The sequence below is a fragment of the Moschus berezovskii genome, chromosome 13, assembly GCF_049115385.1.
Source record: "Moschus berezovskii isolate FMDL1 chromosome 13, NW_MosBer_1.0, whole genome shotgun sequence".
In the NCBI taxonomy this organism is placed as follows: Eukaryota; Metazoa; Chordata; class Mammalia; order Artiodactyla; family Moschidae; genus Moschus; species Moschus berezovskii.
The window spans coordinates 76,083,843-76,146,689 of NC_142472.1; the positions used below are offsets into that span (position 1 = coordinate 76,083,843).

A 62,847-nucleotide genomic window follows, 5' to 3' on the forward strand; every position below is an offset into this window, starting at 1 on the left:
CCTCTTCTGGATCCCAGTAGCAGTATCTTCAAATTTTACTCTCCAAATCATACCATCAGGTAGATTTGGGATGCTTTCAAATGCTTACAACAGTATGAAACTCGTTAGGAGGTTTCCAAGTTGGCTAATTCAGGAGCACAGTAGTGATCCTGAGCAACCAGCTTGCTTCCCTCTTTCTGCTTTACGATCCTCAGTTATTTTGGTTTTGCTTCCAGAATGGCTCCTGCCATGGATGCAAGGTATCTACAGTAGTTCTTCCGTGTTTCTGTTTATCAGTAAGGAAACCTTTCCCAGAGCACCCTGAGCAGCCATCTTTTCAGAGCCAGATTGGTCATATACTCCTTCCTAAGGCTAACCACGGCTGGCCAAGGATGCAGGATTACCATGGATAAGTTAGTCACTGTGTTGGGGAGATAGGTGGTCAAGCAAAATTGGGCTCCACAGCAAGGAATAAGGGAGGAATGATAGAGCCCATCCATGTACTTCCGAAAATGCTCACACCGACAGGAAACATGATTTCCCTCATGTTTCCTGGAGCTGGAGATCAGCCAAAGTCTCATCCAGTTACTTGACCCAGTTCCAGGGTCGCCCTTTCCCCTTGTGTGTTCTGTCTTTAGGGTCCCCATCCTGCCTCTTTCATCTGCCTGGTTATACATACCAGAATCTGTTCCGTAGCATCACACTTCTGAACACCACACTGTCAGTTTAGGTTCCTGGTCTTTAGAAACAGAGATGGATTCTGGTGTTCAGTATAAAAGAAACTTTATCAGAAGAATATTGTGCAGTTCACAGAATAGAAAGACTAGAGAATCAGGGTCAATCTGAATCACACAGCTAAGAACAAATCACAGAACTGTACTGCACAACTGGTCTACCTGTAGCCACCGTTGGCAAAGCACCTGAACACTGAACTGTGTACCACTGTCTCTACTGCTTCAAAACTCTGATCTTGAAACAAGCACTGCTTAGTCCAGAGGGAATAAGCAAGTCCTTCCTTGACTCCTGGTGTTAACTACCAATTTCTGTGATTGGCCACCCCAAAGAATTACTGATACCCTCTATCAGGGCAAACCCAGATTTCTGTGGGATACACAGCTTGGTGATTGGATGGGTGAGGGGGACTTAATTTAGGGAAAACAGAAAAGCAGAATACAAAATTAGTGGGCTGTACTTCCCACTCTGTGTGCTCCCTTTCCTTTCTGGGCCTCTGCACTTGCTGTCACCCCGCTTGGTACAGTTGCTCTCATTCTATTTGGCTAACACCCATCTGTTCTTCAGGCCTCAGCTTAGATATTACTTCCTCTGAGAGCTTTCTCTGAGTCCTTAAAAATTCCCCAGTACTGTCATAGAGCCCTTTATTTTTTATTTTTAAAATATATTTTTAAGCCACACAATGCAGTTTGAGGGATCTTATTTCCCCAACCAGGGGTCGAACCCAGGCCCCCAGCAAGGAAGCATGGAGTCCTAACCACTGGACCACCAGAGAATTCCTAGAGAGCCTTTTAATTTCTCTCATTTGGGCAAATTATACTATAATTGGTGATATGTATGATTCCAACACTACATTATAAAAAGTCAAGACTGTAGTCATTTTAGTATCCACCCGGTCTCAAGGATCTCCCCATGATAGTTACTCGGTATTTATTAAATACATGACTAAGCTACATATTCTTACCTATTTTCATGTTCATGTTCTCAAGCTGCTAACCACCATCTATGTGCCTATGACTGTCCTTATCTGTAGCTGAAAACTTGTTTTATAGTTTTTGAGCTATAATTGACATACAATAAATGGCACATATTTAAACAGTATAAACCCATGAAATCATCACTAATCGAGTAGTGATGTTCAGTGAACACTACCCTAAAATTTTCTTATGACCGTTTGTAACCAGTCCCTTCCTGCTGATCTGCTGTCTCTGTAGATTAGTTTGCATTTTCTAGGATTTTACGTAAATGGAATCATACACTATGCGCTATTTTTTTCTCTGGCTTGTTTCACTTAGCATAATTATTTTCAGGTTCATGCATGTTGTAGTCTATATATCAGCATATTATTTCTTTTATTGCTGAGTATTTTATTCTATATTACATGGATATACTGCAGTGTATCCATTCATCTGTAAGTGGACATTTGGGTTGTTTCTGGTTTTCAGCTATTATCATTAAAGCTGTTATGAATATTCTTGTACCAATCTTTATGCTGGATATGTATTTTCATATCTGTTGGACAAGTACCTAGGAATGGCCTGCCTAAATCATATGGTGGTTGCGCCATCTTACATTCCTGCCAGCAGTGTATGAGGCTTTCAGTTGCTCTACATTTTCTTTTACGTGGTCTTTTATTTTTTTGCCTTTTTAATGGGTATGTAGTTATATCTCATTGTGATTTTGATTTATATTTCCCTAATGACTAGTAATTTTGAGCAATTTTCATCAGCTTATTTGGTATCTATATATCTTCTTTGATGACTTGGTTTTTCAGTTTTCTTGCTCATTTAAAAATTCTGTTGTTTTCTTATCACTGTTTTGAGAACTCTATTCTGAATACAAGCTCTTCATCAGATATATGACTTGAAAGTATCTTCAAAGTGCAGAAACTTTTAAATTTTGGTAAAGTCTCACATCAGCTTCTTTTATGGATCATGCTTTTGGCATTGTATTTAAGAAATCTTTGTTTAACCCAAGGACACAGACATGTGTTTTCTAGAAGTTTCACAGTTTTAACATTTAGGTCCATAATCCATTTTAAGTTAGTTTTTGTAGATGATGCAAGGTATGAATTGAAGGTCACTTTTTTTTTCCTTTTTATATCAAATTTGTTGAAAAGATCATCCTTTTCAATTGAAAAGTCCAGAAGACTAACTTATTCAACTATCTTCTCTGCCCTGAATTACCTTTGGACCTTTGTTGCAAATCAGTTGTATATATTCATATGAGTCTACTTAGGGACTCTCTTTTCTTTGCTATTGATTTGTCTGTCTTTGTACCAACACACAAGGTGGATGTGTTGAAATCAGCTAGTGTTACTTCTCCAACCCTGTTATTTGCCCATTGTGAGTCTTTTACATCTCCATTTAAATTTCAGAATCAGTTTGTCAACTTATAAAATGGAAAAAGTCTTTGAGATTTTGACTGCAATCAGATTGAATCAATAGATCAATTTGGGAAGACCTGACATTTTAATATTGAGTCTCATATTCATGAACATAGAATATTTCTCCATTTGTTTAAGTGTTCTTTGATATCTCTCAGCAACATTCTGTAATTCTCAGTGTATATGTTCTGCACATCTTTTGTCAGGTTTAATTTTCAGTATTTAATAGTTAATGCTATTGCAAATATCATTTTTAAAATTTCAAATTGATTATTCATTGCTGATTTTGTTGTCTTTTCTCCCTATTTTATTGAAGCATAAAGTGCATAAATCTTAAATGTGTTCAATTCAGTTCAGTTGCTCAGTTGTGTCCGACTCTTTGTGACCCAGTGAACCGCAGCACACCAGACCTCTGTCCATTACCAACTCCTGGAGTTTACCCAAATACATGTCCATTGAATCAGTCATGCCATCAAACCATCTCATCCTCTGTTGTCCCCTTTTTCTGCCCTCAATCTTTCCCAACATCAGGGCCTTTTCCAATTAGTCGGCTCTTTGCATCAGGTGGCCAAAATATTGGAGTCTCAGCTTCAACATCAGTCCTTCCAATGAACACCCAGGATTAATCTCCCTTAGGATGGACTGGTTGGATCTCCTTGCAGTCCAAGGGACTCTCAAGAGTCTTCTCCATTACCACAGTTCAAAAGCATCAATTCTTCGGCGCTCAGCTTTCTTCACAGTCCAACTCTCACATCCATACATGACTACTGGAAAAACCATAGCCTTGACTAGACGGACCTTTGTTGGCAAAGTAATGTCTCTGCTTTTTAATATGCTGTCTAGGTTGGTCATAACTTTCCTTCCAAGGAGTAAGCATCTTAATTTCATGGCTGCACTCACCATCTGCAGTGATTTTTGGAGCCCCCAAAAATAAAGTCAGTCACAGTTTCCCCATCTATTTGCCATGAAGTGATGGGACCAGATGCCATGATCTTAGTTTTCTGAATGTTGAGCTTTAAGCCAACTTTTTTACTCTCCTCTTTCACTTTCATCAAGAGGCTCTTTAGTTCTTCTTTACTTTCTGTCATAAATGTGTAACTCGAAAAATTTGACACCTGAATGAAAGTCACTCAGTTGTGTCCGACTCTTTGCAACCCTATAGACTGTGGCCCACTAGGGTCCTCTATCCATGAAATTCTCCAGGCAAGAATACTGGAGTGGATAGCCATTCCCTTCTGCAGGGGATCTTCCTGACTCAGGGATTGAACCTGGGTCTCCTGCATCATTAATGTAATTATCACTCTAGTCAAGATACATAACATTTACCACATCAAGAAGTCATTCTCATGGCCCTTCCCAGCCAGGAGATCATTCTTTGACGTCCCTCACAATGTTTTTTCTCTTCATATAAATGGGACTCAACCAGGATGTACTCTGGCTTCTTTAACTCAATATTATGTGTGTGAGGTTCATCCATATTGTTGTGTGTACTGATAATTTATCCTTAGTCTTCACTCTAGTATTTTTCTTCTGTGAAAGAACATTTAGATTATTTCCAGTTTTTGTTGGTAATGCCAATCAGTATTTTTTAAGTATATTTTAAGTAGTCTTTAATTTCTATTAAAGGTATAATGACTGCATGAACATAAGTATTCTTTTCTCTCGGGCATATGCCTACTGGTAAAATTCTTGGGCAAGATGGTATATGTATGACTAGCTTTAGTAGATAGTGTCAAAGTTTTCTAAAGTAGCAATACCAATTTACACTCTTACTAGCAATATATGAAAGTTATAGGTGCTCTATATCCTTGTCAGTGCTTGGCACTGGAACTCCTTTTAAGTCCTTTTGGTGGGAGTGTTTAGTACCAAATTATTATTTTACTGTCCCTTGATACGGCTATTGATGTAGAACTTCTTTTCATATGCATATTGGCCATTTAGAGAACATCTGAAAACCAACCAAACTAGTTAACATTAACAGACTAAAGAAAAATACACATGGACATTTCAATAAAGGCAGAAAAAGCATTTTAATATTGAATGCTTTCTTCCTAAGTGTTACAACCAGGACAGGAAGTCCATCATCACTACTTCTATTCAACACTATCGTAGACATTCAAACCAGTGACAACCAGCAAGAAAAATAAAAGGTATAATGACTGCATATGAAGACGTTTACCCATCTATTCACAGATGACAAGACAGTGAAATGACAGAAATTCTAAAAGAATCTACAAAATATTATCTAATAAGGGAAATTACATATAAGAAATGATAAATGAGCTTAGCAGGATTGTTGACTATAAGGTCAATATGTAAAAATCAGCAGTGTTTCAACAAATACTAGTAACAAACAGAATATTAAAAACTTAAAATGCCATTTAAAAAGCATAAGAAAACTCCAATACCCATGAATAAATCTAACGAAAGATATGTAAGACCTCTCCACTGTAATCTACAAAACACTGCCAAGAGAAATTAAAGACTACTTAAATAAATGGGTAAGTATATTACATTCATGGACTGGAAGAAATACAAAGATGTCAGGAAAAAAAAATGGAGGCAACCAAAATGTCCACTGACAGATCAATAGATAAAGAAGATGGGGTATATAGATATACAATAGACTGCTACTCAGCCATAAGAGAGAACGAAATTAATAATGCCTTTTTTTCTTTTTGCGGCAGTATGGACAGATCTACATAGATTACCGTACTAAGTGAAGTCAGGCAAAGACAAATATCATATGGTATCACTTATATGTGGAATCTAAAATATGATACAAATGACCTTATTTAAAAAGCAGACACTGACAGACATAGAAAACAAACTTATGGTTACCAAAGAGAAAAGTGGAGGAGGGAAAAATTAGCAGATCCAAACTACTAGATATATAAAGCAAACTGCTTGTACAGCACAGGGAACTATATTCAATACCTTGTACTAAACTATAATGGAAAAAATATGAAAAGGAATATTTATCTATCTGAATCACCTGTGTACAACAGAAAGTAACATGATGCCAAAATTAACTATATTTCAATTTTAAAAAATACTAGGATGTCAGTTTCCCCAAATAAATTGATCTATAGATCCAATGTAAGCCCAATTAAAATCCTAGTAGAGTTTTTATAATTGTTTTTTGGAAATTGACAGGTTCATTCTAAAATTTATAAACAAATGGAAATAAGTTTTATAAAATGTATAAAATAAATACAAAGGACTTTGACTAGCCAAGATTACCATGGCAATACTGAAAAAGTTATAGGGCTTTAAGTGTCCGACTCTTTGTGACCCCATAGACTATACAGTCCATGGAATTCTCTAGGCCAGAATACTGGAGTGGGTAGCCTTTCCCTTCTCCAGGGGATCTTCCCAACCCAGGGATTGAACCCAGGTCTCCCACATTGCAGGTGGATAGCCACCAGGGAAGCCCAAGACTTATAAAGCTACACTAATTAAGATAGTGTGGGAGATGGTTAGGCAGACCAATGGAATGAGAACCTGGAAATAGACCCTCATATATCTGGTTATCGACTTTACAACAACTGTGCCAAAAATATTTACTGGGGAAAAGAGCAAATGACAGTCTTTTCAGTAAATAGGGCTGGGTCAATTGGATATCCATAGGGGTGGGGGGAGGAGGAATCTTGATCCTGACTTCAAACCTTTTATAAAAATGAATAAATCTGGCTGTGAAAGGTAAAAATGTAAAGCATTTAAGAAAACACAGGTGACTAATTTCATGGTTTTGAAGCAGGCAAAGTCTTATGTATGATACAAAGAGTATTGATCACAAAAAAGAAAGATCAGCAAATCCAGACAGTTTTACTTCAATTATTCCTTTAATTCTCACCATACCCTACAATCACTGACCTATTTAAGAGACACTTTGCTTCAGGGGTAAAGAATCCACCTCCTAATGTAGGAGCCCTGGGTTGGAGCCCTGGGTTCGATCCCTGGGTGGGGAAGATCCTTTGGAGAAGGCAGTGACAACCCACTCCAGTATCCTCGCCTGGGAAATCTCATGGACAGAGAAGCCTGGACGGCTACAGTCCCTGGCGACGGAAACAGTCAAACCCCACTGAGCAGTAAGCACACATTGGCCTGTAGTACAGCAGTTGTCTCCCAACAACTGTTCTGTTCCCTTTAATCATTCTTCTATTGTTGTTGTCTAGCCGTGTGTCTTCCATAGTACAGACAGAATAACAAACAGAAGTATAATTTAACCGTTAATGCCTTTTTCGAGTAAAATTCCTATAATGGTTTAGCATCTTTAAGTGAATTCCATTCAAACTTCTCAGCGGAGTACACCTAGTCCTTATGACCTAGTATGTACCTACCTCTCCACCTAGTCTGCTTCTAGCTTGAATTTTGGTTCTATAACTTGAGTTCACATCATCACTTTCTAACACGCGTCCTATTCTGTCTGAATTGCCTGTTTCCTTTCCTTCACCAACTAATTCTTAGTCTTCCTGCCAGACTGAGGCTCAGTTACAACCCACGAGGACTCCATCCGTATACATTACATTCAGTGGTGTTCCTCCTTGCTAGCACATCAGTTGACTACCGGAGAAGGCAATGGCAAGCCACTCCAGTACTCTTGCCTAGAAAATCCCATGGATGGAGGAGCCTGGTAGGCTGCAGTCCGTGGGGTCGCTAAAGGTCGGACACGACTGAGCGACTTCACTTTCACACGTTGGAGAAGGAAATGGCAACCCACTCCAGTGTTCTTGCCTGGAGAATCCCAGGGACGGGGGAGCCTGGTGGGCTTCCGTCTATGGGGTCACACAGAGTCGGACACGACTGAAGTGACTTAGCAGCAGCAGCAGCAGTTGACTACTGCCCTTTCATTTTCAGCCTTTAGAACAAAGCTGGAGGGTGTTAACACCACTGAATCCGCGGACTTTAAGTTTAGATTTCGGATGGAGCACCCTCCAGTTCAGTTCCTTGTCCGTCTCTATTAATTAGGGCTCACTCCCACGCCTTCCTGCTCCCCGGCTCCCGCCGCGGTGGAATTAGCTCTAAGTTTCTTCTACTGGAATTGCATGGGTCGAGGGGCACTGAGGGAGGAGCAGCACTGAGAAACTTCAGGCTCCCTCTCTCCTTTCGGCGCCTTCGGATGGTACACGTTTTTCTTGTACCTGGGAAGCCAAACGGGGAGAAAGCCTCGGCCTGTGAAGTTTGGGGGAACCGAGCGGTCCACCCGAACCGGCACCAAAAGGCCTAACTCCAGTCTAGCCATTGTGAGGGCAAAGCGACTCCCGGCGAGCCCGAAGCCCTCGGGGCTCCCGGCGCCAGGATCCGGCGTCAACGGGCCACCCTCCGGAAGTGCCTCCCGGAAAAGAACACGTAGCCGAGAGCGCCGCGGGTCGCGAAAGCCTTGGCCGCCTCTGGGGAGCCATGATGAGAGCCGTAGGGGAAAATGGAGCTCGACGTGCCGTGGGTAACCGACACACGTACGAACGTCTCCCAAACGCCACACGTTCCTGAGGGGTCACTGTACAGTGCAAGGGTCCTACCGAGTCACCGCGCCCGGAGGCTCTCGGGTAGTGCGCGTGCGCCCTAGGGCCGAGGGCGAGTGTGGCCCGCCGCAGCCTCCGTAACCATGGCTGCGGCGGGGCGGGGCCTGCGCGGCCGGCCGGTGGCCGGCGGGGCGGGGCCCGGAGAGCCGGTCCTCCACGGTCCCAGCCCGCCCCGCGCCCGCGTTTCCCCTCCCCTCCCCCTCCCTCAGCACGCCGCGCGGCTGCTCGTTGGCTACTTAGGACGGAAGCTTGGTGGGTGATTCTCCAGAAGTTTCCCCCTTGGGCGGCGGCGACGGCGGCGGCGCTGGTAACCCCGGGAAGAGCAGCTCCGGCGGCGGGAACCGTGGCGAGTAGAGATGGCGGCGGCGGCGGCGGGCCCTGCGGCGGCCGCGAGGTGCGTGTTTTCCCTTCTCCTTGGTGTCATTGGCATCCCCCCGCCCGTTGCCTTGGTTCGTGAGCCCTGCTTGAAGTCGTTCTTTTCCTGGCAGGTTGTTCCGGAGCTTCTCAGACGCCCTCATCGAGCAGGACCCCCAGGCGGCGTTAGAGGTGAGACCGCCTTTGGCGTGGGGCAGGCGCCCGCGTCGGGCTCCTCCCGGCTCTGTCTTCCGGGGGTCGGGCCGCTGCTTCCCCTGTGGGTCAGCCCCGATGTTGACAGCCTCCGCCCCTTCTTTTTCGGTCCCGCGGCGGCCTGCTTACGTTGGATCTTTCGTCGTGTCCCCTTTCCACCGCTGGTCCCTTTATGCATCCTTGGAGATCCTTAGCGTAACCTTCTTCTGTCTTAGGGGTAGAGTTAACCTGCATCGTGGGCCTCAAGGGGCTTTCTTTTTTTTTAATGGCATTTGTGACTAGAATAGAAAGTGAAATCTCAGCTCGATGTTTGTTCATTCGGATTTTCGTTTGTTGGTCATCCTTGATTATTTTTATGTACCAGGCTGTGTGCTGAGTGCCCGTCTGAGCTCACACCACTAGGACAGAAACCTTTCCCCCTTGTGTGCCTGAAAATTTCCAGGCGTCCCTGTTTCTGTTCATTATTCACTCATTTGTTTTGTTTCTCAAAACAGGTTCCTGGGGGTGCTGCTGTGTGGAAGGCACTGGTTGCTAGGGATTAAAGTCTTAATTTATACAGTTAAATGACTTATAAAGCACTTGATGTGCAGAGAAAGGCTATAGAGCTGTAAAGAAACCAAAAGATTGCGTTAAGTAATAATTTGAAGTAATACGGAATACGTGAGGCAGTGGGTCTCAAAATTAGCCAGGGGTTTCTTGTTTTGAAGCTTAAAAGGAGAGGAGACTTTGTTTTGCTGTCCTAATCTAACATATGTAAGGTTAGAGATTTGAGGCAAGAGAACCTCTCTCTTGGCTGTGACTTCTGAAAGAAATTGACTCATGGTTAGTAGAGGAGGTGACATTTGAGAAGAGGCACGAGGCAGCGAGCTTGGAAGCTCTGCGGAAGGATTATTTCAGGCAGGAAGAGGAGCCAATGTCAAGATCGTGAAGTAGGAGTGAAGTTGGCCTGCACAGCTAGAGTGGGATGAAAGCAGTGAGAGGAGGTGGAGAGGAAGGCAGGGCCGAATCCATTGGTGCCTTTTATCTGTAGCTTGGACTATATTTTGGGGGGGGGGGGTTGGGGTATGAAGACCTTAAAATGAAGCGGTTGATTACTCCTGTGCTGGGATGTTTTCTAGTGATTCTTCTGGGGTCACTGTTAGAATAACGTTACCAGAGGCACTGAGAATTTTTCTCTACAGTTCCTTATTTCAGTTAAGTAGCTGTTTTCAGAGTCTACATTTATATGGTCCTCTTAGGCCCTGTGCCTTCTTTGGAAATCTAGTTTATGTAATAGTTGCTATTGAAAAATATTAATATAATGGATTCTTTGTCATTTTACATCTGACTTATTTTACTTTTAAAATTATGTATTGACGTGTGGTATGCAACACAAATCTAGAGTTTCTTCCCAGCCAATAATTCCTCTTACCCATCTTTTCTGAACTCCATCACCATCAGTTAGTTTTCCTTGGACTTCATACAGACAGTATCATACAGTATCAAACAACATCAAACTTAGTTGAGTGTAGCTACTCTGTCTTGCTTTAGACATTATGTGAGATACATCCATAAGTTTGTGGGAAGGGATAATTCTTTTTCATTGCTGTGTAGTATTCCACTGTATTAATATAGCACTGTTTAACAGTGGACATTTGGGATAGTTCTAGTTGTTAGCTAGTATGAATAAAACCACTATGAATTTTCTTATACATGTATTTTGCTGAACACATGCGCTCCTTTCTTTTGAGAGTGCAATTTTTTTTTTCCTTCTAGGAGTGAAATTGCGTAGTATAGGTGTGTGGTTAGCTTTAGTACATTTGTCCTTGAGGTGTGGTTCTTGGACCAGCAGCATTAGCATCACTTAGGAATTCCTTAGAAATGCAAATTCTTGGACCGCCCCTCCCCCCCCAGATTTTCTTTCCTCTTGCGGGGGGGCACCATGTGATGTGGCATCTTAGTTCCCCAACCAGGAATGGAACCCATACCAGCTGCAGTGGAAGTGAAGACTGCCAGGGAATTCCCGACTGCAGATTTTCTGAACATACTTATGGCTCCTGTAGGCCAGTACTCCTTACTCTTCCTTTTTACAGAAGGAAACAGACCCAAGGAAATCCAGGTGATCCATCACGGAGCTATGTACAGCCGGGTAGAGGCAGAATAGGGGCCTGAGGACAGGAGATTCCTGCTCTTAGTCTAGTGCTCTTGTGGTTTCCAAAAGTGTTATCTCCAGACCCTCTGCAGGAGCATCACCTGGGAATTTGTTAGAAATGTGAATTCTCAGGACCTGCCATGGACCTGAGTGAGAAACCCAGAGTGGGGAGGATGATCATGGTAAGAACCAGCCTGTTGTTAAGAGGAAATGTCCTTTTTAAATCTTGAGATGATCGTCTGAGTTAAACAGGTGAGTGTTAACTACTAGATAATTGGTAATAATGAGTAGGGCCGGAACCTTGATGAGAAGAGTCAGTTTCCCCCTCGCTTTTCCCAAGGGCTGGTTTAAAGTAACTGTTTTGAAATTAAGGTCACTAGGTATTATAGCAGTTAAAATGTCACATTTTCATATAACACCATCCTATTAAGAATAAAGAGAAAGTGTATCAAGCTGATTACATGTTTCATTAAACAAACAATGTATATTAGTGTAGAAGGCTGTACTGGGAGCCAGCAATCTAAAAATGAAAATAACTCTAGTAAGGGAGTTTGCAGTCTAGAGTAGAGAGGCAAGTCAGCAGGTCATTAGAATATAAGATAAATGCTCTAGTGGAGTGGTGTATAAGGTACAGTAGAATAGAGGCCAGCTGGGGAAGTAAAAAAAAAAATCTTTGCAGAGAAATTCTCAGTTCAGCAAAGAGAGAAAACGTTTATGTGGATCATAAGGATCTTTTGAGGCCCAGTATGAGTGGTGCTTAAGAGCTTTAGCTCTGGAATCAGACTGCTTGGGTCTACCATATCTTGGTTTCAGGAAAGTTCTGGCTATCACTCTTCTTGATCAGACTTCCTGTCTGTAAAATGGGACTAACTGGGACCACTGGAAAGGATAATCATAATAAGTAATGTAAGGTCCAAGGGTGAGGCCCTTGAGGTAGGCATCTTGGAGAGCCTTGCTCTCTAGGTTCTCACCCCACTGGCTCTGTTACTCAGGTGTGTCGGACTCAGGCCTGGTGTAGGGCCTTTGGACTTGGAGCAGTTCTTTTGCCTAGAATGTCCTCTCTATTGATTATTGTTTTGCTTAGAAATGCTCGTCAGTTTAGATTTCATCTGAAATGTCACCTTCTCAAGGAAGCTGTCTTTTTCTGACTACTTTATCTGAATGAGGCCCCAATGTAAGCTTCAGGGGAGCAGGGGTTTTGTGTTTCTGGTTACCACTGTGTTCTAAGGGTAGTGCCTATGATGTGGTAGGCACTCAGATGTATTAAATGATTCCTACTGTAATTCTTGGAACAGCTGTGCAGTGCATTTTACTAACAAGGAAGCTGAGGCTAAAGAGATGAACTTACTCAGGTTATCGAGTTTAGAAGCAATGAGTCTTGGGTTCAGGGCATGAAGCTGATCCTCTGGAGGATTGAGGTGTATGATATAATTAAATGTTGGTGAGCTGACTTTGAAGTAGCTGACCACAGATAGCTTTGTTGAGGGCATAGCAGGTTGGAATAAAACATACCAGTTCTACATGATTATGTGATTTTTCTCCAGCACTGCTTTTTAGGAAGGGAGAAGGCTTGGTATTCTTGTTTATCCATGATTGGGGATTAGCTGTGACTGGAAGAAAGTGGAAAGTGGAGATAGCATGAGACACCTAGAGCTAAAGGCCTTTAGATATTCGGTCAGTCTGAGCAGTCTGCTTTTGCTTTTAATCTTAACAAGTTACCTTTCTTAGCATTTTAAAAGAGCCTAAAGCTCTAAAGATTTGGAAGTTAGTTTTCCAAGATCGAAATCATAAACAATGTTAGTTCCTTAAAAAGTAGTTTTCCCCCTGTAGTTCTGTGTTATCAGGGTACTTACTTTTTTTACCATTATCTTGGTAAAGATTTCAGTGTAATTATATTTTACACTTAAGTAGATTTCATTACTTTTGAGAATGATAAATTGCTCAACTATAACGACTCGTGAGAAATACTGTATCTTTGGATATGTTTCATGTAAGTCTGCGTTAAATAGCCCTTTTGCTGCTGTGATTCAAGTGTTGGCACTGGAGTCCTTGCCTTTTGCGATACCTGCCTTCAGTCAGCAGCCAGTGAGTAGCAGCTGTTGTCACAGAGGCAGTAGCAACACTGGAAACACGCCCCAAGTCAGAGGTAGTTCAGACAGCACAGTTAACTTAACCTTTTCTGGCTTTATTATATTGTATATTCCATATTCAAAATAAAAGTTTATTGTTGTATTTTGTTTTTTTTTTTTTTTTAGGTAATTAATTTATTTTTTATTGGAGGCAAATTATTTTACAATATTATATTGGTTGGTTTTGCCATACATTGATATGAATTTGCCCTGGGTTTACATAAGTTCCCCCTCCTGAACCCCCCTCCCACCTCCCTCCTCCCTTTATCCTCCCTCTGGGTCATCCCCACATGCCAGCCCCGAGCATCCTATAACATGCATTGACCCTGAACTAGTGATTCGTTTCACATATGACAACATACGTGTTTCAATGCCATTCTCCCAAATCATCCCACCCTCACCCTCTCCCATAGAGTCCCAAAGACTGTATTTTATTCATGACATACAAGTTGGTTTGTTATAAAGTTCGGTTTGTGTTGGGTGATTTGGGGTAACTTTTTTTTTTTTATTAACAAGGAAGTAAGTCAGTTGCTTATTTAACCTAATCATCCTTATCACCTAATCACCCTTGCTTCTTATCCAACGATTGGTTTGTGTTTTTAAAGGTCATTTGCAAGTGGGTTGTTCAAAATTCAGGAGTTTATACCTGACTCCTTAAGAAAAGGAATATTTTATGCATCTGTGAAACTCCAGTGTCTGGCCTGTGTTTGTTCCAAAATATGTTTAAAAATACTTTTTGAATTGATGAACCTGATGTTGTTATAATACGACAGCCTTTTTGACCTATAGTATACCTATTCTTGGTGAGGAGAGGTTGGAAATTTGATTTAGGGAGTAGGTACATAAGAAGCCATCAGCTGTTTTCCAGATTGTTTGAAAGTTTAGTGCAAGATGGTGTTTTTAGCTTAAGTATTTCATTAGGAAGCATTGTGTTAATACAGATGTTAGATGGCTTGTGAAAGAAACTTGGAGTAAAGGAATTTTACCCGGAGGCTGTGTATAGTGGTTCAAATTTGGTTTGGAGTCAGATAGACGTGGACTTGAATCTCGTCTCTGGCGCAGTCCCTGACCAGGATGGGAGGAAATGGAGTTTTGCCACACACTGTAGTGTGAAGAGCATTGCGGTGAGAGGGTGGAGGGTCGGAAGATGTTTGAGGAACAGTGAGCAGGCCATTGTGGAACAAGGGGAAGAGCTTTAAAGAGATGAGATAAGAAAGCGTGGAGGATTCTGTCAAGGAGGGCCTTAACTGATCATTGGTGCACTTGGGCCTTTGCTCTGAGTCAGCTGGTAAGGCATCGGAGAGTTCTGAACAGAGATATAGTAACAAGATCTAGTTTTCATTACTGCTTGAATCAGGGTGATAGGGGTTAAGATGGTAAAACATTGCTTTAGATTTTAGGTATCTTGGATTGTAGATATATGATTACCAAGTATAATGTACATTGCTTTGTGAGAATCACACTACAGGGTTTAAGCAGAGCCCCATGTGTGGCTGTTGAAGTAATTTTGCTTAACTAAGAAATCCCTAGGATGTGTGGGTAAATGACTGTTGAATCAAAGCCTTCCTCTTTGCCTTTTGCGAAAGCGTTTGTCCTTGGCCTCCCCAATCATGCTCTCTCTTCTTGCATCGTTATTGTTCCCGCTGACATATACTATGACTGCCCAGAGTGGCAGAAGTTTTAATTGTTCTGTTAATTCTTGATAGTAGCTACCTATGAGATACTGTATCTGGCTGGGCTTTTGACAGAATGTAATTTCTTAGGCCATTGACAAGAGGATAGGAGAGGGCCAGGTAAGCTTGCTTATGTATTTATTGGTTCCATTAACCTCCTGAGCTCTAGATATAACTTTCAGTTCTTAAAAATTATTGGACAGCTTCACATTTTCTAGGGAACTTAAATTCTACATGGTCTTTGAGTCTTCTCCAAATTAGAAGAAGGAGAAAATCAGTGATGGTCAGTATATATCAACTAAACTCTTCAGAATAAATGAAGTGATAATAATTACCATTTATTGAGTTCCTACTGTAGGCTGGAAACTGCTAAGTGCTTTGCATAGATATTACATTCGATTGTGAGCCTTCAAGGGGAGATGGTGGGATATTGATCCTCTTGCAAAGAAAGGCTCCAAGCTTGTTTCCCTGTTATCTTTCCTCCAAATAGCTTGGGATAATAGGTTATTTTATTAAAGATCATGTTTAATTAGAGTTCAGTGACTTTTAAAAAACATTTACTGACACTCAGCATGTTTGTATTTGTAGGAGCTGACTAAGGCTTTGGAGCAGAAACCAGACGATGCACAGTATTTCTGTCAAAGAGCTTACTGTCACATTCTTCTTGGGAATTACAGTGGTAACTTTCCTTACAAAGTATATTGTCTCTATAAGTAACTTACACACTTTGCCCAAGATACAATGAATCGTAAAATAGAGGTTATTTTCTGGGACTTTTAACTTGATCTTTCATACAAGGTGAAGTAGCCAAAATACGACAAGCATTATGTTGCGCATCACTCATTTAAGTTTTACGGTTGTCCATTCTTTCTGCAGTGGATGTAGAATTTGTAAGATTTCATTTTTGGTTCTTGGATGTTCTAACAAAAGATGCATCACATTTACTAATTTACAGAGCATTTGAATGAATTCTCTTGTTCTATTTTTTATGAAAAGAATGTATTCTATATTCTGTAATTTTAATTATTCTGGATAGATAATCTGAGTAGGGAAAAATTAAATACCTTGAGTCAAATTATATGAATGATGTTAATGAAATTATCTGAACTTTGTGATACAGAGCTTTATTCATTTCCTGAAGAGCTTGAAGGATAGGTCAGTAGGACTGTATGAGAGTAATTTTATCTCAGATTAGCTTTTCCTATTTTAAAGTCATTTGTCCATTTCACCAGCTTGAAAACTTAAAAATCTGAGACTAATTGAAATTTTGTGTGTAGTATTTCTTAGGTTCCATAAGTAACTGACCAAAAAACCCACTTTTTCATCTGCAGATGCTGCTGCTGACGCAAAAAAATCCCTTGAACTTAATCCAAATAGTTCCACTGCTCTGCTGAGAAAGGGGTAGGCAATAACTACTCTTCTTGTTCAGACTGGACTATATATGGTTAGATGAATTAATTGTAAGCTTTTTTTCCTCTTTTTTTTAAAATATTTATTTTAGTTGGAAGATAATTACTTTACAATATTGTGATGGTTTTTGCCATACATCAGTATGAATCAGTCATAGGTATACATGTGTCCCCTCATCCTGAACTTAGCCTCCCTGTAAACTTTATGTAAATAGTAAACTCTGTGTTTATGCATTTTATAGCCGAGATAGGATTCAATTTTTGGTATATTTTATACTTTTATTGTATTAACTGCAGTATGTAATGAGATACACAGTTTGTATGTGTGTGCGTATAGTTTAAAATAGTGATGATTGATGTAATTGCAGGGTATAGATGAAACTGAATGATTTCAAATCCCTTTTTTGTGTCATCATTTGAAATTTACTGTTTAACTGGCTAGAGAAATCTGTTTCTCCCCTAAGCTGTACAGACTACATTTAGAGTCGACTCTGTGTCTGTGTACTTTATATCCCAGCTTGTTTCTGTTAATAAGTGCAACTTTATTTTTTAAAAACCAGAAACTTTTTTAATTCCTTAGTGAAACTATATTTTGGAATAATCAAGTATGTACAACTAAGAAATTCCTCTGAAATGAGTTCCACATTTTTAATGGGAATTAGATGTTACCCTGGTGACCCAGATGGTAAAGAATCTGCCTGCAATGCAGGAGCCTGGGTTCTCAATCCCTGGGTGAGGAAGATTCCCTGGAGAAGAAAATGGCAACCCACTCCAGTATTCTTGCCTGGAGAATCCTATGGACAGAGGTGCCTGGTGGGCTACAGTCCATGGGGTCACAAAGAGTCAGACACGACTGAGCGACTGACACACACAGATGTTATAGTAGAGTATTTTAGAACATCTGTTGGGTTATTAACATGCTTAAATTCTTTTAAAACTAGTTTGTTTTTTTAAGAAAGAAAGCTATGTTTCATGATCTTATATGTGTGTGCTTGTTTTTAATATGCTCACACAGAATATGTGAATACCATGAAAAAAACTATGCTGCTGCTCTAGAAACTTTTACAGAAGGACAGAAATTAAATAGTAAGTATTATAATTATATGTTAGTAAACTAGTCCATTATATCTGTGTATCTTAAATACCATAGCTGAATCTTGTTAGTATAATCTCAAGTTAATTATAGAAACACTTTTTCTCTCTTAATGTCATTTCGTGTTGATTGCAGAGTTTGAGTTTACTTAAAATTTGATTACATTGGCCTTTCTAAGCATTTAAATCACAGAACACTGTATCATTAGAAGCAAAAGAGCTATTTAAACACTCGGTGTGTTCCCAGTACTGCTCTGGCTTTTTATTTTTTCCTGATGGACAAGCGGAAGTTTAACTTGCTGTCACGTTCTGAAGTCTATTTAAGTTATTGTTCAGATTGCTGAGATAAGGAGATCTTAGAACAGAGATTTTTATGAGAGGTGAAGTGTAAGTTTGGGTGAAGTATGATAGGGTATAGAAGAAACATGGAACTTTGAGAGTATTGTGAATTTCTAATACCATCTGTTTGAGAGAAATAGATGAAAATTATCCCAACAGTGTGGGTATCTATGTACAATATATAGAACTTAAGAGCCCAGTATCAAAAAAAATCTGCAAAATACAAAACGTTGTCAGTAATCTTGTAGTTAATTATCGACAACGTAGTCTTAATTGCGTTCTCTCGCTTTTGTCTCCGTCTTATGATAAAGTGCTAACCACAGTTCTCTAAGGTAGTAGCTCCCAGCTGGGGATGGTTTTCCTCCGTGGGGGATGTTTGGAGTGTCTGCAGTGATTTTTGGCTCTCCTGCCTGGTGGATGGGGGTATCCCATTGACATCTCATGAGGGACCCCTCTCAGCATCCTGAACGGGACAGTCCCCACAGCAGAAGCATCTGGTCCCAGACATCAGTAGTGCTGTGGTTGAAAACCCTCATACAAAAGTCATACATGATTGTACTTTATACACTAAAATATATACTGCTTTGAATGTTTGCTTTTCTGCTGTGTACCTACTTGAGAAGGGTGACAAGCCCAACTTTGCAAACAAAACCTACAAATTAGGAAAGAAGAGATCTAGGCAGTAGGAGTTACTCTCAAACTTGGTTATCCCAAGCATGGTATGTGAATAATATGGCTATTCAGTTACCAAGCCAGCATGTATACACTTCGCAAATTCTAGAGCCCAGTTTTCTTGGAGTCTTGATACATACTTGAAAACCCTGATGAGACATGAGTCACTTCATCTTTAGATTTCTAAGCCCTATTTCTTATTTTTTTTAGAGCAACAGAAAGTTCCCTGCCTAAATTCCTTCCTTGATACTTCATTATCATTCTGTAGACTTTTATCCTAGAATTATTTCAGAGGTGGCCTCAGAAGAGGGTGTCTGCTGTTTGGTAAAATTTCTGTTGAGGATATTTAATTTAAAATCAAATTCATTTTAATTCCAGGAAAATCTTATGTTAACTGTTCAGCTTCCATTTTATTAGGGTAAAAAATTTTTAACTCCATATTACCTTTTTTCCCCTTTGTATGATAGGAATCAGCTTATTTACTGATTAAGTTGAATAATTGGTTCTTCACATTTAGAATTTTTATATAAGTGTTCACCTATAAAATGTGTGTGTATGTATTTTAAGGCCTGTGTGTATACTTGAAATCTGTCTGTAAATTAGAAAATTTCATTTTAAGAAATTTTAAACTTTGTGTTTTTCAGAATGATACCTACAGTTAGCTTAAATTAGTAAACTTTTATTATGATCACTTCTAATAATTTTTCTTAACGTTATAGACATTACATTTTCTTCACATTTTATTAGGTGCTATGACTGTTCAGATACTGTCATTGCCCTAAGTCTTCAGAAATAGTTTGCTTATGTACATGTTTGCATTGCTGTCTGTGCAGTGACCTATGATTCACTGTATGTAGTGTCATGGATGTCATGGAACCTAGAGATACGACAAAACTCTGCAGAATATAAAGATGCTTCTTGGTGTTGAAGGCATGGTAATAAGTAAAGCTGCTGAAAAAACAGTAGACAGGATAAGCAGCTGCATTAGACAGCAAACAGGTGGACAGAGGCTTCTGGGCTTCAGTCCAGCTGCTGGTTGCCAGGTCTGCAGACCCATCCTCCCCCAACCGACAGCATATTAGGAATCTGATTTTGTTGTGTGAGAGGAAGCTCTTTTAAGAGGAAAGGGGTGAGGGGAATTGGAGATTATCTTGGAACCAAAAAGGTTGACTGGTTAAAACTGATTTTTTAAAAATCAGAATTCTTTAGGATGAACAAAATAAATATTAAACCTAACTAATAGCTATAATATTAAGGATAGCTACACACTATTAGGACAGATGTTTTCGTCTAACTTACTGTCGGATCCATAGTTTCTAGAACCGTGTTTGTAACCTAGTAGGTATGCAGTCAGTATTTGTTGAGTGAGTGTGTTAGGTTGTGCAGATGAGTGTTGTTATAGTTTGTTCTTTCTAGGTGCAGATGCTGATTTTATTGCTTGGATTAAAAGGTGTCAAGAAGCTCAGAATGGTAAGTGTGCAGATTTCCCATGGTCTTTCAATTAAAAAAAAAGTCAATGTTTGTCATTTTTTTTTTGTTTTAAACTTTATAACTTACAATTAAAGTAGTGCATGTTCTATTAGATTGGGATTTCCAAAGGTATTTTGATTTTTTTACCTGGTTTCTTATGTTGAAAGGGAGGTTCGAATGGATTTGTTCTGAAATGGTAAGAAATTACTGAGGAGTCTCAAGTGACTCCAGACTGTAAAATTAAACCGCTTTCCCTTATTAGATATGCATGGAGAATTGGTTTCCTTAATAATATGTTTGTGCTTTGTAAATCATGTATGTGATTTTGTCTCTACATGTACTGTTATCTGAAAATGTTTCTTTTTTATGTTTTTAGTAGGATCAGAGCCCGAGGTGGTAAGTCCAAAGTTTTTAATCCTTTGTGTTTTTACTTAATTATATTATTATTGAACGTGTTTGAGACAGTACTCTGAATGCACTTCTGACAGTTCTGTCTCTCTCTAGGACAGTTTTACTTATTTTCTTCCTCCAGATGCTGTCTCTTCCCTTCTTCTTTAGGAACAAGCTAGAGGTCACCAATGACCCAGGGCAAGTCCTTTAGATTTATTATTAAGTAGTTTAGGAAAGTTTGAATTGGTTAAAAAGAGTCACTTTGTTTCTCAGTGGTCAACATAGATTGTTGCAGAGAGACCGTGAACCAGGGTCAGACCATATCAGGAAGGCACCATGGAAGTACTCCTCTATAGGTTTTTCCAGGGCAGTTTTGCCATTGTTAAGCCTGGAGGTGTTAACACTACATCCCTGAAAATGTTTTTTTAAATGTTACTGTTATTTTCAGTTTAGAGCATTGCTGAATCTTGGAACTGGACATTTTGTCTGTAATCTTTTGCAAACATATCTTCTGAAATTTTTCTTTTTTTTTGCTGCTTTTATTTTTAGAAGAAAAATGATTTTTGAAATGGAAACTCATAAAATTTTCAAAATGTTGAATATTCAGATTTTTGTGAAGATGCGTATTATTTAACATTGATGTAGACCATGCTTTGTAGGAAGTTTTCATGTAATTATTCCATATTGTAACTATAGCACTGGGTAAATTAATAATACATGCATTTTTAATACACAGTTACTAAACTAACTGGTAAAAATCTTTCTCTTTCGATTTGCCCAAATCAGTCTGCATCCCAGAGGACTCATCAGTCAAAAATCAAGTAAGGATTTCTTTTTGATAATGCATGATAAATATGCCTAAAGGGAAAAGAAACCCTGTCATTTAATAGTAAGCAAGTCCCTACCTGTGATTTAAGTATTTCTTAGTTTTTAAGATAAATCTTACTAAAGCCTTGAAAAACTATAGTTGTAAGACCATTAACCAGTTTGAATTAGTGTTCATATTGAGGTTAACTTAAAACTTGCTTCACATGGTTGCATATTATGTCATCTTTCAATATATTAAGAATAACCTCTTACATTTAAGTTATTGTTATTACACAGGTCAGTAAGTTAGTAGTAGACCTGATCATATTGTAACTTTAGCTGCCTTTTATATTTGGAGTAAATTTGGAATAATTCTGCATGAATTGAAAGTTAACTTGCTGAAGGCAGCAGTTACAATCATGAATATAAGTAGCAAGTGAGGATCCCTGATACATCGTGTGTTTATTGAATCAGTGTGGGATTATTTTATATATATTCTATACTCCAAACACCATAATTATTATTTAAGTTTATGTACCCTACCCCTGCCCAGCTCCATAATTATTATCTAAGTTTATGTACCCTACCCCCCGGGCAGGGTTAGGGTACATAAATAATAATTATGGTGTTTGTAGTATAGAATATATATAAAATAATCCCACAGTGGTTTAATAAATATACCACATATCAGGGCACCGTACTTCATCCTGGGAATGTAATAGTGGCAGAATAGATCAATAGCTCTTCTCTAATAGAGTTAATCTAGTCTAATTTGAAAGTGAGGATCCAGCTTTCAGAGAGAAAGATACACATGATTAGAATCTCTCAACACACTAATCTTCCCACTTTGAGATTGAAGGTAGATGCTGTATTTAATACTGTGCCTGACAGAATGAGTTGAATTATTTTAATTTTAGCTCGTTTACTTCTGCTACCTGTGCTCAGGACTGTTTGCCCCCAGCTTCAGTAAAGAGATCCTGGAACATGGGGTCGGGTCCAGTGCATCACCTGCTACTGACTTAAACTGATGGCCGCATCCTTTGAGCCATTTTTTGTTTTTTTTTGGTAAAATTGGGATAGAACTGTTTATTTCTTAGTATTAGGTTGAAATGAGAGGGTAAAACTATTGCTGATGTATTCAAACTATGATCTGTTTAGAATAAATTTTATCGTTTATTTTTAAAATCCCCTGGTGATCCAGTGGTTAAGACTCCTAGCTTCCACTGCAGGGGGCATAGGTTTGATCCCTGGTTGGGGAACTGATCCCGTATGCTGTGTGGCGTGGCCAAAAAGAAAAAAACACTATTGGGGATACTTTAGAACCTAAAAAATTATGTAAGTATTTAAATCCACTGGAGAGAGTTGGGGCATCATCTGCCTTATTTTCTCTTCCATTAGTATAGATCATGTGGAATTCAGTTCAGTTCAGTTCAGTTCAGTTCAGTCGCTCAGTCGTGTCCGACTCTCCGCGACCCCATGAATCACAGCACGCCAGGCCTCCCTGTCCATCACCAACTCCCGGAATTGGTTACATAAAATTATTTGTGAGCCAGCAGCTGCTTTGCTATTTTGTTCCTCAAGGTGGAGCTCTTGTTGTTCATCAGATTGTAACTTTTATCTTGACAAAGCAAAGAAGCAACAACTTTAAGAAATTCAGAAGTTCTAAGTTTCCTTTTTCTTTTTTAATAGGTATGACTGGTATCAAACAGAATCTCAAGTAATCATTACACTTATGATCAAGAATGTTCAGAAGAATGATGTAAATGTGGAATTTTCAGAAAAAGAGGTCTTTATAGTCTTTGAGTTATTTTTTATTGAGATTGAATACTTTTATTTATAAATGTGTGTGTGTGCTCAGTTGAGTCTGACTCTGTGTGACCCCAGGGACTGTAGCCCACCAGGCTCCTCTGTCCATGGAATTTTCCAGGCAAGAATAGTTAAGTGGGTTGCCATTTCCTACTCCAATTTGTAAATATAAATAAATATATATTGCAGAATAATTTATAGCAATCTATCAAGTATATATCATTTCTTCCTGAGATAATGGGGAAATACTGATGAAAATCTGAAGCATTGCTTTTCCATTTGGATCATTTTAAGTTTTGAGACAAGAATATGTATACTGTAGGTTATAGCTCCATGTGCATTGTTTCCTCTTTAGATTTGGGGTTTAAAGCAGAACTTGGTTGGTAAATACCTTAGACACATTATAACCGTGCTTTGGTTACGTTTGTGTGGTACCCTTAATGGAAAAGGTCTGCTTCTTTGTTATCACTTTAACCATATTAAGTGAGTATGACTTTTAATAACTTGGTTTCTTAGCATTTAGTGGAAAACCTTGTGATAGATATTTAAGAGAGTTTGTGGTAGAACTAGCTGTTTTGCACAAGAATTTTTTTGTTTGTTACATGCTGTACTATTTGGCCCTTGTATCTTGAGTTTCCTTGAGATTTAAATGTATGGTATATGTTATAAAACATACTGTGTTCTTTAATTAGGTATATAAGAATTTGTGAAGAATACCAGATTTTTTATTTTATTTTTTTGATTGCAGCTTTTAGTCCGTTTACATTTTTTTTCCTTTTTTGTCATGGGCAGTGCAATTAATTTTGGAGTATAGTTGCTTTACAGTGTTAGTTTCTGCTGTGCAGCACAGTGAGTCAGCTATATGAACACATGCACCCCTTTCCTCCTAAGCCTCCTCTGCCTTTTCCCGCCCCACCGCCTCGGTCACCCCGGAGCACTGGCTGTTCCACACACCGTAGTGTGCGTGTCTGATCCACTTCCCGGTTTGTCTCCCCTCCTCTTCTTGCCTTCCCTACCCCCTGCCGTGTCCACGTATCTGTTCTCTGTTTCCTGCCCTGCAAACAGTCTCCTCTGTTGCCGTCTTTCTGAATTCCAGATAACATGCATTGATACACGATACTTGTTTTTCTCTTTCTGACTGACTTCACTCTATGACAGACTCTAGATCTATCCACATGACAGATGACTCAGTTTTGCTCCTTTTTATGGCTGAGTAATATTCCATCTTATATGGGTATACACACACATATATATGTATATACACACGTCACACTTTTATCCGTTCCTCTGTTTGATGCACATTTAGGTCACTTTCATGTCTTGGCTATTGTAAACAGTGCTGTAATGAACGCTGAGGTACATGTGTCTTTTTGAATTATGAAGGATACCAGATTTTTAAAAAGGATTATTTTGAGATTCTTATATCTTATATTCCATATAAGGTTTTAAAAATACTCTGCAACAGTACCAAAGTTCTGTAATTAGTCAGTTTAAGTACTTTACCCTTCTTTAAATTAATTTATAAAATGTGCTACTAATTTTATGTTCATTAGTTGTCTGCTTTGGTGAAACTTCCTTCTGGAGAGGATTACAGTTTGAAACTGAGACTTCTTCATCCTATAATACCAGAGCAGAGCACGTTTAAAGTACTTTCAACAAAGGTAAGACCATTGAAAAGGGTTGTCACTGGTAATCTTTTCAAAATATAGGAACATTGGTCATCTAATTATCCCTGTTGTTGTAAACTTATAGATCCTTCTAGGCACATATGTTTAAAGTAAATAAGAACAATAGTTTTTGAGTAGTAGTTTTTCCCCCTCCGCTAATTCTAGGAAAATGGAGTTTAAAAATCTAAGCTCAGCAGTGTTTATACGCTTACTGAGATAGGTATGGTACTTCTTGATAAAACAGTTTCCGCTAAAGATACAGTGATCGGCCTCTTCTTAAGATTTGATACTGACAGTGTTTCATGTCTTCAACTTGTCAGTTTGGTCCGTTGTAATATATAAATACTTTTTTCACGCTTCCTTATGGAGTTAAAAATACAGGCTGTTATAAAGATGAATCTGCTGTCTTGTTTTTTAATTAAGCTGAATTTTAGATTACTGTGTTATGAGGGATTAATTAATTGCAGTTTGAATAACTAATTTTAGATTTCTTTATATTTTCAGAAAAGAGTAAAAATATGCAATAGAACTAAAATTCATAGATTATATCAGCTACTAGCCAGAAGATGTAGTAAGAGTGTAGTAGGACAGAAGTGTTAACAGAAAAAATACTGAAAATCAAAAAATCTGAGTCTGGTTCCTTGCTTGCTCTGTAAGTGTAGACTAGTCACACATGATCATAGGGCATGGTTTCCATCTTGTGAAAATGAGAGAGCTGTGACTCTGAACTCTGAAATCCTTTCACCTGTAAGATTGTGTGAGTGTGTATGATGAGAAAAAATGATATGCATAGATTTTTTGCATTGCTACACCTTTTCTATACACGTCCTGCAGCGTAGTTGGTTATTTAACTTTTGAGCTGTGTGAATGTTCCACTCATAGACTAGAATCAGGGTTGGCTTATGTCATGAAGAATGATAACTGGGCCTGTAGGAAGAAGAGAGCATCTGCAGAAGGTTGGAGCAGGAAGTGCAAAGTAAAGAAGCAGTAGTTTTTGCATCTAGTTAAAAATGATATGCTTGAAACTATTTGAAGAGTGAAACATACAGAGCTGTTCACTTAGGAGGCAGAGACAGGAAACAGTTGCTTGGATGACAGAAAGTGAGGAAAAGGATGACATCTTATGAAGATTTTAGTCTTAGCAGCCCCGTCTACATTGGGCAGAATTTGTTTAATAATATATAATAAGTGGAGTATAATAAGTGGTATAATAAGTGGAGAACTATAACTCGATTTGACGAGTTAAGTCAGAATATTAGGAGTTGGCATTTTTGTACATCTTTCCATTGGGAGGTTGTTAATACATGTCTTTTTGAAGTAATTTAAATTGATTTGTGTGAAAATATGGCAAATAACTTCAAAACCTGTTTCCACTTTGTATAACGGAATAGGGTGTTTGGTGACTACACAAGTCTGTATGGCAAGAATCAAGGCCATAACTAAGCAGTTTCATATTTTTTATTCTCCTTTGAGTCCTGTGAGTGCTTGTAACCATTCCCCAAAGCCCTCTTACTGTTTCCCAACTTACCTTTTTCCCCCTCGGTCCTTTCTCTACATGCTACACAGCTGCTAGCCTTCCCTGTATGGTAGTTTGTTTATATATATGTTTATTTCCCTCACTTTTTGTAAGTCTTCTAAAGAGAAGACGCTGTCATACTTGTGTCTCTGTATGTGCTTCAGGGAAAGTTGCCAGATCAAGTACAGGTGGTGGTGGTTTAGTCGCTAAGTTGTGTCTAACTCTTGTGACCCCATTGACTGTAGCCCGCCAGGCTCCTCTGTCCAAGGCAAGAATACTGGAGTGGGTTGCCATTTCCTTCTTCAGGGGATCTTCCTGACCCAGGAATAGAACCCGGGTCTCCTGCACTGCAGGCAGATTCTTTACCAGCTGAGCTATGAGGGAAGCCCTAAAGTACAGGATGTGCAATTAACTTTACCTACAGTAAATAATTTTAAGATACACATACGTTCCATTTGCTAAATTTGGCAATCCTAGCCCTGTACACTGTATGTCATGAGTAGGTGGTCAGTAATTGTTCAGAGAATGAATTTAAATTGGGTTCTGATATTGGCCATACCAAGTTTGCAGAGTATAATAAGTGTCTTCATTCTTAGATTTACAGGTAAAAAGAAACTGAGGTTCATGGACTTTAAATGCTTTCCCCAAGTTTCAAGTTACTGAATTGTTCAGCATGGCCCAGGAAGAGTACTTAGACTTTTGTAAAGCAAATGTTTCTTTTCTTAGGTTTGTCTTAAGTTCTGGACTAAAGAATTTAGATTTGAAGGATATATTCTGGAGGATGATTACTCACTGGAAAGGACTCTGATGCTGGGAAAGGTTGGGGGCGGGAGGAGAAGGTGATGACCGAGAATGAAATGGCTGGATGGCATCACCGACTCTGTGGACATGAGTTTGAGTGAACTCCGGGAGTTGGTGATGGACAGGAAGGCCTGGCGTGCTGTGGTTCATGGGGTCGCGGAGAGTCAGACACGACTGAGCGACTGAACTGAACTGAACCCAAAGTAATATATTTTACTTTGTTAAGCTATCTGTTTTTAAGCTGTGTTTTATGGGAAACAAATGGAAAGAATTGTACCTAATTAGATCCTAAGGGAAATGACATTTTTGAATCCTTTTTTATACAGCAGAAGGAGTCAGTATTAAAATATTGAAAATAAAATCTTTCTCTGGGTTACTGAGGCTTATTTATTGATGTCACTGAAGGGAAAAATAGTAATTTTCTTTTCATATGTTTGCAGGTGGATTGAGAAAAGGGTGCATTTTGCTTGGGAAAATCTGCTTGATATTAGAGATTCTGTAAAATCTGTGGTTTAAAAGGGCTGTTTTTTTGCCTTTTGAGAATCCTATTTTCTTTCCCACCTTTAAATAAATAGTGCATGTTGCATATTTATGTATAACTGTTGGTTAAGTGTTATTCAAGTGAAATATAATTTGCAGTGAAGATAGGAAGAGGTAGTACCCTTTAATTATTGAAATAGCATTTCTTAACTTTTTTTTTTTTTGGCCATGCCACATGGCTTGCAGAATTTTAGTTCCTTGACCAGGGATTGAACCTGGGCTCCAGAAGTGAAAGCGCCAAGTCCTAACCACTGGACTGCCAGGGAATTTCCCTTAACTAAATATTGTACAGTATAGTATCTAATGTCTTTTTTTAAAGTCAGAATTCATATATATATATATATTTTTTTTAGTACCAGTGATAGTTATTTCTACCTTCTACTGGATACCAGCTTACATATCTGCCTGCTGATCCATTTTTTTTTAATTTTGAAGCTAATTTTTTTATTTCATTTTGTTAATCTCATGACAGTATTCTCCCAACACAACCATCGGGTTTATCTTCAGTAACAAAAATACTCATTTTAGGGATTAATATTCACTCCAAGAAAAATTGCTGTTGTAGAAATGTTCTTGTATTCTTATTTTTAGTCAGAATAATATTTTGTATTATGTCAATATAAAATATGAAGGCTTTTAACTGGAATTGTGGGAAATAAAGATATGTGTCTTAGAGACAGGTAGCCTCCTCCTCCCTTCTTAACCCACTAAAATTTTTTACAACTTTTAGTATTCTTTTTTTAAATATTCATGGAAGAATCTTAATTATAATATGATGGGATTGGAGGTGTCTGGTCAGGATACTCCTGCTTTTTTAAACACAGATGTGTGTAGGGTTTTGGATTATTGTTTTGTTAGTGTTTTTTTGATGTGGTAGTGGTGATAATAAGGTTTTTTTTTTTTTTAATGTTTAGTTGCTGATATCCACAAATTGCAGATCTTGGAGTATATTCTTGCTGCCTTTTCTATTAATGTATATATGTATATTTTCAAAAGAAAAGGATTTTACTGTCCATACTCTCTGTAGCTGTCTTGTTAAATTTAGTGTGCATTATGGATTCTTTTCTCATGCTCTTAAATGTTTTTCAGCAAAGTATTTCATCATATGCATCTACTGTAGCTTATTTAGCCAGTGCCGTGTTGTGTGGCCTGTAAAGAATTACAGTAGCGAACTGTTTGGATAGCTGTGTATTATCCTGTGAAATCCTCACAGTTCCTGCATGGTGCCAGTATTGTTACTGCCTTCTTACAGGGATGGAACCTGAACCAGAGATGGATGTTGGGGCTAACTGTAGCAGTGATGAAGAAGATACTCATGATAATATTCACTTATTTTCCAGACACAGTGCTATATTGTTTTCATATTTGATTTTGTTTAATCCTCCTAAGAACCTTAAGGGAGCTATGCCCTTGTTGTTGTCCAGTCACTGAGTTGCCTCTGACCCTTTGGAACCCCGTAAACTGCAGCGCGCCAGGCTGCCCTGTCCTTCACTATCTCTCGGAGTTTGCTTAGATTCACGTCCATTGAGTTGGTAAAGCCGTCTAACCATCTCCTCTGTCACTCTCCTCTCCTTTTGCCTTCAGTCTCTCCCGGCATCAGGGTCCTTTCCATCAAGTCAGCTCTTCGCATCAGGTGGCCAGTGTATCAGAGCGTCAGCTTCAGCATCAGTCCTTCCAGTGAATGTTCAGGGTTGATTTCCTTTAAGATTGACCAGTTTGATTTCCTTATAGTCCAAGGGACTCTTAAGAGGCTTCTCCAGCACCGCAGTTCGAAAACATGAGTTCTTCAGTGCTCAGCTTCTTTATGGTCCAACTTTCACATCCATGTATGACTACTGGAAAAACCATAGCTTTAACTATACGGACCTTTGTCAGCAAAGTGATGTCTTTGCTTTTTAATACTCTTGTCTAGGTTTGTCATAGCTTTCCTTCCAAGGACCAGGTATCATTTAATTTCATGGCTGCAGTCACCATCTACAGTGATTTTGTAGCCCAAGAAAATAAAATCTGTCACTGCTTCCACTTTTCCCCCATCTATTTGCCTTGAAGTGATGGGACCAGATGCCATTGAATGCTGAGGTGTTTTTTTTTTAATTAATTAATTTTAATTGGAAGCTAATTACTTTTCAATATTGTAGTGGTTTTGCCATACATTGACATGAATCCGCCCCAGGTGTACATGTGTCCCTCATCCTGAACCCCCCTCCCACCTCCCTCTCCTCCCCATCCCATCCCTCAGGGTCATCCCAGTGCAACAGCCCTGAGCACCCTATCTCATGCATCAAACCTGGACTGGCGATCTGTTTCACCTATGATAATATACATGTTTCAGTGCTATTCTCCCAAATCATCCCACCCTCGCCTTCTCTCACAGAGTCCAAAAGTCTGTTCTTTATACTGTGTCTCTTTTGCTGTCTCGCATATACAGTCATCGTTACCATCTTTCTAAATTCCATATATATGCATTAATACACTGTTTTGGTGTTAAGCCAGCGTTTTCACTCTCCTCTTCTATCCTCATCAAGAGGCTCTTTAGTTCCTCTTCACTTTCTTACTAGGTAGGCCCTATCAATCCCGTTTTACACGAGAAACTAGGCCTCAGTGAGATTGGTCATACATCCAACAGGTGACAGCTGTGTGACTCTTCTCTTTCAGAATCTCACTGCTGGCTGTTCTGACTTGTTCCCAGCTCCTGCTTATGTGGCCCCTGCTCTAGAATGCGGGTGGCTTCCTCTCACAGGGCGTCTCTGTTGAGTGAGCCGCATGAGGCACTTAGTGCCTGGGGCGTGCAGTAAGTCCTCAAGAAGTGTCACTGCTGCTATCTAATTTTCCTTGTTGAGGTTTTTATTCGGGTGGTATAATCAGTAAATGCACATCATAGAAAATTGGGAAAAATACAGGGAGCTGAGAAAGTAACGTCTCATTACTGATGACGTTTTGCCATACTTCCTTCCAGATAATTAAGTATTTCCCAAAACTTAGGTCTGTCGCTTACAGAATGGACACTGGAATTTTTTGTTTATAGGAGTGTCTCTTCTGATAGATTCTTCAAGAAGAATCAAGGTGGTGAGGGGCCCTATGCACCAGCACAGTGCCTGGCTCACAGTCCGCACTCAGTACTCATTTGAACTGTGCTGTTAGCACATTGGGGAAGGTTATTCATGCATTACCATCCTTTGCATTAAAAACATTATAAAATGATTTGAGAATAAAAATAAAGACGGTAAGATGTGCATTCTGGCCTCTGGGAGACTGAGCTATTCTGGAAGAGTTTTGATACAGAAGTTAAATGTGCAAAGAGCTGAGTGAAAGAACCTTGGGAAAGCTGCATTCTAAAGATCAGGGAACACTAATGACTGCATCTTTGAAACATGGTTCTCAGCAGTTTCCCCCCAAAAAAAGTTTACCAGTAAGCTGTGCAGCTCTCTAGTCTCTGGTAAAGGTTCCTTCACCGTCAGTCTGTAGTAGTAAGTACACACCTGTTTTAAGAAGACAGTCTCGGGATCTGTGGCCCTTTAGAAGCAATGGCTTTTCTTTAAATCTAAAGTTTCTTTCATTATTTTCTGCTGTGCGAAGGAGAGCTTAGAAATGGGTGGTAGTACACGTAATATTGAACACTGAAAACCCCCCACACAGGGATTCTTACTAGTAGTCTGTGAATACTGCTTGGGACCTGTGGCACATTGAAAGCCTTCTCTGTGCCTATGAGAGCTGCATTCACACAAATCGTCAAAGTTTTAAGTTATCTTTAAATTACTTTTGACTTAAATGAAACTATTTTGGCTGATTAATAGTCCCAGTAAAAATATCTGAAGTTGGACTGGTGGTATTTTGAAAAGTATCTGTCAGAATCACTTTTAAGAGCATATGTAAGCATTGAAAGTGAAGTAGATATAAAAAGGAATTCATAGAAAATTAGTCTCTCCCCTTTTGCCTTTTAAGAAAACTGCTTTAAATGCTTTATTCTGTGCATTTCTTTTAATGAATGGAATAAGTATAATTTCGATTTCAGGTCAGCTTGTCTCAGTTGAAATAGGTTGTTATTTAAAGCTCTGACTTTGGCTTTATAAAAGCCTCTTTGTTCATAATGCACAATTACTCAGGTTGTAGTGGCTTTCAGAGATGCCAATGCTAGTGTGTGCTGCTATTCAGGTGAAGCGAGGGACTTTTTATAGACAGTTCTTAGTACAGGAAAACGTGGTGTGAGCATGGGTTGCCCCGTGGCTGAAGTTAGTTAAGGATACTGGTGATGTACACACTGCATGTGAAGTCTTCATTTCTAGATAAGTTGAAAATTAAAGGAGCAAGATGCAGTTTTTAAATTTTAGTATAATATTAATAGTCCTTTTCAGTAGTTATTTTTGTGTCATTGCTGACTATTGGATTTCTGTCCCTTTTTGATAAAGATCTCAACAGTGACGACTGAAAATAACCAGAGTCTTCATACTGTGTGTGAGAAAATATTGGTAGTATTTTGCTTTGTGAAAGTTAAGTCATAGTTCACTTTACAGAATTCTGGAGATCCTTTTAAATGTTTTTATTCATGTAGAATTTAAATATGTATGTTACATTTAAAAGACTTAATTGTTTTCCTTCTTTTCCAGTGAGATTTGTTTCATGTTTTCTCTCGTGAAAACATTTTTGTTACATTTCTGGGCACCTTAAGAAAACACTGGGTCTGCGACAAGTTGACTCACTGGAAAAGACTCTGATGCTGGGAAGGATTGGGGGCGGGAGGAGACGGGGACGACAGAGAATGAGATGGCTGGATGGCATCACCGACTCAATGGACATGAGTTTGAGTGAACTCCGGGAGTTGGTGATGGACAGGGAGGCCTGGCGTGCTGTGATTCACAGGGTCGCAAAGAGTCGGACACAACTGAGTGACTGAACTGAACTAATCTGAACTGACACCCCTTTTGTACCATAGGCAGTACTGGCAGATTACCGTTAGTGTTTTGTTAAAGTATTTTAAAATGAAGATTTCAAGGATTTTCTCCCTAAACTCTTTTGGTAGTTAGATTACCAGCAATTGCTACTTTAAATGATTCATCTTCACCAAAGAGATCAAAGAACCAAAGTGGACATAGTAGGCTTGTCTTTTGGGGTTTTTTTCCTACTTAAAATTTTAAGTCATAATTATTTTCTTAGAAAAAAACATTAGAATATAAAATTCTAACTTGAATCTTAAAAACTTTTTATTTGCATAATGGTTATTACTGTGTTTACCAGCACTATAAATGCTGGCTTTTGCTAGGCTAAAATTGGGGCTGAGAGCATTATCTGAATAAGGAGAACAGAGGGTGATGTAAATGCCCTGTGAGTGTGTGTTGGGGCTGACACGGCGCCCTGTGAGTGTGTGTTGGGGCTGACACGGCGCCCTGTGAGTGTGTGCTGGGGCTGACACGGCACCCTGTGAGTGTGTGCTGGGGCTGACACGGCACCCTGTGAGTGTGTGCTGGGGCTGACACGGCGCCCTGTGAGTGTGTGCTGGGGCTGACACGGCGCCCTGTGAGTGTGTGCTGGGGCTGACACGGCGCCCTGTGAGTGTGTGTTGGGGCTGACACGGCGCCCTGTGAGTGTGTGTTGGGGCTGACACGGCGCCCTGTGAGTGTGTGTTGGGGCTGACACGGTGCTCAGTGAATGTATGTTAGGTAGATTCTAGGGGACCAGCCTTGATTAGAGAGTAAGTAAAAGATGCTTTTAGGATGTTTTTAACATTTCATTGTAGCACTCAGAAGCTCTTCATAGTCTGTTGTACACCTTTTTTTTCCATCTGTATTTTTCACTGCTTTAAGGAGCATCCTGGACGAGGCAAACTGGTCTTCTCTTCACTGCCTGATAACACTGTCCTTTCACACCTTGGGACTCCAGGTTTTGGCAGTTCCCTTTGCTTCTGGAGACCCTTTCCATCACTGCAAATGCTCCTGCCTCTCACAGCCCTCAACGTGCCTGGAAACCTTCCTGTTCACAGCCAGTGTGATCTCTCCTGGGTGTTGGAACATTTAGTTGCCTTCTTCAAGTGCTTCACATACTACTGAGTGGTCAGGGATGTGCGTTTAATACGTCAAGAATCCCTCACATTCCTGAAGACTAAACCTTGCTCCCGGTAGATGTTTGATGATTAGTGAACCAATGAGTGTAAAAATGTCATCATCACTTGTGTTATCAAAGCAGGTCCATTTACGCAGCGCACAGTAAGTCAAACACTGAGACACTGATACTTGCAAAGGAGAAAGAGTTTATTCTTGAGGCAGCTGAATGAAGAGACAGGAGAACAACAGAAAATCCTATACCTGCCTCTCCAGAGGTGACAGACCTGGGATACTTACGGCATACAGAAGCAAGGTGGTCTGAGGGCTTGGGGAAGGGAAGGATGATAAAGTGAAGTCATTGGTGTCCTGCACAGGCATATCCAAGTTACACGTTTCTTCATGAGATGCATGTTCAGAAAATGGCATTAGCATGATCTGAGGGTGACATTTTTTGGCCCTCTGAGGTCAAACACTCATGGAGGCCCAGTTGAATGGTCAGTGGTGTTGATCAGGTTTAACTGGGCGTGACCAGCTTTATGTCCCAGAAAAATGTACCATTACTGTTGTGTATTAGTCACTCAGTTGTGTCTGACTCTTTGCAACCCCATGGACTGTAGCCCTCCACCAGGCTCCTCTGTCTGTGGGATTCTCCAGGCAGGAATACTGGAGTGGGTTGCCATTTCCTGCTCCAGGGGATCTTCCCAGCCCAGGGGTTGAACCCAGGTCTCCTGCATTGCAGGTGGATGCTTTACGGTCTGCAAAAGTAATCACAGTTTTGAATTGCTGAACTTTGCCTTTTGATATTAGAATGCCTTCTTATATAAATGTGGATACGTTATACATTTTAATGCACACTTCTTGCTTTACTATTTTTTTTTTTTTGCTAATGACATTACTTGCTGTTTATATTTATTTTAGACTAGGTAAATGATGTTAGATAAAAAGAAAAATTTAAGCAATTATCTTATTTGAGTTCAAAATGGGTCATAAAGCTGCAGAGACAGCTCAGACAACAACTTATTTGGCCCAGAAACTGCTAATGGATGTACATCGAAGCTGATCGTCTTAACAGCTATGTGGGAAGTTGCCAAAGAACTCAGTGTCGACCATTCTGTGGTTGTTCGGCATTTGAAGCAAATTGGAAAGGTGAAAAAACTGGATGAGTGGGTGCCTCATAAGGTGACTTCAAATCAAAAAATCATTGTTTTGAGGTGTCTTCTCTTATCCTTTGCAACAACAATGAACCATTTCTCAGTGGATTGTGATAGATGGAAAGTAGATTTTGTACAACTGGCGATGACCAGCTCAGTGGTTAGACCAAGAAGCAGCTCCAAAGCACTTCCCAAAGCTAAACTTGCACCAGAAAAGGTTATGGTCTCTTTTTGGTGGTCTGCTGCCTGTCCCATCAACAACAACTTTCTGAAACCATTGCATCTGAGACGTATGCTCAGCAGATCGATGAGATGCACTGAAAACTGCAGTGTCTGCAGCTGGCTTTGCTCAACAGAAAGGGCCCAGTTCATCTCCATGGCAGTGCCCAACTGCCCATTGGCAACCAGCACTTCAAAAATTAAACGAATTGGGCTATGAAGTTTTGCATCATCTGCCATATTCAGCTGACCACTCACCAATGAACTACCAGTTCAAGGATCTCGACAGCTTTTTGCAGGAAAAAGGCTTCCACAACCAGCAGGAGGCAGAACATACTTTCAAGAGTTCATTGAATCCCGAAGCACTGATTTTTACGCTGCAGGAATAAACAAACTTATTTCTTGTTGGCAAAAATGTGTTGATTGTAATGGTTCCTATTTTGATTGATAAAGATGTGTTTGAACCTAGTTATAATGATTTAAAATTCATGGTCCAAAACTGCAGTTACTTTTTTACCAGTGGGTCATTAATATAATGACCCGTACATCAGAGGTGTTTTATATAGTGGGTGCTTAAAGGTGTCTTCAGGCTACATGAAACTTGGAGGGTATGCAATTTGCAAGAACAATTAAAGTGACTTTAGTCAATAAAGGCAAGTTACAGGATGTTATTATTAAGCAAGTTATAATTTAAGGGATCTAACTGATGACTTCCCTTAGTTTTACTTGTTTTGATATTTTTATACAATGAAATAAGTTTTTCTACTCTGAAACAGGTTAATGTACACACACACGTAGTAACTCCTGTAGAACAGAGGTTCTCAGTGGTGGGCACTGTTAACATTTGGGGCTGCATAATTCTTTGATGTGAGTGTTACCCTGAATGTTGTAGGATATTTATATTTAGTAGCACCCCTTGCTTTCCTTGGGAGCTTCCCAGGTCACTCAGTGGTTAAAAAAAAAAAGTCTACCTCCGAATGCTGGAGATGCAGGAGACACCAGTTTGACCCCTGGATGGGGAAGATCCCCTGGAGGAGGAATTGGCAACCCACTGCAGTATTCTTGCTAGGAAGACCCCACAGATGGAGGAGCCTGAGGGGCCGCAGACCGTGGGGTTGCAAAGAGTCGGACAGGACTGAGTGGCTGAGCAGACAAACGCACAGCCTCTGCTCACCTGTGCCTCAGTTGTGATGACCCAACAGTGTCTCCAGACGCTGCCAGATATCCCCTTGGGGACAGAGTCACCCTGGTTGAGAAGACTGCTTTAAAAGAAGAAAAGCATGTGGATTTCTAGACTCTTAATTGTAGTTTATAGTGTGTATGTATATTGTTTTTGAAGGTGGCTTTTAAGTAGAAACAAAGTAATTGATTTTTTTTAACTGTTCTGTGTATTTTACATTGAATAATTGATTTTTTTTGGTGTCTCCTCCAGATTGAAGTTAAAATGAAAAAGCCAGAGGCTGTGAGATGGGAAAAGCTAGAGGGGCGAGGAGATGTGCCTAACCCCAAACCGTCTGTGGCAGGTTTGTTTTCTGGCCTTGGTGAGCTTTAGATTCGTATTGTGTTATATAGTTGAGGTTAAGTAGTGATGAGTATTCTTTCTACTTTCGTTATTTATGTTCTCAAGATAAAATACATGGAGTATAATAAGGTTGCTCTGTTATGAATGCAGAATATTTCTTAATGATGGTTCTAACTTCTTAAACTCCATAAGAATACAAATGAATGGCATCAAAGCCCAGAGGGAATTAGAATTTCTTGTTTACCGTGTCTGTTTGTGACTTTGGCTGGGGGTTGTTTTTGTGTGTTGGTCTTTCCTTTTTTTAATATGTAATAGTTTTACTCTGCTGATATATTTCCCACTCTTCCTTTCTCCCCTCTTATTTATGCCTTTCTGTTTCTTCTTATATAGTCAACTCTAATTTCCTGGAATTTCAGGGCTTCCCAGAGAAAAGTATCTAGCACATTTCACTATTTTTCTAAGAGGTGGAGGCAGACAGCTAATGAAGGCCTAAGGCAAGCCTACGAGTAGAGTAGAAAACAAGGGTTGATTGCTTAATCCTTTAAGGAAAAGACTACTTTATGCTGGGGTCAATTCTAAGCATAGGCAGTAGACAGGTGTTTTTCTAACGCAATGATTAATCTGTGGGACACACTTAGACCTACAGTCTAAGACTGTATTTTATAACAATGACCTCATTAAAGAATGGAGAGAGATTACCTTTTGATTAGAGATAATGCTCTGATTTGATGACCGAAATGAGGTAACGTTGTTTCAGCTACTTTTCAATTTTTCGCTGCTTTCTTCTGTAATATAAAATACAGTTTTATTGTGGCACCTTGTAGAAAACGCCGAATTCTCCAGTAGAGCATTCATCTTCAAATTTTATTTTGAAATAATTTTAGGTTCTAATAGAAGTTGCAGAAATAACAGAGTTCCCGTGTACCCTTCACCCAGTTTCCCTGCATGATACTATCATAGCTAATCTACAACATAATTAGCAGAGCCAGGAAATTTACACTTGCAGATAATTTTTAGGAATCGAAATACTTAGTTGGCATAAAGCTGTTTATTAAGCTTCTGTCCTGCTTTATGTGAAAGATGTGGTAAAGATGTTATGTACTTCTCATGGGGCTGACTCCCAGAGATTTTTGGATTGAGGTTTATATATGGCTTAAAGCATTTTTTTTAAAGAAATATTTTAAATGTAGTATCTCACCTAGTTCTAGCAGCAGCCCTGTATAGTAAGTAAGCTCGTATTGTTCCTCCTATCTTATGGGCTCAGAAAGGTTAAACAGCTTGCCTGAGATTACCCAGCAGTTTTCTTTGTCTAGGACTAAATCCAGGTCTTCAGAGTCTGGGTCTGGTTCTTCTACCGCATGTGTGATACTGCTTGTTGCTGCATTTTCTAACTGTGGGAAGTCTCTGCTGACTTGAGTAGCTTTGCAGTTAGTTGATGTTAGAGTGAATAAGCAGGAAGTTAGGTTACCTGTCTCTGAGTAGTTCATCTGCCATCTACAGGTATTAATGTTTTTCTGAGATTAAAGATTTTTTTGGTATTATAGTTACAAACTCTTTTTAAACTCAATGCCTTGGATATTCGAGATGGTATTCCTCCTGACTGGTTTTATTTTTTGTAAGGGGTTAATGTGCTTGTCAGATTGTTTGACAAGCTGGAGACTGCAGATAAGGGCAAGTTGTTAACCTATCTGTGCTAGCTTTCTTATCTGTAAAATGGAGATGAGAACTGTGGTCCCGTCTGGCAAATAAGCATTAGGATTAATTAAACCGTGTGTCCTAGGTTCTTAATTTACCATTGGCATGCGTTGTTTTCTTGGCTCCTAGTGAAAATGTACAAAAGATAGAGATTACTGGTAGAGGACAGGTGGATAGAATTTGGAAAACAGTTTGCTTGCCCTGTGTAAAACTGGTGTGTTGTCGTTTTGTTAGGGATTGGGTGGTGAGATGGGCAGGGAGAGAGGTGAAGAGAAAGGATGGAAAACAGAGTGAACGATTAGTTTCTCAACTATTTTGAGAAAGGGGTTATATAGAAAGGCAATAGTGGGAGAGGGACATGTAGACTAGTGTTAATATGTCCTGATTCATAGGGAAATTTTCAATTGGGTTTTTTTTTTAAAGCTATCTAGCTGTACCATTCCAGGGTAGTAGCTGCAAACCACCTGTACCTATTGACCACTTGGAATATGACTAGTCTGGATTGCCATGTGCTGTAAATGTAAAATACATACCAGACTTTAGACTTAGTGTGAAAAAAATATATAAAATATGTTAATATTTTTATATTGATTTCATGTTGAACTGATACTATTTTGGATGTGTTAGGCTAAAAAGACATTTTTAGAATGTATTTCACCTGATTGTTTTTCAACTACTAGAAGTTTTAGAATTATATTTGTGACTCACATTTGTGGCTTATGTTATATTTCCATTGAATCATGAACAGAACTGCTCTTGCAGTTCTTCGGCAATGTGGTTAATTTCTTTAAAACTATTTGTGTGTCAAGATCTTGATTCCCTTGGTCTTTGGGGCAACTTTGGCAGTGCCCTGAATCTCCCTGGTCTGGTTGCCTCTCTGGCTGCAAGCAGCCTCTGTTTAATCCCAATGTGCCCTCCAAGTAATATTATTTCCTGTGTGAAATAATATTATTTCCACGTGATGTGGGCATTGACCTCTGGATCATCATGTAGTATTTTTCAGCATTCAGGAATTCTTTATTGTTTTCTCCTGTTGAAGTAATCTGATATTTTTAATTTGGTGAGAGGATGGAGTCTTAACTCACTGTCAGATGGCATGGCAATGTCAGATGGCTTGTCATTGTTTTCTGTTTAATTTTACTCTGAAAGATATACGTACCTCAGGAGAAACTACTTTATATATACCTACACACACACACACACACATATCATTTTATGTATTTTTGGCTTTGCTGGGTCTTTGTTGCCACACAGGCTTTTCTCTAGTTGTGGTGAGTGGGGGCTGCTCTCCAGTTGTGATACGCAGGCTTGGTCTCTTGGGGAGTGCTGGCTTTAGGGTGGGCAGGCTTTAGTAGCTGAGGTGCATGGGCTCAGTAGTTGCAGCTCCCGGGCTCTAGATTGTGGCGCATAGATTTAGTTGCCCGGTGGCATGTGGTATCTTCCCGGACCAGGAATCGAAGCGGTGTCTCCTGCATTGACAGGTGTATTCTTTACCACCGAGCCACCGGGGAAACCCTAGAAGCTGTATTTTTTAACATTTGTTAAAGCTTTGTTTAGAGAAAGTTTGTTAATGAAGCATCTATTTTAAAATCAGTATTTTTAGAATTATTGGTACAATCTTTGCACCTTTTCTGTAAACATCAAAGTTCCTGTATGTGGGCTTCCCTAGTGGTCCAGTGAGTGATTAAGAATCTGCTTGCCAATGCAGAATGCACAAGTTTGATCCCTTATCTGGAAGATTCCACATGCTGTGGGGCAGCTAAGCCTGTGTGCTACAACTACAGAGCCAGCGCTCTAGAGCCTGTGGGTTGCGACTCCTGAGCTTTGTTGCCACAACTACTGAAGCCCACATGCCTGGAGCCTGTGCTCAGGAACAAAAGACACTGCAGTGAGAGGCCTGCACACGGCAAGAGTAGCCCCCAGTCGCCACAATTAGAGAAAGCCTGCAGCAGTGAAGACCCAGCACAGTCAGAAATAAATAAAAATGAATGGATCTTAAAAGAGAAGTTCCTGTATGCTTCTCACACAGTTTCTCCTATTATTAACATGTAGGGTTTCTTTGTTAATCTAATTTTGCATAATGTACCAAAAGTTTACACTGTTAGTTAATTTACTCAAAAGAAATTTCCAGATTTTACATTATGCTTATCGATTCAGTCTTTAGAGGTTTTAAATGTTAATTATTGATTTATATATCAGAAAGACATTTATTACAAACATGAAATTTAATGACTTAAACTATTTGCTGAGATACATACACCATAGTCACAAAGTTATGTGTGCTTGACATAATCGACACATGTTGATTAATTGCTTCTTTTTTTTATTCCATAGACGTAAAAAACCTATATCCATCATCATCTCATTATACAAGAAATTGGGACAAATTGGTCGGTGAGATCAAAGAAGAAGAAAAGAATGAAAAGTTGGAGGGAGATGCAGCTTTAAACAAATTATTTCAGCAGATCTATTCAGATGGCTCTGATGAAGTGAAACGTGCCATGAACAAATCATTTGTAAGAACATAAACTTTAAGAAAATCTATTATAGTAGTAAATTTCAGAAATTAAAAATATAAGTAAAGAGGTCAGATTGTATGTACTGTAGTTGGGAGACCATTTTAAATGGGTTTTGTCTGACCATTTCTTCTTGCTCAAAACTTAATTACTGAGAAAGTTGGGAACTTGTGGAGGAGGTGAGAAACAAATGGTGTAGTCCACATAAATTTTTTCATCAGGGAGTTAGAACTTGAAAGACTTGAGATTCCAAGGTTAGAGTGGGTGATACGAGTTATTCTAGTCAGATTTATCACAATAGCTGAGTGAGCATCCATGTTTTCCATCTAGTAGCATATGTAATCTCAGTGTCAGGGATGAGAAATATCGAAGGGAGACTTCCAGAACAGTGTTGGGCAAGTGGTAGGTGCACATTAATTATCCACTGGTTTGTTAATAATTTCTCTGTTAGTTAAGAAAATTCAGGCTTTTTGCCGGGGCATGAATACCACCTGAATTAGGCCTCAGTTCTGAGATTTTAGTGATAAGTCATCACTGTCGAACCATGTAGATTTTGCTTGAAGCTGTAATCTTTGGACTTTTACTTGTAGCTCTGGAAATGTCACTCACTGTCTTCTTTTAAAGCATTTATTTTTACAGTAGAAAGTTAAAGTTAATATTTAATAATTAAAATTAATTAACATATGGGTAATAAGTGTGTTTGAGGCTCAGATATTCCATATCAGGTTACCACATGGTAACTGATCATGACTGTGCTTTTCACTATTGCTTTAAAATTTTTTTATATTAAACTTTTTACATTGAGATAATTGTAGATTCACATACAGTTGGAGAAAGTAATGCAAGAGCTGCCTTATATCTTTTATAGATTTCCCCAGGGGAAACATCGTGCAGAATTAATGTTACAGCCATGATGTTGACAGTTAAGATAGATATACCTGTGTTCACGCCCTTCTTTCCTACCCGGCCTTAGCCTGTGGCAGCCACTAATCTGGCGAGTTTGTCAGATACGGAGTTGGCAAATATTTTCTCCCAGTCTGTAGCTTGTGTTTTTCTTTTCTTAACAGTCTTTAGCAGAACTGAACTATAATTTTGAAGAAGTCCAGTGTATCAATTTTTGTTTTATGGATCATGGTTTTGGTGTCAAGTTCTAAGAACTCTTGCTTAGTTCTAGATTCTCAAAGATTTTCTTCTGTGTTCCTTTTTTTTTTTCTAATTTTTACTTATTTGGCTGTGTGGGTTCTTAGTTGCTGATCTTTGTTGCATCCTGTGACATCTTGTTGCAGCACATGGACTCTAACTGGGGTGTGTGGGCTTCAGTAGTTGCAGTACACAGACTTAGTTCCTTGGCCAGGGATCGAACCCACATCCCCTGCACTGCAAGGCAGACTTTAAACCCCTGAGCCCCCAGGGAAGTCCCTACGTTCTTTCTTTTAATAAAAGTTTTTCTTACTTACTACATCTTAGTCCATGATCCATTTTGAGTTAATTTTTATATGAAGTATGAGATACAGGTTAAGCTTCTTTTTTTTTGACCTGTATATGTTCAGTTGCCCCAGCACCATTTGTTGAAATGGATGTCTTTCCTTCCTTGAATTGCTTTTCATCTTTCTCAAAAATCAGTTGAGCACATTATCGTTAGGTCTGTTTCTGGGGTCCCTGTTCCATTGTTCTGAGTGTCTGTTGCTCTGTTAATACCACAGTCTAAGTTATTGTTGCTATTTTAAGTCTTGAAATTGGACCAATTTATTTCTCCTACTTTATTTTTCATTTTCAAAATTGTTTTGGATATTTCAGTTCCTTTGCCTTTCTATAAATTTTAGAATATTTTGTCTAACGTGGAAGAAGTCCTGTTAGGAATTACATTGAGCTGTATACCAGTTTGGAGAAATTGACACCTTTACTGTGCCAAATCTTCCAGCTTCATTTATTTAGATCTCTGATTTCTTTCATCATTGTTGTGTATTTTTTGGCATTTAAATCCAGTATGTGTTTTACTAGATACATCAAGTGTTTGGTTCTTTCTTTTAGTGATTGTCAATGGTATTATATATTTAATTTTCTGATCCATGTGTTTGTTGCTAGTATCTAGAAATACAGGGTTTTTGTTTTTTTTAAATGTTTATCTTGTCTTCTGTGACCTTATTGAACTCACTGGTTCGGGGAGATTTTTTTGGTAGATCCCTTGTGATTTTCTGTGTAGACTGTCTTCAGATAGGGACAGTTTAATTTCTTCATTTCTGATGTGTGTGCTGTTTATCTCCTTTTATTGCTATACTGATCGACTAGACCTCCCATTATTATGTTGAATAAGATTAGTGAGAGTAGACATCCATGCCTTGTTCCCCATCTTAAGGGAAAAGCTATTCAGTCTTTCACTGTTAAGTATAATGTTAGCTGTAGGTTTTTGTAGATGCTTATCAAGTTAAAGTTTTGCTTTGTTTCTGTTTTCCTGAGATTTTTTATCATGAATGGCTCTTGACTTGTGAAATGTTTTTTCTGCTTTGAATCAATATGATTAGGTAGGTTTTTTGTTCCTTTAACTTAAGTAGTGATTTTATATGATTAATATGATTATTTTCTTCATGGAACCGACTTTGCAACCCTGGGATAAACCCCACTTGGTCAGTGTATAATTCTTTTTGTAGTATATTATTCAGTTCTGTTTTCAAATGTTTTGAGCATTTTTGTATCTATATTTATGAGGGCTATTGGTCTGTAGTGTTCTTTTTTTGGTGCCATTCTTTTCTGCTTTTAGTATCAGGGTAATAACTTCATAGAATGAATAGGAAAATGGCTCAGTCCTCTTTTTTGAGGGGAATGGGTTTGTAGAATGAGTGATAATTTGTCTTTAAAGATTCTTTAAGCCCATGAAGCCATCTAGGCCTTGATACTTCTTCTTTGGGGAGGTTTTAAATTACGAATTTCATTATCCTGATAGCTTATGGGACTGTTCAGGTTATCTGTTTCACATTCGGTGACTTGTGGTAGTTTGTTTTTGAGGGGTTGGTCCGTTTTGTTTAAGTTGTTAGATGGTATGATTTTCTTCTTTACCCTTTTGACGTCTGCAGGGTCTGTAGTGATAACCCATTTCATTCCTGTGATAGTAATTTGTCTTTTCTCTCTCTTTTTTCTTTGTCTTGCTAGGGTTTGTCAATTTTACTGACTTCCCCCCTCTTTTTTTTTGGTTCCCCCAAAGAATCAGCTTTTTGTTTGATCTTACATTTTTCCTGTTTTTTGTTCTAAATTTCATTTATTTCTGCTTTTAATTATTTTCTTCCTTATGCTTGATTTGGGTTTATTTTGCTATTCTTTTTTTTACTAGGTTCTTCAGATGTGTGCTTAGATTACTGATTCAACCCTTTAATTTCTTTTTTCTATTATATATGTTTCCCTCTCAGGAATTTTAGCTGTCTCCTACAAATTTTTATTTTATATTTTCATTTTTATTCAGTTCAATATGTATTTTTATTTCGCTTGAGACTTCTTATTGCAAGTATATATTCCACTTGAAAAGAGTGTATGTTCTGCTCTTGTTGAATGGAGTGTTCTATAGATATCAGTTAAATCCTGTTAATTGATACTCTTACTGAATTTTTAAAAAATATTCTGAGTTGATTTTCTATCTTACTGTTCTATTCATTGTTGAGAGAGGGTCTTCAGCTATAATCATGGATTTATTGATTTCGTATTTAAGTTTTGTGAATTTTTGCTTCACATATTTTGCAGCTCTGTTTAGTTCATCTGTGTTTTGGATTGTTACATTTTCATGGTGGATTGCTTTTTAATCATTATACAATGTCATTCTCTAGCTCTGGTAATTTTTTTGCTAATATTAATATAGCTGATTATATCTTTTGTTTAATTTTTACATGATATATCTTGTTCCATCCTTTTCCTTTCAGTCTGCCTAAGTCATACTTTTTTAAATTTTAGTTTTTAAAAATTTTATTGGAGTATAGTTGATTTACAGTGTTTTATTAATTTCAGCAAAGTGATTCACTTATATATATACACACACACACACACATATATTCATTCTTTTTCAGATTCCTAAGTCATATTTAAAGTATCTTTTGGACAGCATGTATTCATATCATGTTTTTTTTTAATTTACTCTGCTGCTACTGCTTCTAAGTTGCTTCAGTTGTGTCTGACTCTGCGACCCCATGGACAGCAACCCACCAGGCTCCTCTGTCCATGGAATTCTCTCGGCAAGACTAGTGCTTCTCCTTATTTACTCTACCAGTCTCTTTTAATTGATGCATTCGGACCACTTACATTTAATTATTGATGCATTAGGACCTATGTCTGCCAAAGAAGTTTTCTCTTTGTTCTGTATTTCTGTTTTTATTTTTCCTGTTTTCCTGTGAGTACATGATTTGTACTTGATTTCATCTTGATTTGTCTCGTATTTTTTAGTGTATTTTCTTTGTATGGCATTTTTAGTGGTAGCTCTAGATTTTATATTAGCTATATTATACTTCTCTTAGTCTACCAGTATCATTTTTTGAAACTGAGTGACATTTAGAAATGTTACCTCTCTTTATGTACTTTTACCTTTTCTCATTTATAATTTCTTAAATATTTCTTGTGCGTGCATTTAGAAATCACATCATAAAGTGTAGTAATTTAGAAGACTTAAAAGAGGAAAAGCCAGTTCTCTTGTATCCCCTGCCTTGTGGCCTTTCTTTCTTCCTCTCTGCATTTCAGGGTTCCAGTTCCTGCTGTTTGTCTTCTGTCTAGAGAGGCTTCTTAAGGCGTTCTTTCAGGGTAGGTCTGTCCATGACAGATTCTCTGTATTGGCAAGGATTTCTTTGGGTTTATACTGATTGAGATTTGCTCAGTTTCTTGCAACTGTAGATTTATGTGTTTTGCCACTTGTAGGATATTTTCGTTCATTGTGTCCTTGAGTCCCTTTTCAAATCTGCCTTCTTTGTTTTCGTCTTCCTGGGACCTGATGGCACAGATATTGGATAGTTTGTTATAGTACTACCTATTCCGGAGACTCTTCATTTTATCTCTCTTCTCTCTGTCATTCAGGTTTATATAGTTCGTTTTCCAGTTCACTGATTGTTTATTTTCTCTATTCTGCTCTTGAGCCTGTTCACCGATCTTTTTATTTCAAGTGTATTTTTCAATTCTAAAACTTTCATTTCTTTATATCTTTCTTTACTGAGGTTTCTGTTTTTTTCATTTGTTTCAAGCTAGTTCATAATTCTTGTTGAAACATTTTTACCCTGACTGCTTTAAAAGTATGTCAGATAATTTTAACTTCTCTGTCATCTCTGTGTTAGCATCTATTGGTTGTCTTCTCTTTTTAAACATATAATCCGAAATCTTTCTAGTTTTGGTGTTTTTCATCAGTGCCAAATGGTACCTAGTTGAAACCTGGACATTTTCATGTTATGAAACTGTAGATCTTATTTAAACCTTCCTTCTGAAGTAGCTTTCTCTGATGACCACTCTGGCAAAGGAAGAGAAGTCACCACTTCACTATTGCCAGGTGGAGGTAGAAATCTACGTATCCCACTCTGCCTCTGTAGACACCCCAGGGCCACTCCTTGTTACTGCTGGGAATAGGCAGCTGTTCAACTGCCCGGGTGGTTTCCCCTGAGCCCAGTCAACAGAGGAGGCCAGTTCATGGTACCATAGCATGGATCGAAGTCTAGGCTCTTCACGCCGCTGGCCTGGGTGGAGATGGACCACAGTCTTCACTGTGGTTTTGACTGGAGTGATTACTGTCTAAAAGGTTTCTGTTTTCCTGTTGGTCTTCATCCTTTGGATAGAGAAAGCAGCCTTTTGTTGGGTTTTTTGGTCACACCCTTTGGCATTTCCAGCTTCTTCAGTTCCAACTCTTGAAAAAATGAGGCAAAAGCAAAACCAAAGAACTAACCACTGTGTTGTTCCTTGGGTCCCAGGGTCCCTAGCTGATTTGTCCTCTTATATTTGTTGTTTAAATGACATACAAGGTTTTTAGTTGTGCTTAGTGGAAAGAATAGGAAAAAGTATATTTACTTAATGCCTCCAAAAGGAGAAAGCAGTCCCACCCCCCCAACTCCTACCTGACTCTGCGGCTTGTGGGGTCTTAGTTTCCTAGCAAGGGATCAAAGCTGTGCCCCCTGCAGTGGAAGCATGGAATCCTAACCACTGGGCCCCCAGCGAATTCCCAGAAATTAGTTTAAATGTTGATTTTTTTAGAGCTTGCTAGGTAAAATAGTGTGTAAAATTTCAAAGATACAGAACCTGTGTCCATTTTCATATAGAAACTTTGCTAATTGTAATTGAACTATACACATGCATAAATAAGCCCTCTGACTGGCAACATTGATCTGGAACATAGCAAGGACTTGGCTTCTGTCCTTGTGGGAATACCGCCATACCTTGGAGAACTGTGGATTTAATTCTAGACTGCCATTTTAAAGCAAATCTTGCAATAAAGTGAGTCATACTTTTTGGGTTTCTAGTTTGTATGAAATTTACATTTACACTATGCTGTAGTCTGTTGAGTGTGTAATAACATGTCTAAAAAACAGTGTATGTACCTTAATTTAAAAATACTTTATTGCTAAAATATGCTAACTTTATCATCTGAGTCTTCAGCAAGTCGTAGTTTTTTTGCAGGAGTAACATCAAAGATCACTGGTCACAGATTCTCGTAACAAATATAATAATAATGAAAAAGTTTGAAACAGAAGAGAATTATCAGAATGTGACAGAAACATGGAATGAGCACACACTGTTGGAAAAGCGCCTTAGTAGACTCACTTGATGCAGGGTTGCCACAAACCTTCAAGTTGTAAAAAGTTCTGTATCTCCAAAGTGCAGTAAAGTGAAGCACAGTAAAATAAGGTCTGCCTGTACCAAGAAGCAAACTGTGTCTCATCTGTCTATTTGGGCAAAAAGACCAAGTGTTCAGAATAAACCAGGGGAGTGCTCAGATGCACTGCCAAGAAGAAAGAGGAAGATAAATGTCATCAGCAAACATGATCAGGTTATAAGTTAAAACTGCTTTTTTCAGTTCTCTTAGGAGTAATTTATTACATAGACTTGTCCCATTTTATTCAGTATTTAATTTGAAGCCTGCTATGTGCCAGGCTACTGCATTTGAGTATTGATAAAATATGTATGGTATGTAGGTTAAGTGTTGCTCTAGCATTTGAGTATTGGTAGTATATGTGGTAAAAAATATATATGCTAAAGTATTGATCTAGCATATAGTATTGGTAAAAATATGCTCCTTGCCTTTTAGAAACTCTCAGCTTTAGTTTGAAGCCAGGGGTGGGAGGCAGGTATAAGAAAGCAGGTCCTTACAGTTTTAACAGTGCAATGTCATCCAATTTATATTAATGGTAATCTTGCTCACCCAGTAGACAAATCTTATAAGAGGAAGTAGCTAGAGTCCTAAATAGGGTCAAAGAAGGCCCCAGAGAGATGGTGCCATGTCAGACTTGGAGGATGACATGTCAAGCATCTTCCATGGGAGAAGAGCATCCCATGCAGAGGAACCCGGGGGAAGGAGCTTGGCAGAGAGTGTGGGGCACTGGCATTGTTCTGAGGCTCCAGTGTAATGGTGGCATGTACAAGTATACATTCACCCATAACACAAGTTGGTTATTTTTTAATGTTTAGATTTTTAACAACTTACTTGCTGTGATCCAAGTCAGTAATTTTTTTTGATTGCATTAAGATTACAAATGGTAGTGGTGGTTAGTCACTAAGTCATGTCTGACTCTTTTGTGACCCCATACACTGGAGCCCGCCAGGCTCCTCTGTCCATGGGATTTCCCAGGCAAGAATGCTGAAATGAATTGCCATTTCCTCCTCGAGGGGAACTTCCTGACCCAGGGATTGAACCTGCGTCTCCTGCATTGGCAGGCGGGTTCTTTACCACTGAGCCCCCTGGGAAGCCCCGAGATAATAGTATCTAGAGCTTTATTTTTTAAATGTATTTATGAATATGCTAGGATTGTTGGTAGCTGTTACATTCAGTGGGTAGTAAATAGATGGCAGATTCTTTCCTGAGATGCTGTATCTGTATGTTTATGTACCTTGATTCAAAAATAATTCCAGTGTACACTTGGATGTATTTGACATAGAACATTAAGAGACTCCTAGAGTTCTATCCAACCAGAAAGAGTTTACCTTGCAAAATCTTTATTAAGCTCCACAAAAGAGATTATATCATCATTTTTCTTGGGAGCCAATTTCATCTGAAGGTAGTTTTTCCATATATACCTCTATGCTGATCAGCAGGGAGACATGGTGTTTTATATGGCAGTGCCTGTGGACATGGTCCTCCTACATAACTAGAGTTTCCTTTTCAGATTTTTACAAAGTATAATAACTTACCTGGAAAGCCTAACGTTAAATTAAAATATTGTGTTGTGTGTGTTGAGCCAAACGTAGCTTGTATTTGGTGCTCTGTGCTTGGAACATTTTTTGAAAAATAATTGTTTGGGTTATATGGCCCAAGAATTAATCTATTTTTATTTCTTATTGCAGATGGAGTCTGGTGGTACAGTTTTGAGTACCAACTGGTCTGATGTAGGTAAAAGGAAAGTTGAAATCAATCCTCCTGATGATATGGAATGGAAAAAGTACTAAATAAATTAATTTGTTATCACTGTATTGCGTATACTCACCTAACGCCCATTGTGTATTAATATTGCATTCTTGAATTTTGAACACTGAGTACATCTTTTCAGAGATTATACCTCTTTACCTCTTTGTGCTTTAGAAATTATTTTCCCTCAAGTGTTCTAAAAGTCTAATGAAGAATGAAGATCATATTTTATCACTTTTGTCCTTAAGGATTTCAGATATGCTGAAATGGAATGAAGTATCATTTGCTACTAGACAGATTATTTCTACCTAGTAGTGGGAGTGGAGAAATCATTAATGGTTATATCTTGGGTTATTGCCTTATTTTTGATGCAGTATTCTATTAATAATTTATTAGACGTGGAAACTTTGGGTGAGCATAGATTTCTCAATTTCAGTGTTAGATTGTTTGCTTTTAAAAACTGCTTTTGAATAGAGTTGTAAATACAATTTTTCTATGAAAAAGTTTGGTTTATTTACCTTTTTAAGTTTTTAATGAAAACTTTGAGAAATTATTTATCACAAGGAATTCCCATTTGATTATTTTTATGAGAAATATTTGTAACTGCACTGAGAATTTTGGTCCTTACCTTTAAAATTCCTGTGTAAAACAATTGACACCTGAGTTTTCTATACTGTAAATTAACTATACTGAAGTCTAATCTGTAAAGCTGGGTCACACAGTAATTTAGAAGAGCCCAGCTCCACTTCTTGCTGCTTTTGCCACAGCAGGATTCCTGAAATTACAGCGCTGATGGCTTGATTTGGTTTTTGTGTTTTTTTCTTTATTAGAAAATCTCTCTTCTCACAGCCCCATGATTACTTTTGGTGGTTTAGGGCAGCTGTTGAGAGAGTAAATTAATATGTATATATTTAGTATGTATTCTATTTCTAGAATAAATAGATTCCATGGGAATACAAAAACCAAAAGACATGATCATTAACTTCAAAGACTTTATAATCTAGCAGAGATAAAATTAACATTCATGAAGGAATTATGGAATGGTTGAATGGTGAACTTATTATAAATAGAGGTTTGAGATAGAAAAAGTGTTCTATGATTAAAATTCTTGACAGTCTAAGCTGTTGCACAGCAGAGGCCATGGATGACCTGTAGGCCTGATCGGTTTTCCCGTTGTAGTTTTGGAACCATAGCACCCTCGAGGTTGGTGTCTGTTAGGTCTTACTGACATGTTGTGGCAAAGCAGTACTATGTACCCTTACAGCAGAGGATGGCATAAATGGGAGGCAGGTTAGCCATCAAGTCCAAAGAGAGTGGGGACTCAGCCTTTTGATTTTAATCATTTGATGTGATGTGTAGGAGAGTTCTTGAGGAAAGAGAGTTGGGGTGATACCTGTCCACGCCTCGGCCTGCTGTCACTGCTTGTTTATGTATGCTCAGTTCTCAATTGTCCTTCTGCCCCTTCGAGTTATGGGCTACTTTTTTTTGTTCTTGAACACTGAAAGAAAAGGCAAAATGAAGTTCTTGCATGTATGAATTTCTAAGATTTTCTGCTTGGGAAACAAGGCTCTCATTACAGAGTTAGTAAGTCAAAGGCCTACAGCACTACCCCAGAGACAAGACTCCTGGCTCCAGCAAGTCCCTTCCACCCATTAACTTTAAAATCCTTAACAGGCTTACAGCCTTCCTGTGTCTTAGGTTCTTTATCTGTAAATAATCTATAGGGTCTTAAAGTTTAATTAAAAGTCCATGATTCTAAATAAGGAAGCATTTTTGCCTCTTGAAAGCATCTTCCTTTTTAGGAATGACACTGTTATAACAGAAGTCAGGTTTTTGAAAAGGTTCTAGTACTATTAATAGTTTTGCTTGCATTTTAAAGGATGTATTATCTAAAGTTTGTTTATCTGTTGCCTAACGATGTGGGATTCAGGATTTTGCTGAGCCACATGGCGTTCCTAATATACATGACTGTGTTACACAATGCCTAGTCTAAATACAGTAGGTTTATGGGTGAAGAAGGGAATTTTAAGAAGTGGTTTGGATGGCTTGCCTTAAAGTAACATGCTGAAGTACTGCTTCTCTTTTACCATTCTGTGCTATGAAAATTTATGACTCCAGAAAGTTAAAAAACTTCACTTTGAGCCTCTTAACGTACAGTCTACTGTCTCAGCTTGGGTAGTCTACTGTCTCAGCTTGGGTAGTCTACTGTCTCAGCTTGGGTAGTCTACTGTCTCAGCTTGGGTATTCATTGGTCCCACTTTCTTTCTAGGCTCCCATGTTCTTCCTCCCTGCCTGCTCCCTCCCCTCCTTCTTGGGTCATGGCAGTACAACCTGGAGTGCTAACCACTAAGCCACCAGGAAACTCCGACACTCCCATTTTCAGCTCTCAGATCTTCATTCCTTCTGTAGTTATCCTTTTGTTTCTTCAGAATGTACTTTTTTTCCTCTTAGCATTTGTTTTACTTTTTGAGGTTTAGTCTTGGAGTACGTTTTTTTCCTTAGATTCTTCATCTTTTCTGAGTGTGTGTGTGTGTGTGTGTGTGTGTTGCTGCAGTCGTGTCCGACTCTTTGCGACCCTGTGGGTTGTAGCCCATCAGGCTCCTGTGTCCATGGAATTCTCCAGGTTGCCAATCCCTTCTCCAAGGGATCTTCCCCACCCAGGGATTGAGCCCACATCTCTTACATGGAAGGCAGGTTCTTTACCACTAGCACCACCTGGGAAGCCCCTCTCTTTTCCTAATTTCTGTAATTACTTGCACTTTGATGACTTCCCAGAATTTTGCTGTTTTCAAAGAATCTTGAATGGGATAATCTGCTTCTTTAAATTTTGCTATAATCTCTTTAGGGAACAACAGACTGGTTCCAAATAGGAAAAGGAATACGTCAAGGCTGTATATTGTCACCTTGCTTATTTAACTTATATTCAGAGTACATCATGAGGAACGCTGGGCTGGAAGCACAAGCTGGAATCAGGATTGCTGGGAGAAATATCAATAACCTCAGATATGCAGATGACACCACCCTTATGGCAGAAAGTGAAGAGGAACGAAAAAGCCTCTTGATGAAAGTGAAAGAGGAGAGTGAAAAGGTTGGCTTGAAGCTCAGCATTCAGAAAACAAAGATCATGGCATCTGGTCCCATCACTTCATGGGAAATAGATGGAAAAACAGTGGAGACAGTGTCAGACTTTATTTTTTTGGGCTCCAAAATCACTGCAGATGCTGATTGCAGCCATGAAATTAAAAGACGCTTACTCCTTGGAAGGAAAGTTATGACCAACCTAGATAGCATATTAAAAAGCAGAGACATCACTTTGCCAACCAAGGTCCGTCTAGTCAAGGCTATGGTTTTTCCTGTGGTCACGTATGGATGTGAGAGTTGGACTGTGAAGAAATCTGATTGCCGAAGAATTGATGCTTTTGAACTGTGGTGCTGGAGAAGACTCTTGAGAGTCCCTTGGACTGCAAGGAAATCCAACCAGTCCATTCTAGAGGAGATCAATCCTGGGTGTTCATTGGAAGGACTGATGCTAAAGCTGAAACTGCAATACTTTGGCCACCTCATGAGACGAGTTGACTCACTGGAAAAGACTCTGATGCTGGGAAAGGTTGGGGGCTGGAGGAGAAGGGGACGACAGAGAATGAGATGGCTGGATGGCATCACCGACTCTATGGACATGAGTTTGAGTGAACTCCGGGAGTTGGTGTTGGACAGGGAGGCCTGGTGTGCTGTGATTCATGGGTTCGCAGAGAGTCGGACACGACTGAGCGACTGAACTGAATCTCTTTAGGTGACTATACCAACAGGTTTGAAACATCAGGGTCAGTTTTGGTAATTTGCTGTCATGTGTCCTAACCATTCAGAATCACTAACTATTAAGTTCAGTCTTTAACAAAGGCAGTTAGTGGCTGCTTTAATAACCTGGTTTCTTTATCTTTATTTGGAGTGAAGAAGATGGGTTTGTACTAATAACTATTATAGTTTCCCCTGACGCCGCATTTTCATTCCTTTGATTTCTGGTGGTCACTAACTGCAAAACATCGAATCTTCTTTGCTGTTGTCTCCCTGAGTCTGGAAAAACTTGTATGTTCTTAGCAGGTTAATTATATAGGATAAAGGAAGAAAATAATTGACCTGTCCTAAATAAATTGTTTAGATAAATTTCAAGTGGACATTTAAAATGAAGTTATGTCACTGTACTATTATGAATAGTTTAGATAGACATTTTAATTCAATACTGAAATATTTTTTGGCTCTCCTTTCCTATTTTACCTTTCTCTCCTTCCCCAGTTATCTACACGTCAGATTAGGTCATTGATCTGAGAGATACATCAGATACATCAGAGCAGTATTGCCTATTAAATGACCCCTCTGATCTGCCCAGTGAACTTTCATTTTATGGAGACCTTCGTTATCCAAATTAGAGTGCGTGTTTCTGACTTGTTGCTATTACTGACATTTCCAAAAACAGGTGAACATTTCTGGGTGTTTTGTGTGTGTTTTTGTTTTGTTACTCGAGCTGTTTTTTTTATTTGTACGAGCTAGCTATAAACAGTTTACCTTTATACTTTTGCCTGCTCTTTTACCCCCATAAGAGTTATGGATATCTTGATGACCGTGTCCTCCATCCAAAAAAAATTATATACATATATATACATATCCATTATCTCTGCATTGGAGTAACCATGGGGGAGGAAATATAAAAGCTAAAAGAACAAAATAGTGATTTCTGTTCCAGGAGGGTCCCATGCAGTTGTTATCTTCTGCCGCACCGTGCACATGTGGGATCTTAAGTTCCCCGAAAGCAGGGATCAAAGCTGTACCTCCTGAAATGGAAGTGCGGTGTCTTAACCACCGGAATAGCAGGGAAGGCCCCATGTGTAGCTCTAGATAAGAGGGGTTTGTCAACGTTGATCCGGTTTCTTTTGTCTCCATCAGTGCATATTCTCGTAAAATAATCTTACACTTACCACAAGATTTTACTTTGGAAACACTCAGGAACTTGTGGGTAAATCTGAAATAGTGATTTACTCAAAAGGGTGACTACTGGGGGCTACACTTCCGATTTGCTTCTGAAATGAATTTAACTCTTAGCCTCTCTTCCTCCCTCAGTAAACTTATCCCCCCAAATCAGCTAAAAGCATACACATTGCTAACCTGTGAGGGCAGTAACAGTGGTGGCTGTTCAGTACTAGGGCTTTTCATGGGCCGAGTGTGTTCTGTCCATACTGTCTTGTGAAGTAGTGCCATCCTGTCAGATCAGAGAAACCAGGCCCAAGTTAAGCTCTTTACCTAGTTCATGCCACTGATGAGCGATGGAGCTGGAATTGAACCGAGCGAGGCGCATCAGACTGCAGTTCCCATGCTTTTTACAGCTGAATGAATTGCGTGACTGAGTGATTTTTATTAATGCATCAAGTGTCTTGACAGTGAAGCAGAGAATGTGCAAGTTGAAATTTTAAATTCTTACACATGGACTGGGAAGTATATTTCTTAAAGATCAGAGTATTATCATCAGTTTCTTAAGTAGGAAAAGTTACTAGGAGTCTAGATCTCTTACCCTTTGTAGAGGTAATTACAAGCAAGTGGTCCTGACTTTTGTGGAAGATTTTTATTTTCTCAAATGCAGATAATTACAGAGAAACAAGATATGCTTACAGCTGTACAGTTGAATGGAGACTAGCACATTATTCCTGACATATTCTTGTTCATTAAACTTGGGAGCTCACACTAGTTTTCCTTGTTCAAATGCTAAAATTGTCTTAAGGTTTTTCTCCTACCTAGTTACGTGTATTAGGATCAGTGAATCCCTGATTTTTTCGGTAAAATTGGAATGATTCAGATTTAGTCCATTTGTTCCAATCATGTTAGCATTTTATATATGTTCTGAATTTTGGCTTGTCTGGAATTGTCCAAATGTTACCTTTGCTGTGCTTTCAAATTTGATATTTTTAACTCTTACGTATGCATTGAAACTTCTCATACATAATCTCATTGACTTTATTTTCTCTTACAAGGTTCAGTTATAAAAAAGATGTTTCAAAAACAGTATTGTTGGCCCCAAAATGATTTTTTTATATTTAGTAAGTTTAATAAGTATAAAATAGCCACCAAAGAATGAGCTCTTTAAGTAACCCATCAAAGTAAATATTGACAACTGTTATTTATGGGTAAGTAAATTTACGTTTTCTTCTAAGACTTCAAGGCTGGTATGTTTTTAGTAAAATGCTCATGAGTGTGAAAACCCTTCTATCTGCCGTTTCTGCAACAGCAGCTCCCCGACGGCTGTTGAAGTTGTCATGTTCAGTAGAAGGAAGCTTGAGCTGTCTGCCAAGTGGGGCTGGTTCCCCGCATTCCCCACTCCCGTGCGTTTCACCTGAGGGGCGGGAATCAGCAGTCATCTTCCAAATCTGAGATCCCCAAATCTGCTGTTTGTTGATATTTTGCAACTTGTCAACAGCCCCTTCTCAAATTCCTCTTCAGTAATTTTGCCCTTTTAAAACTGTTTCAAGAGCCTTGTGTCATTCAGAAGTTCCTACATGTCTTCATGGAGGAAGATAAGAATAAAATAGTCTTCAATGCTTATAGATGGGCATTTGCAACTATACACAGTACAACTCTGAAAGCTGTTATACATACTATGTGCTCGGTGCTCCGTTAAGTGCATTAAGTGGGAGTACTGCACAGTGCGGGAGACCGCCTGCTTGAGATCAGACCTGGCTACGCTGCTTACCAGCGGGCCAGTGCTTAATGTCTCTGCGCCCCAGTCTTCCTGTTTATGAAACTGGGCTAATACCCACCTTGTGGGCTTTGATGGGTTGAAGGTGTTAATTCTACAACTATTTATCCTAATCCAGATGGTTCTAAAAACTAAACTTGTGTGTGTGTGACTCAGTGGTTAAAAATAAAATCTAAACTTACAATATGAATAGTCATATATTTTGCTGCAGAAATATTCATTAGTTCACAGAATGCTAATGCTACTGCAGATCCTGCAGAGGTTATTACAGAATACATAATATATCTATATTACATTCTGAAATTTCTGAATTCACAAACACATCTGGCCCCAAAGTATTTGAATCGGGTTATATGTACTTATATATGTAAAGTGCAGAGAGCGGTTGCTTAATGTTGCGGATAACATCAGTATCTTACATGCATATAGGCTGAGAGGTTTAAATACTATTGAAAGCCTTTCCAACTTCAGTCCTTCAAGATTCAGGATTCTGTCTGAAAACGTGTATCAGCTAGTTAAAAATAATTAGTGTAATTAAAAAAAATTATAGCAAGAGCATAAAAGTTGATCAAAAAACTTGTATTTTGAATCAGTAGTTATTTTAATTTACTTAAGCAGAGCTTAAATATGCACATGTTGTCAGCACTACTTTAAAAAGAATCATAAAGTGTGGCCAGAACATACAGACTATATGTAGACTGTTAAGGGACTTCCTTTCAGAAGTTCTTTACTTTTAATTCCATTTTAATTTAAATCTCAAGACAGAATAAAACTTATTAGGGCTTATAAAAGCAAGTTGCAAGATCACAGCACTTGGAGCCCACAGATTCTGTCCTGTTATTTCCATCCGTGTACAGAGGCTGACATTTGCTTTTTGCAAGTGTTAGTTCATTGGTCTGCTCCCTCTGTCCCCTGCTCCCTGCCCCTCAGACCGTCAGTGGGGAGCAGACTGTGCAGTACCTTGTATATACCCTGTATACTCAACTGTAGACTCAAGTTCAGGGGGCCTCTCTCTCAACTACCACTTTTTGTCAATCATTTGTACTCTAGCATTGATGTTTTCTGTGACCCATTTTACTATAGATGAACACTTTGCTAATTTAGCTGGTTTAACGTAGTACCTATAAAATATGCTAAGAAATTGAATGAATTTTCTTGGAATTACTACTTAACTATTTTGCTGTTTATTAGTTGCAAAATGATCAGTTTGTTTTAACTACCACAGAGGTAACTTTTATAGCAGAAGGGATGCTAAAACACGAGTCTGAAATCTTAAAATCCCTAATTTGATGTTCATAATGGTGTTTTGAGGACAAGTGGCTTAACCCTTCTGAACTTTTTGCCCCGGATGCTGATTACCTGTCAGGGCTGTGAGGGCTTAGTTGTCCTGACTCAAAGTGTGTGGCCAACAAATGGCAGTGAAGTGTGACGTCCTGGATTTTTTTTTTCCCCTCAGTGCTGTTGAGTATTGGAATTCCTAAAAAGAAGGTAACAAATCTGTTACCTGTGCTGTTCAAGGGCTTCTGTAATTCAGCCTCAGCCGTAAATATATAAATCTTTTCATTGTATCTCTCACTGCTTCACGGTGTGCTTAGGATCCAGGCACACAGGAATAGTCTAGGGGTTTGCATACTTTTTGTGTAAAGGGCCATATAGTGAATATTTAGACTTTGTGTGCCACATAAAGACTAGTGCATGTTCTTCTTGTTTTTAGCTTGCGGACTTCTGCTGTCTCTCAATATCCCATGTGTTTTTACCCCTTCCACCCAACCTGGAAAGCCTGTTTCCTACTGTTATGTCAAAACTGATCTCCCATGCTGCCTCCAGGAAAGCTGTGTAATCGTGTGCCACTCTGTCCACCACTGACTTTGCAACAGTTGTATTGGGTTATTTGCTTATGGTTGAGGCACCTGTTAGAGCCATTCATAGAGCAAACCAAAACCACAGTATCGTGTGAACACGTTTGAGAGTTTGATCTGTCTATCAAGTCACTACAGTTGGCTCCTTTCTTCGCTCATGTGACTGGGCTGCTTTGGGGAGGGTGGCGCGGGCTGGCTTCCAGGTTTGTGTCTGCAGTACTTCCCTGGTGCATAGAGAGGAAGCCTTCACAATTTGGTAAATGGTCTTCGTGTTGCACGCTGCACAGAGAAATGTCCTCATTTTGCTCTCTTCATTCTTTAAGTGTCCTCAGTTAGAATACTCTTGTGAAGTTGCCCGTTCCACCCCCTCACTGCCACTCCAGCTGTGATGTGGAGGTGTCCCGTTGGTGCCTTTTTGAGGCGCCTCCCGGAGTTTCACTGGTCCTGGGTTAGTTGTGTAGTTGTGTGTCCTGCTCATTGTTCACCCACTGTTGGATCTTTGATGCAGAGCACAATGCCTTTCCCGTAGTAGCCATGCCAGTGTTGGAACTGTCATTTCACACCAGACTAAGCAGTTTTAAAAAATTGTACTTTGTTTCTAATATGTGACCTTGATATTATTTATTCATCTGCATATAAAATAGTGGTTTTTAAAATAGATGATTAACCTCTGGTCATGAGAACTAAATCTGGTTTGTTCTTTGGTAATCTTTATCACTAGAGGGAATAGCACTTACGTAACTAATCGAAAACCATGTGATATTCAGGTATTTTGTGATTAATTTTAAGTTTTAGTTTCCTTTTTTCTCCCCTCAGTGTTTTAAAACCAAAATATGTGGCTTTCCTAAAAGAAAAACATTTTCTTTCTTATTAGGTTAGTTACTCTTTGAGAAGAGATTTTGAGACCAAGAAACTTAGGTAGAGTAAAAGAGACCAGTTTTACGAATCCAGGAATTGTGTGGAGATATGCACAGGTCTGGAAACCAAGAGTGAATCAAGCAGTTTCATTTATAAGCATACCAACTTCTGGAGGGGAACATTTGAACTGCTTACTAGTACATTTTTTTCTGGAAAACCCCCAAAGAAATGCTGAGATACTGAATACTATATGAACCTCTTTGGTGAGAGTTGAATACTTTATTTTTGTAAACAATATTAATACCTTTGCGGTCTTTCTGTCAAAAGCCATATTTTTTTTCTTGGAGTGGGTTTTCACTTTAATATAGGTAATAGAATAGTATATAGAATAATATAGATAAGTGAAAAATTCATGTACCTGGATTCATACCCATTCTCATCAACGTTGAAGGCCAGGTATGTGCCAGACACTGTTTCCAAACCAGGGGGATGCACTGGTGAAGGAATTCTCTGCATTTATGGAGCCTAGCTCATGGGGGAAATAGGCAGAGTGTATGTTAATGATGTTACCTGGATGCTAAGGGAGAAAACTGCATATGCAAAGAGGACAATCGGTGGTTGGCTGTGGTTGAGGCTTGATGTAGGAGCCCAGTTGAGAACTCAGTGAGCAGGTGATGCCTAAATACAGACTTGAAGGAAGTGGAGGGAGCCGGGAAGATACTTGAGAACCAGCACTGCCAGTGGAAGGAGGTAGGAGGAGCAGGGGCTGCTGGGGAGGCGGGGAGGTGGGGAGGAGGCAGGGCTGGAGCCGGGCGCAGGGAGTGAGGGGAGATTGGGTGGGTGGAGGTGTTGGGCGGCTCCATCACCTAGGGCCTCGCGGGTGGTCCTGGTGAGGCCATGGTAGCTAATGCCAGGGCCCGCCCCAGCTTAATGTAAAACTCTGTTCTCAGTGCTGTCACAGTTTATGTCTTCAATTTTTATTAACTGTACATGCAGTCAAATCAAATGTAGTTTATAAATCTAACAGGGATTGCAGTGGAGTTTTACTCTGAACACCTGATGATGTGAATGAATTTGAGTTACAGTTTATGACTTAATGGGTATATGTGAAATCCTTAGGTTCAATATTTTATTGAAATATTTATTTCTGTTCTTTTCACATTACAGGTGATATTACATTTTAGTTTAATCTTTGTTTAGCAAAGCTGTTTTCTGTTCTGGAATCTAAATATAGAAGACTAGATACTGAGGTGAAATTGGGTTAATTAGAACAACTGATTATGAACAGAAACTTAATAAGTATGGTATAGGATTAGATGTTTAACAGAATTGTCAAAGATCAGCAGGCATGTTTTTATGGGCCATCTGGCAAGACTGGAAGTAGTTTTGGTATCTATACGCCCTTAAACATGTATTTGCATTCCATTCCTTGTCAACATGGAACAAAACAAAAATCAGAATTTTAGAGCCAGAATGAATCTTAAATACTAACTAGTCTAAATCTTTAGTTTTACAAAGGAATTTTTTCCCAGACACACTCATATACTTTTTTCTTCATAAGTGTTCTTTCACTTACACAGATAGAATTTGACTTACATAAAACTTAAGCTTTTTACCCCAGTCTTGATCTAATCTTTTGACAATTGTCCCAAATGCCAGGCAACTAAAAATTACAGCGTTGGGAAGGTATTCTGTATAAGCTTGAGGGTGAACAACCTTTGCCTGGGAAGCTTGTTTCTTAGAATGTAGGCTTTCACTGCTTTCCTCCCGAGATTTGAATCAGTAGGTTTGTAGGGCCCAGTAAATCTTTTTGTTGTGACCTGGTGACTTCAAAGTATGTGACCTGGGACCTTACCCTTAAAAAAGTGATTTCATGGAATAAAAGATTAAAAGGTGATGTTATTAGTGCTCTTCATCTCTGATGTCTTTATTTCGAAAAATTATAGAGACAGGTGAAAAGCTACTTGGGATTTGTTCTTTTGAAGAATCTGTTTCCCTCTAACGTAGATGTGAGGCAGAGGAGAGGTGCTTAGTGATTATTTTTGTTCCTCTGTCAGCAGCACCTTAGTCATCACGATACAAGTCACTGAATCCATATAACCATGTGGTGTTGCACATGATGAACATCTTTTTCAGTCAAGTGAAGCAAATTGAGACCATTTGGACAATATGCTATTTATCGTTGCTGAGATACTATTAAAATTGAGTAGAGAATACTAGAATAGTCAGTATCCATGGAGTATATAAGGAATATCATAGTATTGATTTAAATAAGGCAACTTCTTTAGCAACTGGAATATTCTCAGATGTTGTATGATTACACATAGGTGCTAAATGAATTAAAAATACAATGCTGGTTGATTAAGTCAAGTAGAACGTGTGTTAAGGGAGAGCTTTCTGGAGTGGAGATCTTTTTCACTTTGTAGTTGTATAGTTTCCTTAGTACCTTCTAGGCAGGAGTATGTTTTTAATTAAAGAGAAACCACTTGTCTTTAAAAGCATAATTTCCTGCTGAGAGAAAGTTTATGCTAGGTAAGTTTATTCCAGGTCTTTGACTGTGACAGTATAAAGTAAATCCATTATAAAAAAGATGGATAATGGTCTACATTAATGAAATAAATAGACGGTTGAAAAGAAAATTTTTGGTAAATAGTCCACACCTTGGGAAGCTGAAGAACAGGAAGCTAAGGAAATCATGTTTTTAAAAAATTGCAAGTAAATGTGCAAATATAATGCTGGTTTTAAGAAAAAGTGTATAGAGAGTACTTCTTCCAGACTATCTCATTGCTATTAAGATTTTTGCAGCCGTGTTACAGATGAGAAAAAGGAGATTGATTCAATTGCAGAAATGTGATAAGAGAATTTTTGCACAGGAGCAGGCTCAGAAAAAACAGCAATGTGACATGTAACGTCTGTAAAGTTACTAGTGAACTCATAGAAGGAACTTATAGTGGGGTATGCTTCTTAAAACAGATGGTTTTTAATAATTTGGTGGTTAACCTACGGACTTATTTATAGCTTTGTTACTGATCTTTATCAATCTATGGTGATAACATAGATCCTAATAAAGACTGACTTGTATATTTGATTTAAAAACTATTAAGACATGGTAAAGGTTCAGTAAGCCAAAACACCTTAGAAAATACCATTAGCTATTTGCTAGGTTAGGTTATATCAATACATGTGTAAATACAGATGTACTTACCTTTACACAGTAAGCACCTAAAAATTGTATGTAAATTGGTAACTTTTGAATGTAAGCATTTTAAATAAAATCTGTGGTTGAGTCCCTTTATTGTTAAAAGTTAGTCATCAATAACTTAAACCAGTTCTGTACATTTGATTGTAACATACTGGGCTTTTTCAAAGTGAAACTGTATATGCATATAAAATACGAGCATGCATATATATGTACAAAAGCCCTTAAAACAAATTCAGCTTTCTTTTATATACAGCAAAACTCACTCTGCTTGTGAAGCGTTTTTGCTGAAGTTTGCATAGTTGACTCAAATCTGCATCTTTCTGTCTGCATATACTACTAGGGCTGTCTGCATGTAGATGTTTGTTGACTCCCTCCTTCCTCTCAATAAGTCAGTCAACTTAAGAGAAAACGTGATGTTTCTATAAAATGTACATAAAACAAATCAGCGTATTCAGCTTATGCAGAAATAAAAATTATTCCAGTCACACAAGGAATTTCTACTTTGTAAAAATGTAGCTTGTATTTCAGACTGTAATAAAATCTGGTATAAGAACAACTGTTGAGTGGGTTAAGTGATTATTCTGAATATATTTGCTTTTTTTAGTGTCAATAGTTGCTTGAGGTGATGGTGGGAAGGATGAGGTTAAGCAAGCTTTTAACGTTACAGAGGAAGTTTGTTCAATGAGATATGTTAATGTGATGTGGATCACTTACTGAAACCCAGCAGTACTGTTTCTTCATTTTCTCCACTGACACAGCAGCACCAATCACATCTAAGACTATGAGTCAAGATGGGACTTGAGGACCTTGAAAATGAACCTGTGATGTCCGTAAGGATTGGTCTACCTCACCAC

The 62,847-nt window shown here is 38.8% G+C and overlaps 1 protein-coding gene across 2 annotated transcripts; it reads left to right on the forward strand.

Moving 5' to 3' along the window:
* The first annotated feature begins 7,789 nt into the window (after positions 1–7,789).
* On the forward strand, positions 7,790–49,400 carry SUGT1 (SGT1 assembly cochaperone of MIS12 kinetochore complex). Of its 2 annotated transcripts, none has more exons than XM_055426015.2 (13): positions 7,790–9,016; positions 9,111–9,168; positions 15,711–15,801; positions 16,454–16,523; positions 17,547–17,617; positions 20,051–20,104; positions 20,484–20,500; positions 21,281–21,315; positions 22,991–23,087; positions 24,661–24,768; positions 36,469–36,559; positions 40,588–40,769; positions 49,275–49,400. In XM_055426015.2, exons 1-13 carry the CDS (start codon positions 8,979–8,981, stop codon positions 49,374–49,376), a joined length of 1,014 nt encoding a protein of 337 aa, XP_055281990.1. In that variant the 5' UTR covers positions 7,790–8,978; the 3' UTR covers positions 49,377–49,400. The 2 variants fall into 2 exon arrangements, with proteins under 2 accessions (XP_055281990.1, XP_088698916.1); XM_088842790.1 differs by having other exon boundaries at positions 7,795–9,016; positions 20,481–20,500.
* Positions 49,401–62,847: the final 13,447 nt, after the last annotated feature.

Excerpts from the sequence above, each read along its gene's own strand:
- SUGT1 (XM_088842790.1), top strand. The coding sequence starts at position 8,979 with ATGGCGGCGGCGGCGGCGGGCCCTGCGGCGGCCGCGAG. Across the intron at positions 20,105-20,480 it reads GTGTCAAGAAGCTCAGAATG|TAGGATCAGAGCCCGAGGTG; the intron begins GTAAGTGTGCAG and ends TTATGTTTTTAG. Across the intron at positions 21,316-22,990 it reads ACTCATCAGTCAAAAATCAA|GTATGACTGGTATCAAACAG; the intron begins GTAAGGATTTCT and ends CTTTTTTAATAG.